This window comes from Pyrus communis, chromosome 8 (assembly GCF_963583255.1).
Source record: "Pyrus communis chromosome 8, drPyrComm1.1, whole genome shotgun sequence".
Taxonomy (NCBI): domain Eukaryota; kingdom Viridiplantae; phylum Streptophyta; class Magnoliopsida; order Rosales; family Rosaceae; genus Pyrus; species Pyrus communis.
This window is the reverse complement of record NC_084810.1, coordinates 2851127-2919930: the sequence shown is the minus strand read 5'-3', so window position 1 is coordinate 2919930 and position 68804 is coordinate 2851127. Positions and strand designations below refer to the sequence as shown.

Below are 68804 nucleotides of genomic sequence, written 5' to 3'. Positions count from 1 at the left end.
AGATATCAATTAAGATCGACTCACGCGAATACTAAATTACATTATCTCCAATGATAATGAATGTCTTAAATGAACTCTTAGCTAAATTTTAGAGAGCATTAGAAAAAATTCATCTTCAATCACACTCCCTATCCATTTTCTATCTCGAATAATTTTTTAGTGTGTCCGAAACACAGATGGTATACCATATGCCATTATATAAATAGAATAAAGTTTTATTTTCGAGTTGCTAATTCTTTTAATACAATTATCTCACCAATGATATTGTTACATGTAATGTATCATCCCTTATTCCGCACACATTTAAAATTCTTTGTGTATATGAATCATAATCGTGGGGATGATTCCCATTTTTTAAACGCGATGGTGCAAATTTGATAACCCCGTCCCGATACAGTTAATAATATTATAAAAATGTAATTTTATAATCTTTGAAGTTCTCGTTTTCTTCGCTGGTCAAATTTAGGAGTCATCTTTTTAGTATTTAATGTTGCTTTCAACATTATGGGTTGTTTGGATGTGCTTTTAAAATGATTGAAAGTGTTTTTAGAGAAAATTGTTATAGATTCCAGTACTAGTTATGTGTTTCTTCCAGAAAGTACTTTAAATGCTTTTCCAAGATTCACTCGTATTTTTACTAAAGATTGGTTTTAAAAACATTTTCACTAAAAGCGCTTTCAGTTATTTTAAAAGTACATCCAAACGAGCTCTATATGATTTCAATAAAACTTATGGTGGTGCCCTGTACGTATACCTGATGGAGGTGTCCTATAACAGAGCGGTTATGATATTTGCATTCCCCGATCCGACCCGACCCACCGCCATTGGCATCCCTAAGATTAGGCAATCTAAGGGTTATTCTCTTGACATGTGTCATAAGATTAGGCAATTAGTTAAGAGTTTGTTATATCTGTTAGCTTAGTCTATAAGCTACCTTAGTTACATATATATACTACAATGTAAATGTATTGTGTTTGTTAGTGAAAAGATCAATACGAACAAGATTACTTCTCTCTCTAAGTTCTCTCTTTCTCTCTTTCTCTCTCTCTCTCTCTATTTTTGCATTCTCTGATGCACTCATCTTCTCTACTGCAACAGATCAATCTTGGTTAACATGGTATCAATCACCATTCAAGCTTCATCAGCTCTTTCACCAACACAAGCGTAAAGACTTGACGGTTCTTCGATCTTGGAATCTTTGCTTCCGCTACTACTACTACAATCTTCTCGTGATACCTTCTTGTTCTTCAATCACAGGTTCTTTCTTTCTGATTTAGGGTTCTGCGTCTCTAATTTTGGGACACTTTCTTCGATTCAAGTTATGCACACCAACTATTTGTGTTTTGTTCTCTATACATCATTTTATTGAAGATTCAACAATGGTGACCGCCAATCAGTTACAGATATTGCAGTCTCCTATTACTTCTCTAATTTCATCGGTTTCAACCTTTGTAACCATGAAATTGAATGATACCAATTACTTGATGTGGCATTTCCAAATGCAGTTTTTACTGGAAGGTCATGGAATTATGGGGTTTATCGATGGTTCTACACCATGTCCATCTCGGTTTCTTACTCCAGATTTTGGTGATTCCGAAATTTCTTCTGGACAACAGTCTGATCAGTTTCTTGCTTGCAAGGAATCTGATGAATATTTGGTTTGGAGGATGCATGATAGAGCATTGATGTAGCTTATCACAACTATTTTATCACCACCAGCCATTTCCTGTATGATTGGAAGCACAAGTGCTCAGGACCTATGGACTCGCCTCAGGGAACAGTTTTCTACTGTTACTCGGACAAGCATATTTCAGATGAAATCTGAGTTGCAAACTATCAAGAAAGGTATTGATTCCATTAATGTGTATCTTCAAATAATCAAATAAGCTAGGGATTATTTGTCTGTTACTGGTGTCTATTTTGAAGATAATGATATTGTGATCCTTACACTTAATGGCCTACCATCTGAGTATAATACAATTAGGTATCTGATTAAGGGGCGTGAATCTGTTATTTCTCTGAAAGATCTTCAGTCACAATTGCTTGTTAAAGAAGTAATGATTGAGACTTTTCATACTTCTCCAATGCTTAATGCATTAATGGCTCATTCACCTAATTTTACTCAGAGACCTTCAAATTTTCAGTCTCAGACGCAATCTGGTGGGCCGTACACTTTCTATAACTCCAACTCTGGTTACAAATCTTTCAATAATCAGAACAATGGCAGATTTAAATTGAATAACAGGTTCAATAACTTAAAGCAAGTTTTCAATAATGGTAACATTGGTTCTAGAATCCTTGGTTCTGCTCCTCAATTTGGCAATCCTCATATCATCCCTTGTCAAATTTGTGTGAAGACAAATCATTTGGCTAACAATGTCGGTTTAGATCTTATCAAATGTGTCAAATTTGTGGCAAGAACAATCACATGGCTGCTACTTGCAGATTCAGAAATGCATCTTAATCTAATGGTTGTCAAATTTGTGGGAATTCAAATCATAATGCTGAGTTCTGTTTTCAAAAAAGATCATCCTCTCCAATGACAGCAATGTATGTCAACAATGCTTCTGGCAATTCAATATCAACTCAACTGCCCTCTGCACCACCTCAACAAGTTTGGATTACTGATACGGGTGCTACCAATCATATGACCACCGATTTGAATAATCTTTCTCTTGCTACATCATATCTATGTCATGAGTCTATTCAAACCAGCCAATGGTGAAGGTTTATCCATCTCTCACATTGGCTCTTCAACTCTTCAAACTCCACTGCAGTCATTTCAATTAAAATCTATTCTCTATGTTCCAAAGTTGACACAAAATCTGTTATATGTCCATCCAATATGTTTGGATAATAATTGCTGGTTAATTTTTTATGCCTTTTATTTCTGGATTTAGGACAAAACCACAGGGAGGATTTTGAACAAATGGCAGTGCCGTAATGGGTTATATCCGATCATTTATCCAACACATCCAGTTTCAACATAGAAGGCGTATGTGGCTACATATCTTGGACATCAAGTTACATCAAGACTTTGGCATCATAGATTAAGTCACCCCTCTAATAGCATTGTATCTCATATTCTTAGAAAATCAAATGTCTCTCGTACCTCTGATTCTTTACCTATTGTTTGTTCTCCATGGCTCAAAGGAAAATTTAGTAAACTGCCCTTTCCCATGTCTCCATCCAAATCTGCAAAACCTTTTGAGATAATACATAGTGATGTTTGGGGCCTGGCTCCTTGTATTTCTGTTGAAGGCTTCAAATATTATGTTACTTTCATTGATGAATGTACTAGGTTTTGTTGGATTTTCCAAATCTGCAATAAAAGTGAAGTTGGTACTACATTTGTCTTTTTTTATCACTTTATTGTCAACCAATTCAATGCTTTTGTTAAAGTGTTTCAGAGTGATGGTGGAGATGAACATATAGGCAAACCATCTCAAAATTTTATGGTGGACAAAGGCATTATTCACCACATGTCTTGTCCACATACCCCATAACAAAACAAGCTTGCCGAGAGGAAACATAGACACATTATCGAGACATCCATTACCTTATTACAAACAGCCTATTTACCACCTTCATTTTGGTCATTTGCTTGTCAAGCTTCGGTCTATCTCATCAATAGGATGCTGTCATCAACATTGGAAAATAAATCACCTTTTGAGGCCTTGTTTAACTCCATTCCTGAGATTAATCACCTTAGAGTATTTGGTTGTTCATGATATCCTTTGCTTAGACCTTATAATCATACTAAACTGCAACCTAGAACCACAAAATGTATTTTCTTGGGGTATGCCTCAAAGTATAAAGGCTATATCTGTTTTGAGGTTCACAAAAAGAAGAGTGTTTATATCTCATCATGTTCTATTTGATGAGACAGAATATCCATACATTACTCTGGTTTCTCAATGCTCTAATGTACTTACTCCATTGCCTATTATTTCCACATCCACACTTGTGTTAACCCTAAATCTTAACAATGTTATCGTCACACCTCAGTTTAACTGTATGCCTATTATACCATCAGTCTCTCATACACCAAGCCTAGAATTTGTGCCTCTATCAGCTGCAATTAGTCCTACAAATTTGAATGATCACAGTTCTGCAACTTTAAGTGATTCAAGCTCCAGTTTCTCTACTGCCACTCCACCTATTACTGGCACTACACAACAATCCTCTCATTCACTCTATGTGGTTCCTGAATTTCAGGGAGAACAACTTCAAATGGTTTTGTCCATACCATCTTCACCCTATGAAAACTCGGTCCAAGAGTGGCATTTCTGAAAAGATTGCTCTACTAGCTTCTGTTCATGAAAATGGTGGTGCTGATCTTACCAAAGTTGAACCTGCAACATACAAATCAGCATTAAAATCTCCAGTATGGTTGGCTGCAATGCAAGATGAGTTGAGTGCTCTACATAATCAAGGAACCTGGTCTCTTGTACCTCTTCCTCCTCACAGAGACTTGGTAGGCTACAAGTGGGTGTTCAAGATTAAAAAAAATGCATGTCACATCCCGGCCCGGGCCCCCATCACATCCCGGGCTTGTCTCCACCGTAGCACGATATTGTCCGCTTTAGGCCCTGACCATGCCCTCAAGGTTTTGTTTCTGGGAACTCATATGAGAATTTCCTAGTGGGTCACCCATCCTGGGACTGCTCTCGCGCGAACTCGCTTAACTTCGAAGTTCCAATGGAACCCGAAGCCAATGAGCTCTCAAAAGGCCTCGTGTTAGGTAGAGATGGTAATATACATATAAGGCTTACAGGATCCACTCCCATGGGCGATATGGGATGTTACAATCCACCCCCTGTAGGGGCTCGACGTCCTCGTCAACACCCATCCGACCGGGGATTGGCTCTGATACCAAATTGTCACATCCCGACCCGAGCCCCCACCACATCCCAGGCTCGTCTTCACCGTAGCACAATATTGTCCACTTTGGGCCCCGACCACGCCATCACGGTTTTGTTTCTAGGAACTCACACAAGAATTTCCCGGTGGGTCACCCATCCTGAGATTGCTCTCACGTGAACTCGCTTAACTTCGGAGTTCCAATGGAACTCGAAGCCAGTGAGCTCCCAAAAGGCCTCGTGCTAGGTAGAGATGAGAATACACATATAAGGCTTACACGATACACTCCCCTGGGCGATGTGGGATGTTACAATGCAGATGGTTCTATAGGGAGGTATAAGGCTCGATTGGTTGCAAAGGGTTTCAATCAAGAGAAAGGTATAGACTATGGTGAGACATTTAGTCCCGTGGTTAAACCAACCACTGTGCGGTTAGTCCTTGCTTTGGTTGCTCATTTTAATTGGAATCTTCGACAACTTGATATGAAAAATGCTTTTCTGCATGGTGTGCTACAAGAGGAAGTCTATATGGCTTAACCTCGTTGTTTTCTTGATTCCACTCATAATGACTATGTTTGTGAGTTACATAAGTTCTTATATGGTCTCAAGCAAGCCTCAAGGGCTTGGAATGACAGATTCACTAGTTTCTTGCCGACTTTGGGTTTTAAATTCACCTATAGTGATTCCTCTTTATTTGTTAAAGCTGTGAATGGTTGTGATTCTCCTCTTATATGTGGATGACATTATCATCACGGGGAGTGCATCTCAAGCAATATCAGATGTTATACATGCTCTTACTCAAGAGTTTGATATCAAAGACCTTGGGCCATTACATTACTTCCCTAGTATTTAGGTTGTTCATAAGAAAGATGGCTTATGCCTATCTCAAGACAAATATGTTAGTGATTTGCTCATTAAGTCTGGAATGGAATTGTCTAAACCATGTGCTACTCCTTGCCTACCTTACAATAGATTGTTGAATGATGATGGGAAGCTTTACAATAATCCAGCATTATATAAAAGCCTTGTGGGAGCACTTCAATACCTCATCTTTACTCGACCTGATATTGCATTCACCATGGCAGTTAAACGAATTCTAAGGTATCTCAAGGCTACTAAAGGCTGTGGACTTCATTATACCACATGAAGATTGGATTTACAAGCATTTAGTGATGTGATTGGGTAGGGGATCCCAATGATAGGAGATCCACTACAGGGCTGGTTGTTTTTCTTGGCTCAAACCCCATCTCATGGTCCTCCAAGAAACAAAATACTATATCTCATTCTTCCAATGAAGCTGAATATCAAGCATTGTCTACAACGGCTGCTGAGATTGATTGGATAAAACAATTGTTACAGGTTCTGCAAGTTCCTATTTCTGGAACACCTACTCTATATTGTGATAATCTCTCAGCCATTGCTCTTACATGTAATCCTGTCTAACATCAGCGAACAAAACATATTGAAATTGATGTCCATTTTGTGAGGAAACGGGTGGCAAAACAAGTGTTGTTGGTTCAATTTGTTTCTTCACTTAAGCAATTTGCTAATATATGAACTAAAAGGAGTAGTCAATCTAAAGGTTATTCTCTTGACATGTGTCATAAGATTAGACAATTAGTTAAGAGTTTGTTATATCTATTAGCTTAGTCTGTAAGCTACCTTAGTTACATATATATACTACAATGCAAATGTACTGTGTTAGTTTGTGAAAAGAGTGTTAGTTTGTGAAAAGATCAATACGAACAAGATTACTTAATTCTCTCTCTCTCTCTCTCTCTCTCTCTCTCTGTCTCTCTCTCTCTCTCTCTCTCTCTCTGTCTGCATTCTCTGCTGCACTCATCTTCTCTACTGCAACAGATCAATCTTGGTTAACACCCTAAATAATGTCTTGCCATTAGTATGTCAATTTGATTATTGCAAATGTGCGTATTTTTCACTTCTCGTTATTTACTTCTTAAGAGATTTATACTTTGGAAAATTATCTTGGTCAAATTACCATGATGATAATGTGGATTATCTTTTGCATAACGGACGAGTGAGAAGACTCCAAGGGCTGCAAGGAATTCAAATATATATGTTCATTATCTAAACCTACCTCGGAAACTACCATAAAGTTCTCACTGAACTTTAGGAAACGTGCTGGATCGGAGGCAAAGGTTGAATGGAAGTTGATGTCTACATTAAAATGTGTGATATTTCCAGGTGGGTAGCTTTGCAATTTGGTTTGCGTGGCTACAGCTTACTAAGATAAGGTTGAACCTTATAAAGCTATGATGGCTAAATGGGATTGGTTGACAGGACAAGCACAGTTGCATGCATTGGTTGAAAGGAAATGAGGATGGTAAAAGCAACCAGATAATGGTCAGGAGGAAGAATTGTAATTGAATTGCATTTCTTTATCAATTGCATGGATGCATCTGCGCATTCAACTCGGGAAAGAGAGTTTTTTGGTTGGAAAAAGGAGCCTCATTCAAGGACTTCCATTAGAAATTAGTCAGCGTGGCTGAGCAATTTAGCTTTTATATATATGAGCATTTTTTCTCACCACCAGAATAATGGTGTATGTTTACCATACACTTAATCTTCTGTCATGTGTCATTTTATCTAATTTTAGTTAACTTTCATATTAATTATTACTTTTTCAATTTTGAAAAATATTAACCAAGATTAAATGAAAAGACACATGATAAATTATTAATTAGGTGTATGATGAGCATGCATACACCATAGTTTATCATGGTAAGCAAAATTCTCTCATTATAAATATGAGATATTCTGCAATATTGGAGAGACTTTTTAACTCAATGCACAAAAATGCCCTATGCAAATTCTCGTTTTACGCAAAACCCTCTCAAACATTTGAGAAAACAATAACTCTCCTAACTTCATCAACACATCTTCAGTTTAGATTAATAGCACTATGTTGACAATCGGCAACATCTTCAGTTTCAATTAACCCAATGTTGTAGAATCAGGCGACGGAAGAGCATCTTCAGTTTGGAGTAATAGCCCTGTTTTGAGTTCAGCCGGTTGTCTATCCAAGTCTCTGTTAGTAAGTAGTCTTCGGTCTTTTTATTGAAAAATGTCTCTCATTAGACTTCTCAGCGAAGTAAGGTGTTTACTAAACCATTCAATGTTCATCATATTGAAAGTTGAACCTTATTTGAACTTCAAAGTGACTAGCAACCTTGTCTTCAAGCTTTAGAACCCAGAGGCCGAGACGAGTCCCGTCCTTAGCCGTGATCGCTCAAATACAAAAGTCAGCAGCACGTTCGACACCAGAACCACGTTCATTTTACTCGTCGATCGAGCTTGGCCAGCGCGTCATGTAGGCTAAGTAGCTTTTAGGGTCAACAATATATAATCAAGTAATTGCATGACAATGCTTAATTGACTTGGATGCCACCATGACTTTCTTTTTGTCAATTCACGTATATAAATACATTTAAAATATGTAAGTTGCGCGTAGCATGCCGTGATTCAAAAAATGTCTTCTACACACACGTGAGCACGTGCATGAAGGCTAGTTAAAAATAAAACACAAAAAAATCACCATTAGGCAAACTCGAACCCAGTTCCTTGGTCAGGGATAATACTCTCAAGAAAATTGTACTTAGAGAACAATTTAGTATATCATTGCACGTTTAAATTTATATATGAATATACAGGTAAAGTAAAATCGTAAATCAGGACCCTGTCGAATTTGGGAGCCTTGTACGGTAGCACCACTTACACACCCTCAGAGCCGGCATTGGGGGGTCGCAGTATATATTGGTAATTTGTGAGGTGTGTAGAGGTTGAAATAGAAACAGCAATGCATGAAAACAACGTATTGGTCCAGGAAAATCATGTTGCAACTTACTATACTAGTTGTGGCTACTATGACTTTGGCGGCCAACCTGATGACGATCAAGATTAATTAAGAATTGAGTTGGTGACCTTATTCTTCCGGCAAATTCAATACACAAATCACCTATGACGTGATATACAAGGCAAGTTGATTATTACGTACTCAGCTATATATATTAAAAAGCAAGAGAAAAATAGAGCAATGATCCTGAACTTTGGCTCAATTAGAGATTTAGTCTATAAACTAAAAATATGTGAGTATTTGTCCTTTAACTTGTTATAATGTGGAGCAATAATCTTTTTAGTTAACTTTGTTAAAACTTCCATCCAAATTAAAGGGTTTTTTTTTTTTTTTTTTGGTCAAATAATAGATTTTGTTAGATTAGATGTTAGATTAGCCATCAACGGGGCTTGAACCCACGCCGTTATGCAAGGGCTCAAAACCTTTCCACCACTATGGTAAAGGGCCACTTGCCAAAATAAAGGGTTTAAAAAGGGCAGAAAAAATGGATAGAAATTCTAACAGAGTTAGCTAGAAGGACTATTGCTCCACGTTATTACAAGTTCAGGGACTAACACTCACACATTTTTAGTTCAGAAATCAAAGCTCAGATTGAGCTAAAGCTGAGGGTTCATTGGTCCAATCTCAAAAGCAAACAATATTGTGTGTTAGAAAAAGGAAAAAAAAAAATCTCATCTTGGTCCATAATTAATTTCTTATATAGAACCAACACAAAAACTATGGCAAAGCAACTATATGGTGTACTAATGTCATCCTAATAATATCATTACCTTCTCTTAAGTTACTTGGTAAACAATACAAATATGGTATGAAAAAAGGGATAAATGTATTATTACTCTAAATTCAAGTTTTTTTTTCCCTAGTCATGTTGGCTACTATACTTACACTTTGCCTACGTATTTTAAATTTGCTATTTCGTATGATTTTCGCTGCGTTCTTAAATAATTTTAACCGCAAATATGTAGGTTCTTTCACTAACTAACTTGGCAATTAGAAAGCAATCATGAAGGCATCATATCTATGTATGTTGCAGTTGGTAAACCACTGTGTGAGCTCTTCCTTGTTGGAGAAAATGAAGACAGAAACTCAAAAGAGTTCTTCAACCTACCCATGGAAGAAAAGAAAAGTTTTGGCAACAACCAGGAGACACTGAAGGTTTTGGACAAGCCTTCGTAGTTTCTGAAAACCTAAAACTCGATTGGTCTGACGTTTTCATCTTGACCACCTTGTTTGGACTAAAATTAAACAGTTGGCCTGTTGAAGGCCCAACGTGTCACTCATGTTTCTGTTGTTGGATATTTAACCTTAACAGGAATGAACAGTGAACGTCCCAAAGGCTTTGAAAACACTTTTGACATGAAAACCTTTTACTTGAGCCTTATATTAGTGAAGCGCGCAATTTACATTGAGCGAAGGGAAATGGGGCCTCTTTCCTTGCGTAATGGTATAAGCTTGCCTGACTAAGACCGACTTGTTGAACAGAGATGAAACTCGACCACAATGATCTAGGACTCCCGCGTGGAAGGGCTCTCGCTCAAAGAATCAAAGGTACGCCGGAAATAACAAGCTGATGACTCCCAAGAGCTCTCGTCGACGCCCTCAAGCTTGGATAGTTTGGGCAGTAGCATAATTTCAGTTACTCTACAAGTATCATTTGCCTTATCCATTAAGTCAACATATATACAAGATTAGAAAACAAAGCCTTATTATTAATTACTATTATCCAACAGCGCATACACATAATTACAGAAGGCACAATTGGAAAGGAAAAAATTGGGATTACACTACCACTCCACCCTCCTCAAATCTAAAGACTCTCACTCCTCTTGAATACCCCCATTAAACCCACTTAAGACAATCCATACTGAACAGCTCCAGTGTTCCGGTGAGCAGCTACAGCTACGGCTGCAGCACCTACAGGACCAAACTGAGATTGCGCCTGCAGTAATTTTGAATCTATCGAGTTTAATTGATCTACTTTGGTGGGTGGTGGGTAGTATGGGTTCGTGTTGACTTCAATGGCCATGCCCGGCAAAGGTTTTGCTGCTAAGTTGCGCTGTTCGGGCTGGGGTTGCAGTTTAGCATGTGATTCATCCCTCCGTATCTCCGCTCCAGCCTTGTCTTGATTGGCAGTATGAGTTCTGAAGAAGCAGTGTGGAGTGACAGACTGAGGAGGAACTGCGTTTCTAGAGAATGTCCTTGGATCATAGGTTTCCTTCACATTTCTGCCATTCTCATATGGAAGAACTGGTCCAACAACTCGCCCAGGTTTTGCTGTAGGGGAAGGAAATATAATTAACACTGGTAAAGCAAAAACAAAAAACAAAACGAATAGATGCACCAATGTAATACTACTAGAGCAAAAGCGAAAACAAAACGGACAGATCTGAACTACCGCCCGCGCCATTGATTATCACATCCCATAGCTAATGCTTGACAAGAAGGCAGTGGATTACCTGTTGGCACCCTCGGCGGCGGCCGTGAAACCTTTGGTGCATTTCCAGAAGCGTCTGTTACTCTAAAACTGCTGGAAGCCTCCTGTGTCTGCCAGTTTTCATATGATAGCAAATTTGGCTGTGCATTAGGGGGGATTGTACTCGAGTGAACAGTGGACCTGAAGACAAGGAATATGATTGGATACGCAAATTCACAATAACATGCATAATCAAAGAAAAACTCTCAAAATCAAAATCTTTACTGATGAAAACATAAGACTAACATTGACCTACAATGAAAGGAACTTGAAAATAACATACCGTGGAAGGGAGACGTGCTTCCTCTCTGGAGGAACAACCGATCCAGTTTTCCCACCATTTTCCTCAAGATAAGCAAACTGCTTTCTGAATTGGCCTATAGCACTGCATTGAACAAATGTTATAAATATATGGAAACAGCAAATTCTATATAACAAGAAAAAATGTAAGAGGATTATAGGATTGATAAGAAGTAAACACTCAACCTTGGATACATAAAACTTGTGCCTTCAGTTCCATTCATGTAGTCCTTAAGTAGCTGAGGATGGTATTCTAGTATTTCCCGGTAAATTAGTTCTCTTATGTCCTCTTTTATAACCCTTCGCCTTTCAAATTCAAATTCCATCTTTGAAATAGGCTGACAAGAGTGTTCTCTCTCAACTTTGGCTAGGCCCTTAAAGTAAGGATCAGCTAGTGCCTATATAAAACAAACAGAAAGAGGTTTTAGTCCCAACTGTGCTAAATGCATTTTGAGGAAACATTCATCTGGTGAAAGCACTCAATTAGACATAACACAAACCTGCTCGGCAGTTGGTCTGTCCTTTGGGTCAAAAGCCAATAGCCTTTGTAATAGGCAGAGTGCTAGAGGATCTGCCTTGGGAAATTTTTGTGTAAATGGCACAGGAGGTTTTCTCCGCATTTCCATCAAGTATTTCCTTGCCTTCTCATTTCTAACCTGAATGCAAAAATAGCCATGGCATTAGTAACTAGGGAAAAACAGCAATACACACGCATGTGTGCTTGAGAGAGAGAGAGAGAGAGAGAGAGAGAGAGGGGGGGGGGGAATAAATGGCACGTACTCCAGAGATGGTCTCTAGCGGAGGTGTTCCAAGGAGATCAGTGATCAAATCTAATTGATGAATGACACTTTTACCAGGAAACAATGGCTTCCCTGTCAATACCTCGGCAAAGATACAGCCAATACTCCATATATCAATTGCAGGTGTGTACTGCAAACAAGATGCAAGCAAAAATAAGATCATGGAACCAGAATTTGAAAGCTCATGAAGCACTTAAATCACTCCAGAGAAACGGACATAACCTGACACAATTACCTGAATGACAGATACAACTTCCAGGAGAATTCAATAGTCCTCCCTGAACAAGAATTATTATAATCTAGCATTACTGCTTACTATAAAGCACTCAGAAGACATTCCAGACAGAAATAAAAGCATGATTTCACCTATGTCAAACCAAGTAAATTTAAAACAAGTAGAAATTCCACAGGAGACTGTCCTAAGAGAAAAGTCAATAACAAACCATACAACATCATAACAGAACCAGTTTTACAGTCGAAAGAAAATGGAGAATGATCTAACTATATTGCCATTGGCTCTGAAATCTGAATATAAGTCATTGATGGTAGAAAATCCATACCTTGGAAAAGAATGACCCACATAGTTCTGGAGCTCTATACCACCGTGTTGCCACATAGTCCTATAAGTGCATCAAAAGAAGCAACATAGATGACATTAATTGATAAGCAGGTTTGAAACGTATAAAATTCTTTTGAAGGAAATTAGAAGCTTGAAAATTACTTACTGTCCAAAATATTGTTGTTGGAGTATCATTAAAAGCAACTCTTGCTAGTCCGAAATCACAAACTTTAAGCTTGCAATTTGCATTTGCCAGTATATTTTTTGGCTTAAGATCTCTATGATACACATTGGCTGCAACCAAAAACACTTATACTTATCATGAAATTCCCCCTTGGCTTTCCATAAATAACAAAAAAACTTAAAATAGAATATATCTACCATTCAAGAATTAATACAACTATGGATACATTCCGTACTTAAACACATTGTTTATGAAATTTAACAATGTATGGAAAAAACAAATAAAGGACAATGAGCATAAATGAGAAAAACAGGAGAGTCACCTGTATGCATATATTTCAATGCACGTAGCATCTGGTAAAGAAAGAATTGATGGTGTTCGCAGGTCAAGTCATCATTAGCCTTGATAACTTGGTGAAGATCAGACTCCATGAGCTCAAAAACAACATAAATATCTTTGAACTCCCTCTTTGAAGGTGGCAACATGATGCGCTTAATTTCGACAATATCAGGATGTCTTAAAAGTCTAAGCAACTTAACTTCACGCAAGATCCTAATAGCATCGGAGATGTGCTCAAAGATACCATGTATTTTCTTTATCGCAACTTTCTCCCCAGTATGTGTGTCAATAGCTGCACAAACAACCCCATAACTTCCTTTCCCTATGACTTCAAGAATCTTATATCTATTAGCTTCACCATATTCCGTGAAAAAGTCCATCTCTTTCAGCTCCTGAAAATAGCAAGAATAGATTTATAAAAACATGAACGTGCATATATAAATTCCAAAAATCAAACAAATTGCAACTTCCTTTTTACAACAAAATACAATGTCATAACATAAGTTTTATGATCAACTAGGTGGTAAGCAGAAAAATCCAGCAAATTTTCATGAACTGAAAGAAACAGCTTACGATCGGTCACAAAGCACCAATGATTTCATAACAAATGCTTCTTCCTAAGGTCAAGGTTTCCTTAACATATCTCAGTTTGTTAAAGTTATGTTAAAGAGTTACCAAGAGACCCTTTTTGTTTACATAGGAACCGAGGTATACATTGCAATAACTACAAACTCAAATGGCCCTCAAAGAAAGTAATAGAACAGGAGAATAGAATCAGGTGCCAGAAGAAAAGGGAGCAAATTAAAACAGTATGCTATGGTGGAGTATCTAACAGTTGTAAAAGGGACTAGATTCCTTGCTTTGAGTGCAATTCCACCACAAAGAAACAGAAAACAAAAAATAAAACACAATCTGTACCAACACCACATAAAAAAGAATATTCAAAACACATTCAGTAATTAAACTATTCTGCTTATTGGAGTGACCAAAACAAAATAAATAGCACCAATAGTAATAATTACTACAAAAACAGTAGCATCAACAAAACAACCCAAGAGAAAAAGCAATTGAACAGTTCACCAAAGAAACTGGAAACTGGAAAAAGAATGCCACCCAAAAACCAAATTGGGTTTATTACTAACCTTATAAATATGGATAATATGACGACAATTTTACATAACCCATAGAAAAATGTTAAAGAAAATCATAAACCCATTAAATTTTGAATGATATCTTCCAAATTCTGGAAAACATTCTCTAAGCAACCAAATCGATGATGATAACCACAACCCAGTTCTTCAAAAACTCCAAAATAAAAAATACAGAGAGATAACGAAAGATACCTTTTTTTGGTGATCAGGACGCATCATCTTCTTCTTGCTCTTCTAGTAATCGAACAAAATTCGAACTCCAAAAGAAAACGACTACTGATAAAGCTATAAATACAAAATCTTTGCACCAGGAAGAACAAGAAGAAGAAAATTAAACTATCCACATTTGCCCCAGTCCGAACGACGAGCCCAAAGTCCGTTCTAGCACAAACGCATACACCACCAACCTCTTCTCTTATCCAAATCCACACCCTCCCCTCAATTTCCCAATTTCCACAGATCCAGCAATCCCAAAACCCACCCCAAATTCAGAAAGGAAACCCTAGAAACTTTGGAAAAATCCAATTTCCAAACCCCCCAAGGATTGCTCGAAATTTGAAATTGGAAACCCTAGGCTCTCTTTGGGAACGAGAGATCCCGTAGGGCGGCGGTGGCGGCGTCGGATCGGAGAGAAGCGGAAGGGAATTCAAAGAAAAGGAAGAGAGAAGGAGAGAGGGAGGGAGAGAGAGAGAGAAAGAGAGATCGTCTTCGTCGTCGTCTTTTTTTTTATTTAATTGATAATTTTGATTTGTTCGATTTATCCACCACAACGGACTTTTTTTTATATTTTTAAATTTTGTCCGTCCAATACCGTTAGTGTATACTGCTGGCGCACGCGTCACTGGCCGTATTCGTAATTCTTTCAGATACTCTGCCTCTTTCGGTCATTTAACCATGGAGAACAATAAATTCCATCATATCCAGTTTGAATCCACTAAACTATATTTTACACGTGTTCAAATTTATTACGAGTTAGTAAGTTAATATTACCCTAAATATTCCCTTTTTTTCCCTTTTTTTTTTTTTTTTTTGTTTTTTACTAAAAAGTGAGACAACTTGTGGCAAATCATAATAATCCATTCCTTATAAGGGGCCAGGAAAACTCATAAAAGCATTTCAACATTCCCTAAATATTGGTTTAAAGAACCATTCTTTAAAAGAAAGAAAAAAAAAATTAAAATTGACAATATTCAGTCATTTTAATAGATAAACACAATATTTTCTATATATAGTTAGTTCTTATTTTGAAGATTTTTTATAGCAGTGATCTTTTATTACAATAAAAAGTTGAAAAATAAATTTATAATAAACTCATCATTCACAATATTCAAATATAAAATCTTTTAATTACAAGTGAGAAAAAGTATCACATTATCAATAATATCAAAGTGAAGAAAAAATGAATGGCTATAGCTATCTCGATCATCGAAGTTGTTTTTAGAAGAAAAAAAAAAGCTCGACATTAAATTAATTAATTGATTTTTATCACGATTTTCTTTTATTTTATTTAACTTGAGTTATTGTTTACCAAGTAACTTAAGAGAAGGTAATGATATTATTAGGATGACATTAGTACGCTATATAAGAAATTAATTATGGACCAAGAGGAGATTTTTTTTTTCTAACACACAATATTGTTTGCTTTTAAAATAATTGGAATAATAGACCCTCAACTTTAGCTTAATTGGAGCTTTGGTTTCTGAACTAAAAATTCGTGAGTGTTGATCCCTGAGGTCCTTTTAGCCAACTCTATTAGAATTTCTATCCATTTTTTTGCGTTTTTTAAACCCTTTAATTTGGATGGATGTTTTAACAAAGTTATTAGCTAAAAAGATTATTACTCCACATTATAACAAGTTTAAAGACAAATACTAACAGATTTTTAGTTCAGTGACTAAAGTTCCAATTGAACCAAAGTTTAGAATCATTGCTCAAAATTTATCTTGCTGTTTATAATACATGTAGCTGAGTACGTACTAATCAACTTGCCTTGTATATCAAGTCATAGGTGATTTGTGTATTGAAGTTGCCGGAAGAATAAGGTCACCAACTCAAATCTTAATTAATCTTGATCGTCATCAAGTTGGCCGCCAAAGTCATAGTAGCCACAACTAGTATAGTAAGCTGCAACATGATTTTCCTTGACCAATACGTTGTTTTCATGCGTTGCTGTTTCTGTTTCAACCTCTACACACCTCACAAATTACCAATGTATACTGCCACACACACACACACACTCTCTCTCTCTCTCTCTCTCTCTCTCTGATCCACTCGAGGAAGCAGATCGTCTCTCTCTCTCTTTCTGATCCACTCGAGGAAGCAGATCGTCAATTTCTTGGAGGTTGGCGTAGTGATGATCGTCTTGGTCATATATATACGGACATACGTACACATTCATGCACAAAACTACAACCAACGTCGACATACTTTCTATATGCACGCACTAGGGCTGACGAAGGAGAACTAAACACTCAATGGGAAAGTTTCTTGCCCATCAAATATATGTCAAATACAAGCATTGGTTACAAACATCAACCGAGCGAGGGTTTATGCAAACACACAACTATTACAATTTGAAGCTCATATTACACAATAGACTGACTTGTGTATATCAACTCACTCGGGGAGAAATTAGAAAATTAGTTTACTGGGGCACAACTAATTAAGTAGCAGCATACGCGCGCACAGCTCTATCTACCCAATAATAGTGCACATCGTCAAAATTGTTTTCTGGTCTTTTCGGTGAGGCACTTTGCTAAGCACTTGACCGATATATCATTTGTGTGCTTAGCGTACATTCCCACCCTTTAGTACTACTCTTTCATTTTTTTTCTTTAGGTTAGTATTTTTTTTTTTCTAGTGCAACGATACATTTTACACTAAAGGGAAGTGAGAGTTCGGCTAAACCATACAATGGGCAAGCTAATTTGATATCAAATTCGTTATCCACAAGATTCGAACTTAAGACCTCTCACTTACAAATGAAGAGGAATACCACCAGACCATATTACTAAATGCTAAGTCAGTATTGTTATGATGAATAAAACAATATGTATAGAGTCGGGAGTCATAATTTATAAGACGATTGGTAGGAGGAGAGTTAATAAAATGACCAACTTTGAATTTTCTTTCAATGATGGTGTCCTGAAGTGCCATAACCAACTTTGATATCCGCTTTCCAATGGTCTTGAACGAGGATTAAGTGATAGAGTTAAAATAAAGAAATGTCAATGTTATTTAGTTTTGGTTTTTTAGTCAAAATGGTCTCTGAGATTTGCATAATACATCATTTTGGTCCTTGAGATTGAAAATCAATAGAAATGGCCCCTGAGATTGTCCACCATCCATTATTTTGGTCATTCCGTTAAAAACTCGTTAATGTCCCAGAGCTCTTGGCCAAAAGTTTGGGCAATTTTCAAAGCTTCGTAACTCAATAGTTTCTTAACCAAATTCGACCCATAATATATCAAAATGAAGATCGAAAAGTGTAGAACAATATTATACCTATTTGGAAGCCCAATGGTTGCCGGAGATGGCCGGAAAATAGCCTGAAATGTGACTGGTCCGTAGAAAAACTAGAAAACTAGCCAGAAACTGGGTAAACTTACGTTCGTAACTTCTTCAATACTCAACGAAATCAAGTGATTCAAAAACAAAAATCATACTTCTCGACAAGACGAAGATAATGGTACCTTTCTTGATGGCTAAATCTTCGTGGTTTGACCGAAAAACGGCTCGAAAGTGGTTGTCTTGGTCTCGAATTAGCCACTTTTGAGCCGTTTTTTCGGCCAAACTACATCGAATTAGCCGTCAAGAAGGACAATTCTCTTTGTCTCGTTGAGAAGTATGATTTTCGTTTTTGAATTACTTGATTTCGTTGAGTATTGAAGAAGTTATGAACGTTTAAAGTTTACCCAGTTTCAGGTGAGTTTTCCAGTTTTTTCCCTACCAATCACCTTTCAGGCTATTTTCCGGTCATCTCCAGCAACCATTGGACTGCTAAATAAGTATAATCTTATGCTACACTTTCCGATCTTCATTTTGATATATTACAGGTCAAATTGGGTTTAGAAACGATTGAGTTACGAAACTTTGAAAATTGCTCAAACTTTCGGCCAAGATCTCTGAGACACTAAACGGAGTTTTTAACGGAATGACCAAAATAATGGATGATAGATCTCAGAGACCATTTCTATTGATTTTCAATCTCAATGACTAAAGTGATGTGTTATGCAAATCTCAAAGACTATTTTGATTTAAAAGCCTTTAGTTTTTTATGATACTTTTGTCGAATTACTGAAAACTAAAGTAAACTCACTCACTCACTAGAAGCCAAGAAGTATTCTAGCAAATCATAGAAAGTCTTTGAAACGTTTGTGGTCAGATAGCTCCGACAGCCGAGAGGGCACTGAAACCTCACAACAAGAACAAGCATAGCTGCACAACACATACTGTCAACCCAAGAGCTCAAAACATTTCTGATGCCTAACAAACAAAGAAACAAAAAAAATGAAAAATAGAGAGAGTAAAATGCTGTGTGTATGCTCATTGATCTTGACCCTCTTGATCAAATCACCGAACGTCCATCTAGGGGAAAATATCCGGCACAAACGCTTTCACAAAGCAAACAGCAACGAAAAGAATAATTTCCCTCTTTTTTTTTTTTTTTTTTTTTTTTTTTTTTTTAATTATAATTGTACAATTGTACTTTTCATAATGTCATTTCATCTTTTTCTGCTTAATTTTAGATCAAGAAAATCTTCACCAATCAATTCAACATCTTTGTGACGTCCTCGGAAATCCTTCAATTATATCTATTCATCGTATATTGTGCGATCAATTTTTATCAGTTACTGTTTATATTCAATTTTAAATAAAAAATTTATAATAATTTCGACCGCACGATGTATAATGAACAAATGTAATTGAATGATCTTTGGGATCCTTACAAACAGAATCCAAAGAGGATCCTCTTGCATTTTTGAGAACCTCTCAACCAATAAACACTTAAGTTTTAGTCAATCTTTTGTACAAATTAAACAACAGCTCACATATACTTAGACGCCTTTTATTTAACAGTAACAGTAGAGAGACTAATTATTTAGATCAAATTTTATAAACCATATAACGTATGATCGAATTATTCTTTAAATATTAATTAATGTGTTTATTTTATATTTATGACACACAACATTTTTTGCCAATTTAATCTAAAGGAAAATGCTACGGAGACCAAAATTTGAAACCAAATTTGCAAACCAAATAATGTTAATCAATAATAAATAAGCACGTTAATCAATATTAAGTAATAATCCAATCATCAACAACCACATCATGCGATTTACAAAATTTAGTCTCTCTAATATTGCTCTAATCTAAAATGTTGATTTACCTAGAATTGTTCCTAAATTCATCATATATTTTCGGTTCATGATATGTCATTGGTCAACTAAAAACTTTGCCTTTTGCTGCCTTGTGACCCTCTACCGTCTTAAAGCAAATCAATCAGGCTCTTTAGGCCCTCTAGTCACTACTCCATTAATCCATTAATCCATTAATCCATCTCCTCTGAAGTATCACTACAGCAGCTAGCTATAATCTATACAATGCAAAACATCCTGTACCAGTAGGCATCTATAGGTGGGGAAAATCTTTGATGAGAACGGAATATCCTCGTGTGAGTGTCTCACTCAAAGCGCGATTGCTTTATCTCACTTGCATAATATAATCTCAGCTTTTTTTCCCTTGCCCCCTCCAACCAATTCTTCTCATTTTTTACGTAATTGCTTTAAAACATACGTGATACATGCAAAACTTGCAAATACGTATACCTACAAATTTAACATAAGAAAATAGTACCATATGATATTGATGGTCCTGTAATTATTTTCTTCAAAATTTACATCAAAGTACCAACAGTTGTAATTTGAAACTCATAGGATAAGTGTTCTGAATAGGTGGCTGAAGTGATTTTTTTATTTTTTTTTATTTTTTTTTTGTGCTTTAATTTGTCATTTTCCCACTACTTCAGAAAACTTTACGATGAATGGCAATCTTGATAGCCTATCTCACAACTCAACGTGGGAAAGGAATCGACATCTTTACATTGAGTTGAAAGACGCACAGTATTACTTGACTTTTGAATGAAATCTACAGTGCATTTTTAATCATTAATTTTTATGCATTTTGGAGCAGCTAGCTATGCAAATTAAGGAAGAATATATGATGAAGGAAATAAAAGAGTATGGGCGGGCACTTCTTCGATCGTAAGATGAAGCCGCCCTTTATGCTCAGGAATTGATAGAATTACTGATAGGATTTGCTCCTGAATGTACTTCGTGCAACGCTTTCCTTTTGACATGATGATTTCCTTCGACAGATGATGAATAGTACAGCTGCTGATGACATGAAATACATCAAGAAATGCGTGTGCGAAAGAGAAGAGAAACATAATCCTAGTTTATATGCTGTATGATCGGTCAGTAGTTACCTTGTCCCAAAAATTACTTGATGCTCCTCTTAATTTCTTAGTCTCGGTCTCCATATCTGAACAAACACACGTTCATGTCAAGTAGTACTCATCAGAATGTATATTTTGTGTATGTGGGCGCGCGTGAGAGAGAGAGAGAGAGAGAGAGAGAGAGAGAGAGGAGAGAGAGAGAGAGAGAGAGAGAGAGAGACCTTGTAGTTTTCTTGTGGCCAAACTAGAGTGAGCAAACAGATCATGGGAGACTAGAAGGATTAGAAGAAAAAACAAGTAAAAGTTCATAGTGTTTCATTAATAAGTGAAAAATAAGGATAGAATAATGGTGATCAACGATAAGAAGAGAGAGAGAGAGAGAGAGAGAGAGAGAGAGAGAGAGAGAGAGAGGGTCCAATGCAATGCGTAGGGAGATGATCAGTTCAGAAAGTTTTATATAGACGAGAAAAGATAGTAGTACGACTATCAAAAGTGCATGCACACGCATGTATGCATATGAACCTCATCCTTATATATCGCAGGAGAACTACTTATGTAGTAAGGGTACACTACCATGTGACCTCTCGTGCCAATGAAACAATGGCATATGAACTAAAACTTACACATATTTTTACTTGGCCCAAGACGTCACTGTGACAATGTATATGTGACATATAAGTCCTCCCATTGCAAGCTTCATTCAGGATCGATTCAAGTTTGATTGGTTGTTTCAGCTTTTGGTCCGGAATGTGAGTAGAGACGAAAAGAGGACGACTAGACGAACTTGTCGCATTTGGAAAATTATGCATGTAACAAGGACAATGCGGCTGTGACCAAATGAAATAGGTGACACTTGACAAGAAGTGATAAGTTTGGAACACCACCAACATAGTGTCTAAATTGCACGCAAGTGTCTAGTGGTTTTGTTTGTAAATGCCTTCAGCTAATCGTGTTTCTATCTGGACAGGATTCACAAACAAACGCAACAAAAGGAAGCCAGAAATAGCCAATCAAAAGCGTGGCACACATTCAAGAACTAGGTGTTACTCTCTCACATGCTCATAGAAAGGTAAAGAAACAATCGATGGAGGAGAAATTACATCAACCAGCAACAAATCATGCATCCATAATCTTCCCACACGCAAGAAGTCACAATCAAGATCAAAATGGAGCTCCGGAAATCACACGAAACACAATTTAAAGTTGAGAATCCACAAAACACAGATATGTTAATAGATATGCTTCTCGAATATGACATCGATTTGAAAACAGCAATTCTTTGTTCTATGTTCTTCCTTATGATGGTCGGCCAATACTGTATTTAACATAGATAAAGGCATAGGACGTAACAACTAATTCGAATATATCCCTTTCAATCTATAGACCAATTCAAAGATCTGCCCTTCCTGGATATCTAGGGAAAGGAATCACATCTCTAATGTTGTCAATCCCGGTAGCAAACAGAACCATTCGTTCGAATCCTAAACCAAAACCACAATGTTTGACAGTCCCAAAGCGCCGCAAGTCAAGGTACCACTCATATGGCTCAACAGGCAGACCCATCTCCTCAATCCTGCAGTAACAGATTCATCACGCAATACATACATTTGTCAGTTATTCAAACATTACATAAAACTATCCACTCCCAAGTATGGGGAAAAAATTGTGCAGGAGATGACTCCACTGGAAATAATAAAAAAATAATAACGGCAGATAAAATCACTAAAACAGAATAATACCTGCTGATAATAACATCGTAACGCTCTTCCCTTTGGCTTCCCCCAATCAACTCTCCCACCTGAAATATAAGAAAACCATATATGATAAGTGAAAGACACAATGCTGAAGTATACAATAGAGCAGTGAACTCAATGATACAAAGTTCAGAGTATAATACCCACCTTTGGTACCAGGACATCCATAGCAGCCACTGTTTTCAAATCATCGTTGAGCCTCATGTAGAATGCTTTGATACCTTTAGGATAGTTGTAAACGATAACAGGCTTTTGAAATAATACCTCCGTCAGGTATCTGCAAAAATCAGGACGAACTGGTAAGCTCAATTTAATTAGTAACCATAATAAGACAAACCAGTGGAATAATCCTAAGGGACTACCTTTCGTGCTCAGATGCCAAATCAATCCCCCACTCTACATGGTTCTCAAACTTCTTACCCTTTTTCATAGCATCAATTAGCAGATCCACTGCTTCTGTATAACTAATCCGTTTAAAGGGTGTTTTAGCAACCATTGCTAGACGATCAATGCAAGTTTTATCAATTTTGTCAGCCATAAATTCCATGTCTTCCCTGCATTCATCAAGTAACCACTGACACAGAAATTTCACATATGCCTCTGCACAGTTCATATCATCCTACATGAATACACAAACTGTAAGACATCTGCACAACAATAGGATTCAAAAATAATAAAAATCATGAACTGAAAGTTAAGAGGCTGCTCCTATGTTCCCGCAGAAAACAAACCATTCTCTTCATCTTATAAGGCATTCAAAAATGAGAGAGAGAATTGAATTCACACAACCATCTAAACAATGAACTTTGAAAATAAAGGACCCTTAACAATACTTCAAACTAAGGATACTAGAAAGCAGATGTGAATTCTAATAGAGAGAATCCTAAGAGAAGGCCAGATAGTTGTTTTCTTGGACCACTGTAAAGATACATATTGTAGCGAAGTGAACCTAATGCTAAGGATTTTGATATTAAAATTATTGCATATAAAAAGCATTTCGACATGAAAGTTGCCATCATCTTGCAGATAATTCATCACTAGCAATAGTGACCAGTGAGTATGAGGGGCCTTCAACAATACTTCAAAATTCAAATGAAGACAGAAGAAACAAATGGGAATTAAACCAGAACAACAATGAAAAGAGGGCCCATGTAAACCCTTTATTGGAAGCCTGTTAAGAGAGACTGCTGAAAGGTGGATCAGAGACCAGGATTTTTCATATAAACATGTTATTAAGTGGAAGTGACCGAATCATAACACAAGGACATAACATAGAGGGCATATATACAACCTAACATTAAAGTACAAAATGCATATTTGACCACAAGACAGCTTCACATACCTCAAGTTCTGCAAATGCAATTTCTGGCTCCACCATCCAAAACTCTGCCAAATGCCTTGAAGTATGGGAGTTCTCAGCTCGAAAAGTAGGCCCAAATGTATAGACACTACTAAGAGCACATGCATAAGATTCGACTTGTAATTGGCCAGAAACAGTCAAAAAGGCTTGACGGGCGAAGAAATCTTGGGTATAATCAATCTTCCCATCCTTTCGAGGGATACCAGGTTGAAGCTTAGATCGCTCCTCTAGCTTGAAGACATTATCCTTTGCCTTTTTAAGCTCAGCCACAGCAGCATTAATATCCTGCTTACTTGCTTTAGCAGATTTCAGCTGAGCAACATCATCTCCTCTCTCCTTGACATTAAGCCTGGCAGCCTCTATGTCTGCTTCTGATGGAGGAGGGTTCTCAATCAGATCCTTTTCCAACTTTTCAGCTCCACTAATCAAGGTTGTGACTTGAAACATCTCACCAGCACCCTCACAGTCACTGGTGGTGATAATTGGAGTTTGCACATAAAGAAATCCATGCTTATGGAAAAATGAGTGGGTTGCAAATGCCAAGGCATCTCTGATTCGAGTAACTGCAGAGATCTGAAAGCAGATTCACAATAATCTAACATTCATTTTTAAAAGTATAAGATGCTCTACAAGCAAGACGGAGGCTAAGAGTTAACACATTATCATCAACAATGACTGCCCTTTAACATCTCTCCATAAAAAACCAAAGTCATGTTCAATCAACCTTCTTTTTAAAAGGGGAAAAAAACAAAAGGGCTCCACTAATTTCATACTCCATTATGATTTTCTATACGAAACAGAGTTTTATTAATAAAAAATTAATAAGAGCAGACAAGCTATCCAAAATCAGCAGTACATCAGTAAGCAGTAAGCTAAAATGGAAAACAATTCACTTTCTAACACAAGTCGAAAACCAAAACATTAATTAGGCTCCTAAGAAATAGCTGCTTCCCAATCTAAACAAAAAAGTAATGACTTATAATGTGAAAACAATTGAAGCACAAACAGAAGGCCAATCTCACTTCATCCATTTACACATACATCCCCTCCCATTGTGATTCTCAAAAAATTCTTCTTTTCCTTTCCAACCAAATAAGGTAAAACACCATAAAATAGCAGAAAAAACTCAATGTCATCAAATTTTTTGCTTCTTCCAGCAACTGCATTATGCCTTCTAAGACAAGAAGGGAAAAAACATGCAGCTGGAATTAGCCGTAGCATAATCGTTCTTTTGAGTAACTACTACTATTCTTCATTTTTTTTTACATAAAACAAGGTGATAACTACTATATACCCATTAGTGAAAAAATTCAAAATCTTTTCCTTTCCACCACTTATACCACAGAATACTCATGGATAAGTACATGATAATCAAGTTTCTAATCAAACAGAACCAACTAAAATTATACTGTATATGTATAGTCACTATAGTGCATTAATCAGATTGATAAACAAAATTAGAAAAAGTGGACAGATCAAACATACCCAAGGGTAAAAGCAAAAATCTAAATGTTTACAGGCACTTAGTATATCTGTGTGTATGCGTTTATGAGATTAAGCGTGTTTCAAATTAATGCAAACAACTTACAGTGTTGGTTCTGGAACGCATATGAAGATGGTCCCTCAAAAACTCAAGGGTGAGCCTGGTCTTGGGCAACGGGTATTTAGCTGGGTCAACCAGACCCACATGGACCACCTTCTCAACATCAAGCTCCACCTTCTGCTTTTTCCCATCAGGGGGAAGCTTAAGCACACCATCCACAGACAGGCAAGTACCAGTCTGTACAAGCTGCCCAAGCTCATACTTGTCAGCTTTTACAATCACCTGAAGGTTGCCTGCGCATGACCCGTCATTCAGCTCCAGGAATGCAAATGCATCCTTGTCTGCCTTCCGACCAGTCTTCACCCACCCACCTATCCGGACCGTCTGCCCGGCCAACCCAGACCCTCCATCAGGTCGCGAAATAATGGAACGGATGAGAACTCTGTCGGAAAACTCTGCTTTTAGAACAGAGGGAGCGTTGCTTAAGGTTACTTTCGCAAGCTGGGCGCTTGAAGGCATGGAATCGTCAGCCATTAGGAGTTGGAATTCAAACTCCCGCCAAAGCAAATAGCTTGAGACGGCAGCTGAGTATTGTTACCCAAACAACTGTCTGTAACAGGCAAAAGACAACTGATTATTACAATTCAATCTGCAAAATCAAGTATCCGCGTGTGTTTTCGAAAGCATCCAGAAAAATAAAATAAAAGAACAACGGAAAAAGGAATGAAGCTAAACATACATATAAAGCTTCATCCAAATTTATCACACACATACGCAAAACCTCCATGGACGAAGCATCAAATTCAACCAGCCAAACCAAAACAATAAATTGTTAAAATTTCTAAACTTTACTAATTATCTAATATGCCCATCACACGCACAACCGAAAACATCAATAAAATTTACACTAAACATCAACGAAATTACCCCTAATCCCGTTTCTTCCACACCAATTTCTATAATTTCCAAGTACACAAACAATGTAAGGGACGACATTTAAGCTAAAACTGTAAATCCAAATTTCAGACTCCACATTTCTGATACCAAATTGTTAGAAGGAAATCTAGTTACCTGACACGGAAGTGAAGGCTTTTTTTCGTTTCAGTGCAAGACCTTAATCGTGATATTTCGATTTCGAAGTCCCCGTCTCGGTTTCTTGAAACCCTAGTTGTGAAGACTTGGGGCCTCGGTCGCTCACTGCCGCCGCCCAAGAGAAGGAAGGAAGGGTTGTAGGGCGAAAAGAATGAAACGCCCCAAGATATAGGAAAGACTATTCCTCGGACTGACCGAAATGGCAAGAAATCTTTACACTGTTTAAAATATCGGTAAAGAAATTATTATTACCAGTCCAAAAATCTCATGCTACATTCTAAACATCTTATAATAAGAAAGAAAAATACACGAATGTATAATAAGATTTTTGAAATGCCAATAACACTTCTCTACTAGTATCATGAAAATATGATTATGTAAATTTTTAGAAATATTGCTAAATATGATTTCGGTGGAAATGATGGAAATTTAGAATGAAATGATGAAAATATTGTCTATTGTGAGACTAAGCTCACACCCTCCTTTTAATGTAAAAAATATTGTTTGTTAAAAAAAAAAAAAATTTTGAACGAAATATAAAAGTTTCTCTAATATTTAACATATATGAAAGTATCGATGTTAAATGTCAATTTTAGCCAAGCTTGTAAGTTTCTTCATCACTTTTCATATCTTTCTTTGATTTTTTAATATTTTATCGAAAAATTTTAAACCCTAAATTTTACCCACAAAAAGGCAAAAAATAGAATTTTTTTTTCTTTTCCTTTTCTGCTTTCAACTTTTTTTATCTTTCCAAATTTTCTGCTTTCAACTCTAAATGTTACGTTTTGTTTTTCATTATTTACCTTGAAGGGCAAAAAAACTAGGGTTTGATCAAACAAAATTCTTATTAGAGGGGCGAATCGGATTTTGATTCAAATGTGATCCAAATTTGATGTAATTAATAGGATATGAATTGTAACTTTTAATACGATAATTTGAATACAATCCGTATTTGAAGGTTTGACAATGGATGGAGTATTGGTAACGGTTAATCTAATACAATGATAAACTCAACCAGAATAATATATTACATACTTTGCTTTTTTCTTTTTGATTATAAGATGTATTCTATGAGCTTGTGTGGGAATGCTTTTAAAATGGTTTAAACACTTTTGACGAAGATATTTTTGGAATCAATCTTTAGTAAAAATGCAAGTAAATCCTGAAAAAACACTTAAAAGTGCTTTTTGAAAAAAACACGTAACTGATGTTTCTTACAGAAGCACTTCAAATGCTTTTAGAATCCAAAGAAAGCGCTTTCAGCGATTTTAAAAACACTTCCAAACAAGTCATATATTAATGACAAACTAATTTCCTTCCCATACAACTTCAGTATCATATGAAAGTAGCGTCGTATTTTTAACCCTTAGGTTAACCGGTGCGCCAAACCAGAGTCAATAACCTCAAAGAATACATCTGTGAGAGTTTTAACTCGGAATGAGAGTTCCAAATTTTTACTCCCTCTCCACTAGACCCCTTTTGAGGTTTATAACATATTATTTTATTTTATTATGCATTCAAAATATAACGGCGATGCAGCATCAATCCAATAATTAAAATTATAAATGAATTCAAATATGAAACAAGATGGATCCAATTTATTTTTAGGGCTAAAAAATCACTATCAGTTGACAAAACATAAAGTATAAGTGTTAGAAAAATAAAATAAATGTTGGCAGTGCTAAATACCCACCCCACCATATCTGGATGCTCTGAATTTGCTCATATTCGGTTCCTATAACAACTGGCTTCCGGAGAGAATGTATTCCTCCAGAGGAGCATCGCGTAGACTGCGAGTGCTATAGGGCGATTCCATAACGAATACTAAACCGAGGAATCCTTAAAAATGCGGGATGTAAGAGCGAGAGAATGAGCGAGTGAATGCACTCTCATGTCATCACTGATGCCCCCATTTTTCATCCCGCATTAGAATTCCTCGGACTAAGGTATGATTTGGGGTTAAGGTGATTTAAAAAAAAGTTGGGATGAAAAAAAGCTGGAGTAAAATTTATGTTTGGTAACTTAGCTTATTTTCAAAGTCACTATCATTTTAGGTTGAAAAGTGACAAAAAGCTGAAGCAGCAAAATGTAGCTCTCAAAACCAGCTTTTTTTTTTTTCAAGAGGCGAGTGAATAGTAGAATTTAATGAAACTTTCACAATCTCAAAAATACCCTCCTCTATTTCTCCTTCTTGCTGCGCAGAGCTCTTCATGAGTCTCTGTCTTTCTCTCTTCTTTCTCTCTCTAGAACCAGAAGCTCCGAGTCTTTAAGATTCGTTTTGACTTCGGATCGAGTCTTGCATTTGTATAAATTGGAGCCGTTTGATTGGCGCCGAAAGGGATTCAGATTTCAACGATCGAATTCGCTTTTTGTCTGATTGGATGGTCTGATTGGGGTTGAAGATGAACCCGATGTACTGCATTGCGTCGGTTTCAGTCGATCGGGATCAGGGCACCCCCGATGGCGGCGAAAATGAAGAATTTTGATATGGGTTTTATCACAAAAAAAAAAAAAAAAAAAAAAAAAAAAAAGAGGAGGGTGATTTGAGCTTTAGAGAGAGAGAGAGAGAGAGAGGATTTGGATGGAGCGCTTGCTTGTATCATTGAACAAGAAGACCATACAATAATGGAATGGAATAAAAAATGGCAAAGTGGATTAAAATATTGTAAGAATAATGACTAGATAATGCTGGAATGAAATAAAAAAATGGCAATAGTGGATTAAAAATTGTAAAGAAAATTAACTATTTGTTAAGAAAATTAAATTAATAGCACATCTAGTATTCTACTATTTTTTGTCATTTCACACAGTCACAACTGTTTTGCATAAAAGTTTACCAAATACTATCATACTGCTTTTTTTTCTTTTTCCAAAAGCACTTTTACAAAAAAGTTTACCAAACACTCTGCTGCTTTATTTCACAGTCGCTTATTCTCACAGCACAGCAGAAACAGTTTTTTTTTCAAAGCACAGCAATACAAACTTGCTTGTAGGAGTAGCTTCTGGGATATATAATCGACCTTAACTGTTTAGATAAAGGAAAAATCCACCAAGCATGTCGAAAATTTATTGTACCTATCTTATGTAGAAGCTATCCTGAGAGACTGAAGAAGATTCAAAACTGATTCTCTCTCCGGCATGCTAGGAATGGCTCCCTTTACTTGAACACAAAGAGAAGCTGCCGCAGCTGGTAAAATGAGAATAGAAAAGAATCATCAACGAAAGTGTTATAAGGAACGTACTCAAAATAGAATAACAGGTGTTGTCGCCCCTACCTGCAAATCTCAAGCATTCTCGTTTGGACTTGCCCTCCACAAGAGCCACCGCGAAAGAGGCTGTAAAAGTATCACCAGCTCCAGTAGTATCAAGTACTTTGGCAGCAGATATGACTGGTTGTTTGAGTGGTTCTTCACCATCTACAAATAGGGCGGACCCTTTGTCCCCAAGTTTCACCAGGACTTGCTTAACGCCCTGAAATTAGACATAAAACAAAATTACGCCTTAGTCAAGCTAGAATATAAGAGCACCTTCCCAGTGTGATTACATGACCTACTATCAGCTAAAATCAATACTATCTGACAACATAAGGGCCAATGCAATAAAGCTGATGGAAACAGTATCAGAATGTCATGAAAAGATCAGATTTCGATATCTGCAAGATATTTCCCTTTTTGTCCAAGATGATATAACACTGAATACGAAATTATGCAACGATAATAACAAAAATCTTCAAATCATAGAAAACACAGTCTAGAAGCTTGACTAATCTGTTCAAAGCTATGAAAACTACTCAGTGCCGCACAACTTACCATTTTATGGAGTTTCACCACAGCATTACTAATCTGTTCAAAGCTTTCAGTCGGCATTCCTGTCAAACGACCAAGCTCAGTTTCATTTGGACTCAAAATATCAACAAAGTTCAATAGTTCTCTGGAGATTGGTGTGTCCATCCCTCCAGCATCCAAAATGACTGGTACACCTGCACTCTTGGCAGCCTAATTACAAAATAGTATATCAGTTTATAAATTTGTTACGAACACAACAACAATTAATGGCATCAAAATGTTTATAGTCACATCTGCTATATAAAGGGACACAACATTGAAATTCAAAGTAAATAAACTTACGTGAGGAATTGAAAGTTATGGTCGCTCTTGATGCCTACAAACAGACCTACTGTCATGTACTTTAGGCCTTGTTTGGCAACTCGGACTGTACTGATTATTTATGTCGGATAGGATAGTACTGACTAAATTAGTCGGGCGTTTGGTACAGTATCGGACTAATAATTATATTATTTATACTGTGTTTGGTATTATACCGGATATGAGGAATTCAAAATATTATTACTTTTAAGATAAAAATTGATGATTAATGGAAAAAAAGCACTTTGCAGAAATATTTATGGAATTCAAAATAAAGCACTTTGATGATTAATGGAATTCAAAATATTTATACTGTTGTTTCTTCACTTTGCACTGCAGAAAAAGAAGCAGTTTGCTTCTCCCATTCCCAAAGAAAAATGAAATGGGGACGGGCACTCTACAAGGACCATCAACGCCCTCAGATGTAGAAGCAGACGCTATAGCCCGTTCGTGTCCTCTCTCTCATCGAGTCCTACACCAAAGCCTCTCACATCTCCACCTCTGTCATTTGAAGCATCACCGCCAATGTCAAACGGAAGCCAAAACAGGAATGCAGCAGCCATTGAAGTATCAGAACAACAACATGCAGCAGCCGCGGCGAGGGAAACGCAGAGAAGATAAAGATAATCTCGGTCACTGCCGCCATTGCTTCAGGACCTGTCGTCAGTCCATCGCAACTCTCCTCTTTCCTCCGCTTTTGCAGTTCGCGGTGATCAGAGAAGGAGGAGGATGAGAAGTTGCAGGAGAGCGGAACAGAGGAGGAGGAGAAGTTGCAGGAGGGCAGAACAGAGAGAGGCGTGCTTCTACCCAACTAAATAATACCATGGTTTTGAGCGGTACAACTAAGCGGGTATCAGCCGGATAAAGGAAGTGGGGCCGGATTATTTAATCCGGTGGCTATTTAATCCAAACGGACACCAAACACGGTACTCTGTATTATTAGTACTATCCGGTGTCTTATACGGTGCGCCAAACAGGGCCTACGTGACTACAGGTGATCTGCTATCGGATCCACATTGAGCAAATTACCTTATGCCTGCAGAGATCCTATATGGTGCTATGCTGTTTACAAGACACAGGCCTCAATTCAAGACTCAATAGGACTTCACACCAATTTAATCACTTACAGCTGTGGAATAATTTTCATATAAATTGCCATTAGTAACTCACTTCATTGCCCAGCAGTGGGGAATAAACATGGCAGAAAATAACACAGAAATTTAATTGAATCCACGCATATGCTACAAGTAGATAGCAAGATCATGTGATCCTAATCTAGCATAATCGAGCAATATCCTAAGCAAAATGAGAACTTACGGATTGAAAAAACTGAAAGCCCTGACCTTTGCAACCTGAACGTTGACAGATTCCGGAATCTCCCTCTGAAGCAAAACAATCCCAGCATTTCTCACAACCTCCAAATCCTCATCAGAAATCCTCTCAGGCCAGCACTCCATGTTGGACCCACCAACAATGATGATGGAGTTCTGCCCATCAGACTGCAACATCACCACCGCATGCCCAGTGGGCGCCCCAGAAACCGCACTCAGGCGATCCAGGCACACCCCGCCGCCCTCCAGAGCCTCGGTGATCAGCTTCCCATGGGCGTCCTCGCCCACCTGGCCGACGAAGTATGTTGGGTAAGAAAGCTTGCCGCCGCAGGCAGCCTGGTTGGCGCCTTTGCCGCCAGCCAGGGTCTGGCCGCTCTTGGCTGATATGGTCTCGCCTTCTTTGGGTAGACGGTCGATTTCGACGTAGATGTCGGCATTGGCTGAGCCGACCACCACGAGCGGCGGGGTTGCTGGGTTTGGGGATTTTGATGCGTCTACGGAGAAACAGGGAAATGGGTTTCTTCCATTGGATTGAAGATTTGGGTTTGCGTTGTTGATTGATCTGTTTGGGTGGGTTGGGAAATGGGTTTGAACTTGTTCGTGCCATTGATTTGACAGTGAGAAAACTGCAGCTCGGATAGCACTCATTGCTCTCTGTCTCTCTCTCCGACCGAAGTTTCCAGAGCGATGACGCTTATTGATACCCGATAGCACTCATTGCTTTTGCTGTTTGAGAATTGGGACCCAAAATCTTATCCGAGTTTTACTTTCCCATTTTACCCTTAAAATTTGAAAATATAACGCCTAGTGATATTTCTTTTCAAATGTAAGTGGGAGGTTTTTAATTCGATTATCGTCAAAAACGAATTTGAATCATATTATTATTGATCAACTCTGAGGTTAAGCCCAACATCTCCCCTTAGAGCACTTCCACCGTGGGAAACTCTTCCCCAGGCTATTCACTATTTAATCCACCTAGTGAACAGTAACCGTGTTTAATAAACAGTAACTACCTTTTGCATCTTTGCACTTGAATAGCCTTGGCAATAAACAATAAAATATTAGTTTTTTCTTGAATAATACAAAATAATTTTATTTGTAATTTCAGATAAAATTTTTAATCGGTCTCATTTGTACCATTCTCCATTAAAAAAAAAATTATTTTTTTTTATTTTTTTCTTTTCACATGATGATCCCAATCCAATACCTTTTTTGTTATTATTTTTTTTTTTTTCTTCTACTCTTTCTCATGGTGTGTTGGCACCATTCCAAAAGCCCAAACATTTTCTTTTCAACCCGTGACCCCCCCACAACCCCCCCAACGCACCCAAACCCTCCTCCTCTCTTCCTCCATCTTCACCACCCCACCGCCGCCTCTCTTCTTCCATCTTCACCATGCCACCCACCTCGGCCTCCATCAACGGTCCCAATCTTCCCTGCTCCCTAACCAAACTCTCTCTCTCTCCTCTTTCCCCAGAAAACAAATCCCAAATCGTGCGATCTTGGTGCGCCAGTGGAAGGAGGAGGATCGCGAGTGCGTGGGGGTGAAGGCGGTGTGGGGTGCGACGGCAGTTGCGGCGGATGGGGATCTCTGCCATTTGTCTGTGGGTGTTCATCAACCTCGGCAATGAACTCCGGCAAAAGCCGTTGAGTTCGAAGCCTGGGTTTTACAAGTTTTTAATTTTTTTAATTTTACTTTTTTTATTAATATTTTTATTAATTAATTTTATATTATGGTTGACGTCACCTTGACATCAGCCCACGTCACATTACCTTCGGGCTCCACTGCCAGCACATGCTGGACTTGGTTGCTCGAGCTCTCTGGCACTGTTCACTGGCCTGTCCCTCGAGGGAGAGCACACGTTGGAAGTGCTCTTAATGTAGATAATAATATCGTTTGTTTAAAAATAATAATTAAAAAAAAAAGAGGTTTTTTTCTTTATTAAAGAAATCTAGACAACAGAAGGAAGGTTAAATTTTTAAAAGTTAAAATTGATCTTGGCCGCAGTATTAATTTGAATGGTCTAGATTATTTAGTCCGCAAGCTCGACAAACAGACATCCAGAGACGATCTCAATCCCATTATCCAAGTCCGCAATTCATAAACTAGCATTCTTTATTACTTGGTGTTATTACATATTGAATACATCAATTTGAGTAAGATATAGAGGAAACGGCAAGAGGGATCTGCTTTGGTGCAACATACTCAAGGGAGACAGTTCCACCAGTGGCAATATGGTACACATCATTTACAAGACACTCATTTTTGCTCAATCGCCTGAATATTCTCCCGTTAATCGGTCTCTCGGAGTGAAACGAGCCACATCTCAGACGGATTTGCCCAATTGGGCAGTCCTCACTTGGGCACGCATTCAGAATTTGGACGTTGAAAGCTCGCCTTCCTGACGGGAGCTTGGCGTCGGGGAATTGTTTCACCGAGATGAAGTTTTTTGAACACTTATGGCATGAAGTTTTTTGAACACTTATGGTACTCATTTGGCTCGATTCTTGCTGCAATGTGACGAGCATGCGAGATTAATTAACGTTTAGGATAAGAGTAACGTTCTCTTACTAGATATCTGACATGTTATATGTTAGTTGGAATCATCACTGTAATTGTAGTATGTATTATTGGAATGTAATTTTCAGTTGTAATTAGTGTAGGATTGCTACGTAAATAGAGATTACTATAATCCTATGTATATTGTAATATTTTCCACACATTAATATAAAGAGTCATAGTTCTACATAATATCACTCGTCTAGGTTTTTTCTTAGATCCTAAGTTTTCTCTTTACGTCCTAGGGTTTATCTTTTTCTCTTACCTTGCCGTCTAACCTATACAAAATTAACCAACAAAAAAAACAACACAACTCAACTCCCAAATTCTTTGCCGTCCACCCCTCCCAGCTATTCTGTCTCGTGGCGTCGTCTTCTTCCTCTGCTTCTGCCAAAACACTGCTCAATTTCTTAAACTCTCTACCACCAACTATATTATTTGGGTTCGTCAACTCGAGGTCTTCCTTGTTGGTCATGATTTTTGTAAATATGTGGAGTCATAATATTTTTCACACATCAACATAAAGAGTTATAATTCTACATTATCATGTTACGCATGTACAAAAATTCCAAATTTACAAGACATTAGGGTTGAAGAATTAGTGAAAAGCAAGCAAACCATTAGTGAAAGCAAGCTGAAGCAGCCATATGGTGGTGAAAATTATGAAAACTGAAGCTGCTTGACTGAGGATTTGATGGCTTTCATCTTTTTGTGCAGAAACAAAAAAAAATATACAAGTTAATTTTGATGAAGAATGGATTGCAATTGAGTTTTGAGTCTGTTTCACCATTTTATATACACGTTGTAGTTGCTTATTATAGGGAAAAAAAAAAAGGAGTCGGTTAGTGATTTCACCGTCTACGCTTTTGGAGGCCGGGAAGAGTCACGTAGGGTTTAGAAAGAAATATTACAATAAATATTTTAATCTTTTCAGCTATCAAATTGATTTGGTTTTTACAATACAATTATGTTTAGAGAAATTTTATTTGGACCCAACTATCCTATCTCTACACTCAACTAAAAAAATTTCTCTACTAAAATTTCAAGTTTGCCCTTAAATAAATAAGAATAAGAAAATAAACATTAGTATTTTTATCTCTACACCCAATAACTCAAAAAAATGGCACACATCTGCACTCCATTATTTCTCACGAAACACACCCATATAACAAAATATGCTCATGAGTTCATCAATAAGTAAGCTTGCTAGAAACCCTTGTTGCATTAAACCCTTAGCAGCCCTTAATTATAATTTCAGCGGAGAAAACTTCTTACCAATTTGTTGGACATGAAACAAATTTCTACAATATGAGAAAAAAGCTTCCATGTCGGTGTTTATTTAGAAGAGATAGCAACAAGGGTTTCTAGCAAGCTGACTTGTTGATGAACTCGAGAGAATATTTTAGCCGAAAACCTAGGCTAAAATTATAAATGAGAGCTAATAAGGGTTTCTAGCAAGTTGACTTGTTGATGAACTCGAGAGAATATTTTGTTGTTATATGAGTGGGTTTTGCCAAAAAATAATGGATGAGTGCACTCATGTGCCAATTTTGGAGTTATGGGTGTAGGAAAAAAACACCAATGTTTATTTTCTTTTCTTTTCTTATTCTTATTTATTTAAGGGTAAAATTGGAAGTTTAGTCAATAAAACTTGATAGTTGAGTGTAGAGATAAAACAACTGAGTCCAAATAAAATTTCCTTTATGTTTATGTTTCTTTGGACTCAACCGTTTCTCAACTTTACCAAATCCTACCAAATAGTACAAGGCCAAATTCTTGAACATACTTAATACAAGGCCTAAGTTGCCACCAAAACTATAGAATGGATTTATTTTCATTTGTAAATGAGAGGAAAATGTTCTAACTTAATTGATAACAAGTTCCATACTCAAAATCCCAACTCCAAATATTATTGTATCGAAAAGAAAGAGAGAAAAAATTTGAAGGCCGATATTAATTATACCACATTTATAGTATTATCAACCACCTCCTTAATAGACGGCTAAAAGTAGAAAACTCACCTGTTGCGGATTTTTATCTCCCCTTCTTGTTATTTCACCCCTTACGTGAGGGGTGAGATAGAGAGAAACAAAATCTCGGTCCAATAAGTAATGTAGAGGTAAGTTTGTTAAAGAGATTACGAGCAGAGTGATCAGTAAATGTGATTAATTACAGAGTTTGATTCTTGGTTTCAGGTTGACAATACGGCCATTTGCCATTCGGAATGTGCAAAGCATCGCATATGATTAATGTACATATATTTCACAACTGTGTGCATCACTAGCATCCAAAGCTCATTGTATCAGAAAAAATGTTGGCCATAAAGGTTCAATCTTGCAATTGAAATCTGCTGAGGATTCTACAAAATGGACATTTCCACTTTTGAGAGATTGACAAAACAGAAGACTAATCTACACATAAAATGCACGAATGCAATAATAGACACCCGAAAAAATTGATCTCGCATGAACAGAATGGTGTTATCTACGCATCTCTAGCTCGCTTAGTGACTTCTTATTATCCTGCAAAATTTTAAGCAACAAATTTATGAACAATAATATTAGTAAATAGTAATACAATGCACAGTGAAGTAAATTGAACAAATTTCTTGCCTTCCCAATTGAGAGAGTTCAGGCTCCGCAAGAAGCATGTCTTGCAGTGGTTTTGCATTCTTCTCTCTCTCAGCAGGACTACAAGATAAGGGAGGCAACAGCAGCATCAGTAATTTCAAGAAACAACTAGATTGCAAACAGAACATCAAAGCTTTACTGATCGAAGTCAAGCAACAGAAGTGCAATTTAAAAACAAAGTTTATCAGGAAATGCAAAAGAAGCGAACTACGCACCTAAACATATGATCAAGGGAGATAAGCCTGTGGTGAATTGTGTGCTTGCTGCCCACATAAGTCACAACTAAGCTTCCAGCATCCGGGTGGGGCCAGCTCCTTGAAGTAGGAAACCGGAGTACAAATGTTCCAGGTTCCTGGAAACCCCTTGAACCTTGAAGCGAAGTCTCAGATTCTTCCTTTGTAATGAACCCTTCTATCCACTTGGGGGATGTTGAACTCCACATTGTATTTATCCCATCTCTTGATAACGTAAAAGCTACAGGATATAACCAACACCACAACTTTTCAAAGTTCTCTTTGGCAAGATGTTCTTGGCAACCAGCGATTCTCCTCAGTAGCTCAAAGTCCTGAAAGCATTTCCCAAAGGAAAAGACTAAATTTTTGCAAGCTAATTCTTTTACGAAATTTCTTCTTGGCAATTAAACTTCAGAAAAGCCGAACGAAATAGAAAAAACAAGACAAACGCCTAAACTTTGTGGAATCACACAAACCAACTGATAATTTGTATCCAAGTTCTGTTAACAAAGCTCATCGCAGCAACCAACGATAACGAAAGTTGAACCAAATAATGACATGGATGCTGTCACTGGAGCTCCACATGAGTAAAGACTTGAAAGAGACAACCATCAAGGTTGCTAAGACTTCGAATTACGCCAATCCTTCAGCTTGAGACTCAAAAAATAAAAAACCTGCTATACTCGTAAAGTAGCCCAGGGCGTTTAACAGGTGTTTTAAATTTCGAGTTTAGCAAGGCGTTTATATTACCTTATAATTTTTCATTTTCAAGCTGTAACTCAAAGTATACAACATAAAAAAACCTACTAGACTAGGAATTTAAAATCTTTTCTGAGAAAAGGTTCACAAACTCAGTGGATTGAACACAAAGTTAAAATTTATTGAAAAAAATACAACTGATCTGAAAGCTTGATCATGTAATGTTGATTGCTCCACCAAATTCGGTTGTCTGACATATAGCAATCTTTAATAAATAGTTGATTATGGTGTAGGTGTATTATGAGCATAAGATACTTGATCCCACAGGAGATTCGAAATGTCTAATCCTTACATATTTCAACCAAGAGTAAACTAGAGAGAGAGAGAGAGAGTACCTGCTGCGTGAGAGACCGAGAATTACAACAAGCAATCTTCATGAATTGCTCTTCGATTTCAAAAACTGCACTCTCCCATGGAACCTGGCTGTTATTTTGTGAGATGGAATTCCAAGCTTTAGTTCCTTCTTCTACCAATCTCTTTGCCATTTCTACTTGGTGCCTGGGGGAATAAACAACAAAGAAAAAGGACTCTGATTATACAAGGATAAGGAATATACAGTACCGTAAATCACAAATCAAGGATCAGTGGGTTTTGATCAAACTCTTGTCCTTTTTTTTCTTTAGTGCAAATTGACACGATATACACAAGGAAGGGGCTTTAGTGACTACATGATCAGTAATCTAATGAGATGAGCGCATCGGGTCTGTTACTTTCTAGTTTCTTCCTACAATTATTTTCGATCGGTCATGAGTCAGTTTTCACAGAAATATCTAGTTGGAATCTCAAACTAAAACGGAAGCCAAGTTTGGCCACCAGTGGAGTATTGCAAATTTGGGATCCAAGCAATATTCTGTTTTTCTGTCATAATGGACAAGAACATGAAATATCAAGCAAGATAGGATATCATCCGATTTCTTAACTCCAACAAGTATGATAGGATATCGTCATATGTTCTGTTAACTCGAGCGATACAGCCAGTAATATGATTATATTAATAAAAAGACTAGTGATTACCTGTGGTGTGAACATCCTGAATACAAGGAAACCTGATGGGAAAAACTCAAAATTTCTTCATTGGAAGCAGTGCTGGCAATCTCTTTGAGCAGAAGAGTCTTCTCAGATAAACTTGCTAGGCAGTATTTGAAAATAGTTGCATCTGAAATTGGATTTCTACTACTTGATGTACTCATAAGATCTGGGTTTCTCACTTCGGGTCTCTCTGAATCAGTTCGGGAGTCGTCTATTTCTTCAACACTGTTGGGTCTACCAACCACATTTTTCGCAAGTGCTTCAACCTAATTTTCAATTTTTCTCAATCAGACTCTTGTCTATATTCACAATAGACGTTACCATATCTCGATGTTACAAAATGTTTTCTAAAGGTTACATAGCTTTTGAAAATACAATCATTCCATGACGGTCTTCATCTCTCCAGCAAAAAAATAAAAATAAAATATCATCTATAATAATCATCAAATTATATGCTCAAAGGTAGTAACTACAAATCTCGAAGGATCATGTATACTTCTAATACCAAAAATGTAGTATATATCTTTCCTTACAATATCAGTATCCTCAGAAGGAAAAAATAGCAAGTTTGGTTACTCATAAGGACTCCCTTCTATAGGAAGATTTGTGACAAAAATGCTGAAGAAGACAAGTTTGGTTACGATATTATATTATCCTCTATGGGTTATCTAATTTGTCATTATATTACTTCCAACAGAATAGGAATCTCAAACAAAAGCATCCGCTCGAAATTTTCTTATCATGAAGCACACTTGTAAAAATCAGAGAAAAAAGATGAATACCTGTTTAGCAGTTCTAGCATGAGAGTTGCATTCGTCATCGGGTTGCTCCAAGGCGGAAACAGTTGCACGTATTCTATCTTGTCCCAACCTACACCGTTTTGATGATGGACTCGGTTTCTCTTCATTAACAGAACTGTGCTGAAGTTCTAAGGTTTCATCACCCAATCCCGATAACTGAGATAAACTAACTGGATCACTGGCAGATGCTGGTCTTTTCCACGCTGTAGTGGATATTCGAGTAGTGCGGCTCCTTGAGATACAACGAATTGGAGGAGTGAATGCCTTGAGGAAAGGATACTTTTCCAATTTTGGGATGTAAAACATTACGCGGAACATCCGATTATCACACTTAGATGAAAGCTGAAAGGAGAAAGAAGGATAGTCACTGAAAATTCTAGCAAACATGGAAAAAATTCATCACAGTAATACACCTCTGTGTATTGCACCTCAGAAAAAGGAACATTTCAATTAAAAAATTACGGGATGGTAACACGAGGAACCAAAAAGATCTTTTATTTCATTTCCAAAATTAGAACCTGGGATATCTTGAGCTTAAAAGACGCATGCCCTTTCAATGTTTTACTTGGTCTGTCTGAAAAAGCAAATTCAAACCCATCATGACTTGCCAAAAGCGGAGCTTCCCCATCACTTGTCTTCTCCACAGGTTCCCCATTGTCAGCATACACAAGGGAAGCAATAACCTGAAAGAGAACCAACGTCAACTGTGCATGTTAATATTTATTCAATGTTGCAAAGTGAAATTAACAGTACATAAAGTGTACAAAATGTCAAAACACAAATACAAACCTCCAACTCCTGGTTTGAAGGATGGGAAAAGGCATCTAACAGTACAACATCCAGTGAAAAAATCCTGCGACACGAGGCCTGTGATATGGTAAATAAAAGTGGCAATATAAGTTAGAAAATATCTCAGTGCAGTAACCCTTAACTTTAGATAGCATCCATTATTGTAACATTGTTAGAGAATGTTTGGGATTATCATGTATGTGCATGACAAATTTTTTTTTGAAAAAGTAATAGACATATCCAATTGAAGAGATAAAAATTTGAATCAATAAAGTTGTGAAAAGAACTACTGACTCCTTGACATCGTTCGTATTTGAGATTTGTGGTATAAATGAAATCAATTTTATAAAACGCATCAACCACCACTGTCTACCTCAATCTCAGAAGCAGATGAATTATCAATTTGTGGAAATGAACTACTAACCTTGCCGCCAACAATACTCCAAACACCATCACTGTCTACCTCAATCTCAGAAGCAGATGAATTTTCAATGGATAATTTTAGCGGTGGGTCCTGCGATACAAATATATTTCTTAGTAGAATAGATGTTTACTCTGGTGGATAGGGGGCTAAAAGGGCTAGGAGAGTTAGTCAATTGAGATGCAAATTATAATAATCCCGTTAAAGAATTACAAGGGTGCAACTACTACACACCTTAGCATAGTATTCCAAAATAGATGAAGTTAAAGGCAAAACTTTGTGATTGCAGATGTAACCCTGCAAACTATTGTCCTCTCTGCCACCAGATACCAAAATTATCTTCGTCAAACCACTTGCAATGGAGTCCTTGTTGAACAAAGACGACATAGATTTATTTCCCACAGCTTCACCATCAATATGCAGGCGCAAGGTATCAGACAAAACCTAAAATGAAGTCATAAACTCTTAGCATTTGATATATTAAACACAAAAGGTGCACACTAATCTCACCACCAACAAGGCGCAGTCAAACTGTTTCTAGTATATAAAAACTAAAAAACAAAACAATAATGCATTGATAAACCTCACCTTAAGCAACAAAGAAGTGCGGCTTTTATGAGGTTTCAATCAAAATTTATTTACAAAGGCACGGGATCTTAATTAAATTGAATGTTTACTCTCTTATTTCCCCTTTCTCCCTTTTTCATTTCTTTGGACAAGAAAACTCTTGGTTAACTTCTTCATTTGCATAACTTATCATTAAATAGAATCTGAGTTCTTTTGTTTCCTTGACACCTATTTCTTCTTAATTGCATTATGGTCCTATATCTACCAATGTATAACAAATTTATTCTCTTTTTAGTACCCAAAAGGTGCATACCAAGAAAATTTTAGAGGTAGAGACTTTAAGAAAAGACATGGAGCACTCAAAGCTAACAGAAGACTTGACGCAAACCGAGTGCAATAGCATTCTAGGATTCATACAGCCGACACCACTTAGTGGGATAAAGCTTTTTGTTGTAGTTGATGTTGTTGTTTAGTACCCATTCTGACCTACTGCTCAAAAACAAAATCTTGGAAACGAGCTTATCTTTAAATAACTAATAAACCATACCTCACACCCAACATGAATCCATTTCTCCATCGGAAACTCATTCTCCGTAGATACATATGAATCTTCGGACAACGAAGACAAGTCACAAGTTTCAGGAGCTTCCTTGTGCAAGATTCCCAACGGCAAAAGCACCATTTTCTTCTTCTCGCTCAAAACAAGAAAGGGCGCACTTCCAGTGGCACCCGACTGCCCCTGCAGACAAGAAACGAAAAAAACAAACATCATCGAACACACTCAAAGAACCAAACACCAAAAGTTCCAAACCATAAAAGGAAAATCAAATTCGAACATAATCGTTCACAGAAATCGCTCCAAGAACTGAAAACAGAGATCAAACTGGTAAAGCATTGAAATTCATAGAACAACTCTAGAAAAAAAAAACATAAAAAGAACAAAAATTGATCACCAAAAAGTCCAAGAAATCATCAGAAACTATCACGAACACAAAAATGAGAAATAGGCATCCATTGTAATAGCTAAAAACATTAATTAAAAGGAAGGGGAAGAGAGAGAGAGAGAGAGAGAGAGAGAGAGAGAGAGAGAGAGAGAGAGAGAGACCTGAATGAGCGTGGCAGGAGAGGCAGCGGAGCTCGTGAGGTAGAGCCAAAAGCAAAGAGAAAAGGCTCCATCTTTTGGTTCAATTTCCGCTCTGAAGTCCTTCAGCAGCGAGTATTCCTCTCTTTCTTTTGCCTCATCCGCCATTGTTGTCGAGGTTTTGGGAATTCTTGGGGTTTATTTCCCAAAAACCTTAAAACTCTCGCTCTGTCTGGTTTTTGGGAAGAAAAAAACAGCGGTTGTTTTGAGTGACCGCTGTCAACTAACGGTTGGTACTGTTGTTTCTGTGTGTTCCACTTTGCGGTTTGAGATGGGTGATGATCCAGTGCTTGGCGGAGTACTTTGGTTTCTGAACCCAAACGCGCCGTTTCAGGCTTTTTTTTTTAAAATGAAACTTTAGTGAAAAGCTCTAGTACACCGATATTTTTACATTAAAGGGAGGAAGAGTTCTGTTAAGCCACACAATGGGTAACCTAATTTGTATCGAATTCATCATTCATGAGATTCGAACCTAAAATCTCTCACTTCAAAGTGGAAAAGAATATTACAAGACTGTAGTATTAAGTGGTTACACACTCCTATTTAATCTTGTTCATTATTTTCGTTTAATTTAGTCAATTCGATGGTTATAAGTAAAGAGTTGCTTGTGAGATGCAAAAGAAATTAAAAATCATCTCCCTTCATTTTTTTTAATGCTTTTCTAAGAAGTTATCTTTGTTAAGAGCATCTCTACCTGTTTTTGGAGGGCGAGGGCAAGGGAACCATGAAAAATATTTGCTTTTGTGCAAGTGCACCTGTTTGAGAAGAGGAAGGGTAAAGACAATGGCGATTACTAATCACATATAATTTTTTATGTCTTATGCCTTGTAAGTATGTACTTAGTTTGTTCTTTGAAAATAACACTCCCTATTTAACTCTGATAATTTAATTTTAAATACAAAGCATAGCGTTACAAACAAGCATAATTAATAAAAAAATAAAAGGCAAATGAAGAAGATAGTTAAACCTTTTGTTACGTGTGTCTAATTTTAAGTGTGTTGTTTAAAAAACATTTGTGTTTTTTTAGAGTTGTTTGGTATTTTCAAATTTTTTTTTTAAAATTGAAAATCCAATGGTCCAAATAAGAGAACAGTTGGAAATCCAACGGTCTGCAAGGGAACTTGCTGTCACGTGTGTTGGTCCCACTGCTGCAATTGGGCAGCTGCAATGGAGAAAATGATCCTCTACATATCCCTTCAACCTAATCCTTCTCATCAAACAATATGGGCTCTTAAAATTTGATCCAACGGCTAAAGTTATTATAATTTTTAAAGTAGGTCCGTGTTTTTAGCCGTTGGATCAAATTTCAAAGGTCTGGATTGTTTGATGAGGAGCATTAAGGGGAAGGGATCCAGAGGGATCCCTATCCCTGCAACAGTACATGCGAAGGCAAGTTTTGCAAAGGCAGCTGAAGGGGCACAAGCCCCTGTTTTTCCTCCGTTGGACCTGCTTTGTTCAACCAGTTCAACCCAATTGCAAGGGCAATTGGGTGACTGCTGGAGATGCTCTAACCAGAGTCGGGGCAGAAAGTGCGATTGGCCTCGGGCCCGGCTAAAGGGAGGGCTCCAAAAACCATTTGCTACATGAGCAAGCAACCAGTTTTCAGGGAACATTCCGGCAACTCTTTGCAAGGGACAAATGGAAGAGATTCTGATGATACACATTGAGTTTTCCGGCAAGATCCCGGCGAGGTTGGGTTAAATGAGAAAAACGCCATACTTTGATTAGCTAATAAATAGAAACTAGCTGCTATCGGGAGCAACATATGGTGTTAGAAATGTTAAATGGCTTTGTCATTTATAACCAGTAGAGGTAGCAAAGTTGGTTTAAAACTGGATGAACACTCCGAACAGTGAGCACCACAATAAAAACCCTAATCAATGGACATTAACATAAACTACAGCACTGAAATGTCTTCCGGTACGTAGGATAAGTGACGATTCATACAAAACAAAGCATCGCTCTGTCCTGTTTCGGCAACACAGGCTTTGAGGCTCTGATCATTCTGGAAAAGGTCAGCGTGATGGAGCACGTGACGCCTGGAAGTAGAAATGTAATTTCGTGTTTATATTTTTCTTCTTCTGGAAAAAATAATTGTGATTGAAGTCTGGAAGTAGTAACTAAGTTGACATCAAGCACAAACCTTTCCTACTTGCACTCGATCAGAAGACAGGAATTTTAGGGGCACTTTCGTTGTATGTAGGAAGCCCCATGCTCCTCGTACCTGTCAATTGCAATCACACGAAGCAAAATATCAGTAGACGACTCCAAAACACTCTACATGATTTCTTAATCATCTACAATGTAGATCGTTTGATATGGCTGAGCAAGACACAGGTGAAATCATGAAACTTACTCAGCCTTGGAGAACCACATTTGCTGGAATGAACCGAGAGACGCCAATATACTTCCGCCTATCCAAACACTGCAAAATTAAACACCAACATGAAGTCAGGAAAGGAGAAATTTTGCATGTACGTATATTATGAACATTAAATTTTTAAAAGCACATAACCTATAACTACACAAAGGTGAAACTTGAAAGCTTTTGAGTGAGTTTCGAAGTTATACGGTTAAACATGCCTCAAGTGTATTCTCTATGAGAGATGTAAAAGTTCAAAGTTAAGCGACTGACAAACTGCCATCACATGACCCTAGAATAATTTCAGGGTGCTCGCATGAAAAATGTAATCCAAAAATCAAATAACAGTTGCAGAGTTGCAGCCAAATTGCTTATGTATGGGATCTTCTGTGCTAGCATGGGCAAAGAGAGGAACAAAGGACTTGAAGCAATTTATATTTACCTGAATCGCCTTTCGGTTGAATTCCCGGCCACCAATACTTTAACTCTAGCAGCTTGAGGGGACTCCTGCAGGTTGAATGATGGCATTTTGATATTTCATACTAATAATTACACAAATAATACTGTACCAGCTGAAATCAATTTAACTACTTTGAGTACAAATGATTTTAGCATGCAGAGAGAGAGATAGAGAGTTCAACGACACCGATGTATTAAGCCAATGGCCAATGCTGAAAAGCATAACAGTGCTTTGCTTCCTGAAGATAGTATGTGCTAAGATAAACAATACAAAAGTTATAGAACGAAGGCGATGAGAAACTAGTTCTTCTAAGTTGCAATGCCACAAACACATTAAAGAACAAATTTAGTACCCAGATCTTACAGTGAATTTATAAAACATGAAATTGTTGCTGCTAGACAATTGAAACAATATACCAAATAGAAGCCAAATTCAATAATAAAAACAGTTGGCTGGGATTAATAAAAAGGGAAAAAGAAACATGACCATGGTAGTGCTTCATTTAAAAGACATACCTCCAGCATGTCTTTCTCAAGGCGTTCCTTCAACTGTTGCATTGATGCTGTGCCACCGGCAAGCTGTATAAAATAACAGAAGGAAAAACCATGTCATATAATTCTCAAGTTGCATGTCAAGAAATTCCGTGGAAAAATTGGGGTCAATGGATGTGATAAACTAAGAAAATTTTCAGGAATTCTGCATATTCACCATAGAAATTGCAACACTTACTCGGTAAGTCCTACCAAAAGATATCAATTTGCATCCAGAACTAAACTAATTCATGCTATTAATTTTTGTCAATTCTTTGGGGAAAAAAAAAACCTGATTCATGCAAAAAATAAGTAAATTGATGCTCCAACCAAAAAAATATAATAAATAAGTGACTGCATCATTTTACCAGTATACTACTAAACAATTCACGGCGGATGTCCACATCACACTTGTTAATGCTCTCGATAACCTGGAGAGAAGAAACAAGAAAAGTTAACCATGAATTAAAAAATGAGGGGAGAGGGGAGAAGAAAAACAGAGAAGCAACTGCATGGATACACCCACTTATTGTCAAATAAAGTATGATATTACCATTTGTGGCAGACCACGAACAGTGGAAGCAATTTCTGCAAAATGCTCCATACCAGGAATTGTCTGACATTTTCATAAAAACAAATATGACAGATATAAGATGCAGGAAAAATATATTATTCAATACCAATTAAAACATATATTTATGCAACCAATCCATCCAGCAATTGCTTCAACCAAAGTTTTATCAGGGGTCAAATTTTCTTATCAAGTGCAATTTACAATTGATTGATAAAATGTGGTCCAACCCTATAAAAAATATTTTGGAAAATGTAACATCTAATCCTCTAAAATTCCAAGAGCGTAATCAAATTATGGGACTGACCAAGCTCTATTTCACAAGCGTTCTTCATTTAAAATTTAAAGTGGCCTTCATATATCCAAATATTACCCATACAATTAGTAGACATGAAGATATTAGTAATCAAGTAATGAACTATTCCACGAAAGCCAATTTATTGATCAAACCAAAAATGGCCCACAGAAACAAACTCGAGATATCTTTCAAGTCAGCAGTTATCTAAGCATAAAGAAATGCTGAAAATGAACAAGGCATATGATAGACTTAGTGTCCATAGTACTTTGTAGATTATCTTTCTTTTTCAATAAAGTTCCTGTTTTCTTGTCCCATAAAAAAATGCTCAAGATGAAACAGTCATGTCTCACTTTGCACAAGGTTCACATATTAAGACGAAGTGGGAACTAGGAACCGTTAGTTGAATGAAATTATTGAACAGATAATAATAAGATCGTGGTGAAATGCAAATGTGTCCCATGAGATTTCAAGGATTCAAGGAAAGTGTAAAAAACTGGCATCATATAGTTTAGAAGACATCCACCTGAGCCAAGGATGGGTTAAAGAGAATATCAGGAATCTTGAATCTATCAGCTCCGATTTCAATTGTCCTGTATCATGCAGGTTCATAAAGTAACTATACATTTATACTAGAAACAAAAATCAAAGTTAATTAAACAGTATACAATATGCGCAAAATTAGATAGTCATCATTTAACGAAGTGCACCATGAATTAACAAGATCAAGAACAGATCTAATGAATTCAATAGGGGAAAGTGCAACCCTCTAAACAAATAGAAAAGTTACAACAAACCAAGATGCAAAAGAATGGGACTCACTGGCCATCAGGAAGCTCATATGAGGTCATTGGAATGTTTGAATATGCGATTTCTGGAAGAAAAAAAAATGAAAATCCTATTAGAACGCTAATTGAACATTTTTTTTATCTTTGTTTGAAGAATATAGCAATTAATACAGGAGCTATGAACAATGTGAAAACAACTGACAAGGTTGAATCATAGAAAAAAAGAATAAACCATCATCCATTCATCGTGTAAAAGTAAACAATATCTTGAAAACTCCAAGCAATTGAGTTTTCAAAGAGCTAAGATGCTCTCTCCTGCAAAACTCCGAAAACTCCAATAATCAAGCTGTCAAAGAATTAAGCTATCTCTGTACTCCTTAAGTACTAATTGTATCAACATTTGAACGAATTTCCAGATCAAAAAACTTTTAAGAGAACATAAGGCCATATATGGACCTTCAAGCAACAATCAAGGATATCATTTGTGAATAAAGAGAATAAATGCAAAATTGCCCTTCCAAATATCAGGTCTTAAACAAATAAATATGTTTTGAACCCAGTAGCAAAAATAACACAATAATCAATTGATTTTTTTTTTTTCCCGAAATCTGCGATCAAGACTAAAACGTAACATCACTGACAAAGTTTATAGCCTAAAAAACATTAAAACGCATGAGAAAGGGATATATAGCAAACCATCATATGGAGTGTCTGGGGCTCTACACACGCATTCTTTGATGTCACTAGCAATTATCCTCTGCCAAGAAGAAACATTCAGCAGAAATGAAAAAAAATATATATCATATCTCAAAAAGTAATATTCTGGTCAATCACAGACAGACCTGGGCATAGAGTCTGTAGCTTTCTGTGGTATTTGGAAAATCAACATCTACTACCTACAACATTGAGAATATCATTAAGCTAAACAAAAATGATATTAAGCTATCAAAAAGTAAAACAAAAATATTCATCTATAATACTGACGAAGTCTCACAATTGATAACAAGATAAACGAAGGATGCATAGTTACAGAGGAACAATTAATAACCCAACAGCAAGTATGCACCAAGCCACCACTATAATATTCAGACTGGAAGCATATTTTGCTACTCTTAGCATTCCATTATTTTAGAATACATCCACCATTAAAATCCAAAGGTACCTGAAACTCTCCAGGTCGTGTTTCCCTTCTCTTAAAAGAATATCTGGGTTTAATCTACAAATAAATAAGAAAAGGACTAAATAAGTTAAAAACAGCAATTTTGGGCAAATGATTCCCCTCCAAAACGAAATTTAGGTGGTCACTCACCATCATGCCTTTACTTTCCAAACTTTTTGTCAAACAATCAGTAAGAAACTCTCCCCCAATAGGAGAAGATGACACAGCCTGTAACAAGTTGACAAATAACAAAATAGGAAAGAAAAAACAGGTGTCAAAATTTGACAAAGATTGGTTAAATTCTTATACATGGAATCCAGAAACAAGCAATCATAAATTTTCGGTTTATTTCACTTTACAGAAGGTTTCTAAAGGCGTTTATAGAGTGCAAGAGGGCATTATACAATATATATATATATATGTATGTATGTATGTATGTATGTATGTATGTATATGTGGCGCACCTTGAAATGTAATTATATAAAAATAAGCTACAAATTAACTTGTTATGAATGAAGATCAATCATCTAATTTGACAGGAAAGTGAGAAATACCTTTTGAAGAACATAGCCATCATGAACTGGAGCAACTGTAGTTGATCCTCCACCACTAGATGAATTTTAAAATTTTGCGAAATACCGTACATTAGTTTTGCATTCGCAATAATGAGGCAAAATATAAAGGGGGCAATAAATACATTATCAAATCACACTAGAAACGATATTAAAAAATCATGTTGTACATTGCATATAAAAGAATATCAAATTCATAGATGTAGTATTCATAAAGTTTAAATTCGATTGATACATTATCGTTTGGTTTATGATTCCTAAAGTTACATTCATAATTTCAGAAATTTCTGCATTTGTCCACTTTTACTTACAGGCCACTGAGATAGATATTCTTTTGACATTTATTAGAATTTGAACTACTGATTTGTATCCATCAACATTCTCTTTCATGGGATTAACATAAAACAAAAATCATGTGGATCTATGGTCTGCATCAAGTGGACAGATTGACTTAAAATAAGCTTATGCATAAGTGTGAAAATGAAAGGATGCAATCATAGAAATGGTAATCCAATTATATACAATTGGTTCAGAACAAAAGACGATGTGCAAGTACTAAAATTATATACAGCAAGAATCAAAATGATGTCATCTACCTACCTATCTACTACTAACGAGGTAGCTCGACCTGATGCAAATGATGTGAGAACCTGACATAAGTAAAAAATTATAACGGTTACTCACTAATTACAGACTGAATTTCAAAAGGAAACAAAGAGCAGAGTCTGCAAATAGTAATCCATGTTCTACAAGTTGGAATCAGGGAGAAGGGGTGAACAGGGGCATACAGCATTCTTGGCCAAAAAAAAGGCAGGAACTTTGTACTTTTCAAACATAAGCTCTGCCGTCCTGTCAGGTAAAACACAAAACTCAATCACTTAACCTAAAAACTAAACAGCATAAAAATACACCAACTAAACCATCAATAATGATGGAACAAATAATATCATTTCTATAAAACCTTTCATCAATGGGGCCGGCATACTTATTACAAGTTAGACACCTAAGAACAAAAAATCTAGGTATGCAACAACTGTACACAGACACAATGAAGCCATCAGTCTGCAAATAAAAATACAAAAGTTCGTACAGCTGAGCTTTGTGAGGCATAGGGGTCAATGTGAAGTCTAACTTTATTACAAAAGAATACATGAGCTATTACATAAGCATTTTAGCTCGACTTGATAGTTACAAATTTTAGCTGATGAGAAAATTTAATAATTACCATATTACCTTTCTCTTTGTTGTTGAGTGTTTGAAGATGGCTCTGCAAGTAGCATTGGATGCTCTTTGGGATCAACCAATAGACATTCCCTGAAATAATAGCAAGCACTTACTGATATGGTAATACCAAAATAAAACATCTACCTAAATAATTGGGAAACATATATTGCCAGATGGACAGTTCACAGGGAAAAGGATAACAGCCAAGCCTTCACACTATATAACAGTACTGAATATGAGCTGCTACTGTATTACGTACATCTGTTAAGTTCAAACTCATATTACGCGAATAATGGAATATGGTTGAACAAAAGAACTTCTAACATATGATGATCACTCCCCAAAAACAGATGACATCAGTATTCTTCTGACCCAATTAGATCAGTGAGAAAAATTTGTACCAAAGCATTACTGCGGTGAAGATGTATACAGAAATGAGTACTAGAAACATTATCATTTGTTGATCATTATATCCTAATGTTACTAAAACCATAAGCGTAATAGAAGAAGCCGACCGTTCAGGGTGTTGCATTATATGCATGCCTTATATTTACTTAACCAAATTATTAATCAACAATTGAAATGAGAAAACAAATTTAACCCATAGTAGATTACTAATTCATCCATTAGTAGTTACCTAAAAGCATGATCCCATATACCCTCCACAGCATCCCAGTCAACAACTACTCCATCCTTTATGGATGACAGCACCTGATACAACAGCAGTAGTTAATCAAAATCTAAAAGCAAAAGGTCGAAACTGTGCTTCAATTACAAAAGCTTTAAATTCGAAACTGACCTCCATATGATCCCGACGGTACCCTAAGGCTTGAGATCCTACAAATAATTTGCGCTTTCCCTTGGCTTTGTCAGAATCAAGAGATTTTGAATTATTCTTTGGATCTACAGCAGGTCCAGAGTTGTTTTCCATTTCTGTTGCATCAACTTCCATTTGATCAATTGACCCGACAACCTAAACGAACAAGAACAGATGCCAAAACCAGGTTAAATTTTTAATTCACTTATGAACTAGTAATGGTGAATATCCAATTGACAGACAGACAGACGCACAGTAAACAAATTTTATACCTAATGTGACTAATTTAATAAGTAAGGTCCATCCTCTAATATGTAGAAATTCGATGCATATAAACTTCATAACTAATAAGTTTAAAAAATTCAAAAAATAAAATAAAATGAAAAGCTTCATCCACTTTTCAAAAATTCCTTAGTCATTTAAGCACAACCATGAGCTTCCCGCCTAAACACGTATATCTGACCAGCCTTAACGCCCCCTCTACTGAATATGTTCCCCCAATAGTCTCACATTATCCATCATGGTATAGAAAATAGCGACGAGGGAGTCTGGACTCATCATTCTTCTGGGTAAAAAACAACTTACAATTCAAATATCTTTGGGACGGTCGAAACGCCAAATGTGTACCCAAAAGGATTTATGAAGAACAAAATCTTTAGCTATAATCTTAAAAGTTTTCAAATGGGCAATTGCAAAACACACATTCTGCATTACCACTAAATATGGTAAACATTTCCCGGATCTATAAAATGAAAATCCTCAGTACTACATTTTCGGTTAAACGTACCAACAAAGTTGTGAAATTTTCTACAAAAATTAAGGTTTAAAAAGAAAGAGAGACGAAATGTGACTGCCACTATGAACAATTGAAGTAAAAAATTGAGCAGAAAGTAAGCACATACGGAAGGGAAGACGGCCTTGGGCGCATCTTCGCCAGCATAGCCGGCTTTGCAAGTGTGGGAGCCGAGGTCGAGTACGACAGCTGATACCTCATCTGCAACCAAAGAAACCAGAAATCCCCAAAAAAAAAATCACCAAGAAATCAGAAAAAAATTAAGAAATAGAATGAGAAATCTTATGGCATGCAAGTGCAGTTAGGTTCTTGATGAACTCACCGCCTCCGTACATAATTCAAGCTTTCTGAGAGACAAGATTTTGGCGGAGGAGGAGAATTTGCTCTGCGAGTGCGGGAGGAGAAGGAACGAGCGAGGGAGAAGGGTTTAACGAAGTTTGGACTCTGGAGTGGAGACTTCAGCAACGACTAGCTCAGTGCTTTTATTTACATTATTTATTTATTTCTCTCTAATTACAAAACTACCCCATGACTTTTTGTATCTGTTTCACTCAAATCCTAAATTCTTTTTTTTTTTTGTTACAAATTGGTCCCTTACCTTTTGAAATTTTGTTGGACAGTAGTGACACAAGTTACAAAAGTTGCACAGCAATAGCGGTATGTGAAATTCAATTCGATATTTTTTTTAGTTTAAATAGTGTCAACTATGTTAATAAAGAAATTTTTTTAATGATGCCTAATAGTTATGGTTTTTGAAGACTCGTAAACAGGACTGAGAGGCATAAATGACATGGTAGTTGTGCCCTCGACGCTTATTTCTATGAAGGATCTTGGGCCCTTACATTATTTCTTGGGGTGGGAAGTGACTCGCATGCCGACTGATCTATATATCTCTCAGTCCAAGTATATCCTAGACCTACTCAAGAAAACAAAAGATGCTTGATGCCAAACCTAGTGGTCATCGGTTAAGTCTTCATGCAGGAGAACCACTTTCATATGGTACTGACTTCCGGAGTCTCATATGGGCTATGCAATATCTTTTTTTCACCAGGCCAGATATCGCTTTCGCATTTAATCAAGTTTATCAGTTCATGCATTCTTCTACAAGTGCTCATTGGGCTGCTGTAAAGAGAATACTATGTTACTTAAAAGCCACTCACGATCACGGCATCATGTATAAGCCAAGTCCTCTTACCATTACTGCGTATGTCGACGCAAATTAAGTTGGTGATCCTGATGATCATAACTCCATTGGTGGTTACCGCATCTTTGTCGGAGATAATTTAATCTCATGGAGCTCTAAGAAACAGCAGGGTGTGTCTCGTTCTAATATTGAAGCGGAATATCGTCAACTTGCATGTACATTTTTTTTTTGGAACTTGCAGATACTTCAATTGCTTCTCTTGGTTTCGAAACCTTTTCCGTGATCTACATCTCTCATTGATCCTCCACGTTTGTGCTGTGATAATATCAGTGCTCTTGCTGTTGCTTCTAATCCTGTGTATCAAGCACGCATGCGCCATGTCAAAGTGGATTATCATTACATTAATGTCACTCGCAAGAAGATTGTTGTTGACTGTGTTGCTTCAACTAATCAGCTTGTTGATCTTTTGACCAAACGTTTATCCTCTTCACCATTACCAACCCAGTTTCCAAGCTTCCTGTTCACCAACGATCGCTCAGCTTGCAGGGGCGTGATAAGCCAACTGATAAGCCAAAACCGAACCAGTTTGAATTTCTCTCTTCTCGCTCTTCTTCACAAGCGAACACATCGAGCCAGTTTGATATTCGAGATAACTCTCACTTGTAACAGAATCATCTAATATGACAGTATACAATGAACCTGCAGGCTCAATCATTATTCGTCGAGTTGAGTTTATTCATTCAAGCATTCTTATTATATTGAGTATTCATTATATCTTTCACGAGTAACCCAATTTTATAGAGTTTAATCCGATAACACTCTTTTTTACAAAAAAAATTAAAAGTTAAACCAATGCTACTTGAACTTAAATCACATAACTCAGCCAAAACTTAAAATTCAACTCCAAAAATGGGTATCTACTAAAAAGTTAAATCAAATAGTGAAGTTTGAACCACGTAAAGTTTGGATTAAAAGACGAAACAATAACAAAGCGCATAGAAAAAAAATAAAAAACAGTACTTCATTTCCAGATGAAAACAAGCAACAAACTTAAGTCTTGTAATCTGAAGTTCAATCAGCAATCCTATTAAATGTTGGTCTATAGGGGGCATGAGAGGGAAAAACAGCTCAATAAACGATCGAGTTGAAGTTGAATTGGATTCGGGTGAATTTTAATTATGCAATAATCTGCGGGATTATGTTTAAAATTGCGTTGGACATAGGCGAATTCAAAAACGCAAGTTGCATTTTTAATTTGAAGAGCAAGTTGTTAACATTTTCAATTTGCTAATTATGTTGCTACTTTCATTAAAGATGGTTCCTACAGTGCACTCATTGAATTAGTGAACAATTTTTTTGACATGACAGTCACACCACCTCAAATTTTTTACTTATTTCCACTCTTGGAGAAGATTTTCAGTGAATCGAAAACACAGTTCAATACATCAAGTATTATAATACAATTGGTTAAAAACTTAAGAAAAAATAAATTCTCAACTAATTATACGGTGTTATTTAGTGAACCGTTATGTATTTTCATCACACTAAAAGTATCTTCTACCCTTGAGATATGCGTTCATGACCACGCATGAAGAAATCAATCGAGCTAATAACCTTCACAGGTCACACTTAACAGCCGTGTTTTCTTTACCAAAAAGCGATGTACTGTGTTAGTCCTGTGAATTTTGAACACCGACATAAATGTCAAAGGACAGGTGGAGTGGAATAATTTGTCACATCAGCTTGAATTTCACATGATGCGACATTCAGCTGCCCTTTTCTCTTGGGTTTTAGGTTGCTGGTGACTTTGCTGTCATGCTACCCTTTCTATGTCCTTATCTACTTTAATTTATTTGATTATTGTCTAAGTAATCACTCTACTTTTGTGATAGGTTAAGTCAATCATAATTGTCATGCATTTTAACTTTCTCATGTAACAGTATACGATTAATTTAAGATACCGTCATAGGGTATCTCAGTTGTAAAAGTTCTACTATTGACTCAAGATGGCCATGCATTTTAACTTTCTCATGTAACAGTGTATGATTAATTTAAGATACGTCACAGTGACATATCAGTTGTACGGAAGTTCTACTCTTGATGCAGAATCTCAAACTAGTAAAATGTGAATACAAAGTGCCATTGCGCACATTATTAACAATATTAACAGTGCATGATTAACGTAAAGTATCATCAAAATGACATCCTGTAAGAGGAAAATTATTTTGTTCACTCGCAGCCCCAAACTAGTAAAGTGTGAATGCATTAGAGAGACGAAAAGCACTTTGGTCGCTTTCCCTAATAAACGCACTTCCTGTGTCAAAATTTCAATGATCCAACAGCACTTTGTTTCTATGAACTGTTTCTCAGATAAAGCCAAACTTCTACTTAGCCATTACTTCAAATTATTTTCTTGGTGTAGTTCTTTGTGAATCAAATTCGCAAAGAACAAAAAATGGGAAAGGCTTTGGTTTTAGCATTCTACATAACCATATGCTGTGTTGCTTTTATTATATCAAAGATTGTTATTTCAGTCCTCATCTATAAGCGCTGGAAGAAGAAGCACTTGGTGCATGAAGATGGCTTCTCTGGTATGCTCGAAAACTCCATGAAAACACTCGGTTTTACGCGTCTTAGAGCGTATCTTTTATGACACCTTCATCCACGATGCTCAAAATGACGCATTTTCCATGTAATCTTCGATGAAATTCGTAGCAATAAACTATATATCCTGATTAATGTATTGTAATGTGCATGTGTACAGGTGGGAAAATGGTTTTGTTCGGGGCACCAACAATGAAACCTCTGAAAACGGATGTGTTCTTGAAGAAGACATTGAAGTTGAGCAACAAGGACATCATTGGTTCCGGAGGCTACGGGACGGTTTATAAGCTGACAGTAAATGACTCCACAGCCTTTGCTGTGAAAAGATTGAGCAGAGGAAGTCCAGATAGAGATCGAGGCTTCGAGAGAGAGCTCGAAGCAATGGGGGACATAAAACACCGCAACATCGTCACCCTTCATGGATATTACACTGCTCCAAACTATAATCTTCTCGTATATGAACTGATGCCTAATGGAAGTTTGGATGCAGTCCTGCATGGTATACATATGCACTCAAATTTTACAAAAATGCAAAATTTCCATTTGTCTATGGTGATCATCTGGTAAATTATGATGCAGGAAGATCAACGGACAAGATGCATTTGGATTGGCCTACCAGATACAAAATAGCACTAGGTGCGGCAAGAGGAATATCGTACCTTCATCACGATTGCATCCCTCACATAATCCACAGAGATATCAAATCAAGCAACATCTTGTTGGATCAAAACATGGAGGCTCGAGTGTCTGATTTCGGATTGGCCACGTTGATGGAACCGGATAAGACTCATGTTTCAACACTTGTAGCTGGAACTTTCGGATACCTAGCTCCTGGTACAGTTGAAGTTCACCCATGAATTTACAATAATATTGTCAGTAGCATACTGCTCAGTTACTTTCTTGTGTATTGATGTAAGACAGACCATTTTTCTGCAGAATACTTTGATACGGGAAGAGCAACAGCGAAAGGCGATGTTTACAGTTTTGGAGTTGTTTTACTAGAGCTTCTAACCGGAAAGAAACCTACGGATGAAGCATTCATTGAGGAGGGAACAAAGCTTGTGACATGGGTAAGTTATGAACTCAACACTTCAATAAGCAATAGCAATCCTCCATGTTCTTACTTGAATTGCCATAAAACTGCTGCCATTGTTGATCAGTGACTAAACCTACCTGCAAATCAATCGGTTAATGATGTTCGCAGGTGAAGGCAGTTGTTCAAGACAGAAGGGAGGAGTATGTACTTGACAGTAACTTAGGCTGCTGTTCGATTGATGAGATTAACACTGTTTTTAGTATTGCATTAATTTGCCTCGAACCGGAGCCTTCAAAGAGGCCTACCATGGATGAGGTTGTCAAGATGCTTGAGCAGATCAAAAATAAAAAATAAAAAACTTGTAAAAGACACATAAATTTTTACACCTGTGCACCTGTTTATACCTAAAATGTTTGTACCTAGAGCTTTCTTATGAAAACAAAAATTAAATTAGATTCCTATAAGGTTTGAAAATCATTTTAAACGCTTTCTGTAAGCATATATACGTTTAATTCCCTTCCAGTTTCAATGGCGTCTCCTCTTAATTCTTCTTCAACATCGTCAACCCACTGCTCCTGCTGCTGCTTATCTGTGAAGCGTCGTCCTATTTTTGATCTGCTCCAAATATACACAATCTTATGCCTATGAAGCTGGAGGGCACCAACTTTATTATCTAGAGGTATCTGTTCGTCCCCATACTGAGAGCTTACGATCTTATATGCTACATCGATGGCTCACTCAGATGTCCAGACAAATTCATCGTCCAAGATTCAATGAGGCAGAGCTGGTTAATCTGGGCTATTAGCTATGGTGCAGGAAGGATCAAGCAGTGATGGCGGTGATGAATGCTAAACTCTCACCTTCAGCACTCAGAAAAGTCTTCCATTGCTCTACAGCCAAAGAACTATGGCTTGCTTGCAGCTTTTCAACCCTACCGTATGATTATTTTGAAGTGTACTATATATTTTCTTAATTATTAGTTACTACATATTTTAGTGGTCTTGATTCATGATTATAATAATCATTATCAGTGATATATATATATCTTCTAGCTGAACTTTCTGTTTGTATTTACGACCACTCGCTATCAGTTCCAAATTCATGTCTATCGATGCCTATGTTGAAGAGGGAGGCCCTGATCACTAGGACAATCTACCACTTGCTATTCAAAATCGGTATTATTTTCACTGGTTTCGTTAAATGGGGCTCAAACTTTCCTTCTCATCATAATCAACTAATGGTTTTATTTGGTTTGAACCTTTGTTACGGAATATACATTGATAGTTACACTACTGCAATCACAATGACCTACAATGGTTTCTCAATAGCTTTGCAATCTGATAGTCGGGAAGGCATGCCTTGCCCCGCCACCTATGGTTTGAAGGCTAGCAGCTTCTTGTTTGATTATGTTGCCTGCCTAGACGGTGTTTTAGGCCTAAAATCAGCATTCGTTAATCTATACTAGAATTCAGCACTGAGCAGGTCTAGCAACTAGTTAGAGACAAGAATTAGAAACATGGTTTGATGATTGGCAAGAAAGTTTGTTTCAGCCAATCAAATGTGCCTAGTGCATAAGGTAATTTCAGGGGAAGAATGAACATTAATACAAGAAGAAGAATATTAAACAAAACAGAACTTGCAAATCAATTGGTTAATGATGTTACGGGTGAGGGCGGTTGTTCAGGACAGAAGGGAGGAGTATGTACTTGATAGTAACTTAGGTTGTTGTTCAGTCGGCAAGATTAGCATCGTTTTTAGTATTGCACTAGTTTTCCTTGAACCCAGGCCTTCAAAGAGGTCTACCATGGTGAAGCTGTTAAGATGCTTGAGAAGATTAAAAATAATAATAAACTTGTAAAAGACACTTAAACTTGTACATCTGTTTATATTTGAAATGCCCATACCTGGATCTTTCTTCCGCCCTTTCTCTCATATATACAAAAACGATGAGCAATTCAAGTAGACATCTGTTATGGCTTATTGTTATGTAAGCATTATTTTATTTGTGTTGTAGATTGCATTCTAACCGGAGAGTTATCGGCAAGATAGCCACCATAAGATGGTTGAGAAATATATTTTCTTTCAATTTATACCACTTCCTGGTCCAATCCAAGGTACACAAATAGATACATAAACGAAAGGCAGGCTCAAGTGGCTAATAGAGAACATGAAAAAGCTTACTCGTAGCATCTACTTGAGGATTGATTCCAGTCCTTTCACAACCGAAGCTTTCAAGGAGAAAGAAACTGGAGTATCTCCAAAGAATACATCAAAAAGAGCAAAAGCCACGTTTTCTGACTTAATTTCAGCACCCACACTAGAAGGAAGCCCATCGGACGAGATAGAGACCTAAATATCACAACAAATCTCATTTGATAAGATTGCATGCACAGAAAAAATTCACATTGAAGAAGCATAACATAACTATGTTGGTTTTGAAAACACAAACTAGCATGCGTGTTAGAGGAAGTCCGAGGGAAATAATTCAGGGAAACATAGAACTCCCAAAAGACTGCAGTAGTTAGCATGCATAAGAAACCAGTAAATTCGAACTTACAAGCATTTTGGAAGGGTCTGGCCAAGTCAAAAATATGAAAGTTCCTTTCTTAAGAGGTTGCCCTTGAAAGATGCTACGGAATGTGGACAGTGCAGATTCATCAACAGGGGTTGGTGATTTGATTCTTGGAGAGATGGCATCATTCAAGGCGTCCCAAAAAGTTTTCCCATCAACATCTCTAACCAGAACAATCTGTAACGATTTCTCCAAAGGAGCTGCAATTAGGAAAAGTAACGTTAGCATCCTCTATATGTGCGAGTGTGTGCGGCAAGGAAGATGCATACTTTTTATGATTATTACATAGAAAAATAGAGTTGAACAAGGATGAATCCTCTTGAATCTCAGCAGCTGATCTTCCTTTCCAAGCATGCAAACTATTTAAGACGGACTGGTTCACATATAGTCCTGCAGCATAGACTTTTACGCCAATAATTGCAAAGACCTTTTCCCTGTATCCTACAACCATTGCCAACATTGAGGTTATTTGCTACATGTATCACGCAATTATTTGTATCAAAAGGAAACACACAGAAATCTTCTTTTTCTTAGAGTGAATGCACTTTGCTATATGTGATTTGAAGCAACTAACCAGTTCCAAGCAACGTCAATGAACTCGAACAACCCGGTAAACTCAAAGATGTTTGAAATTTCTCTTTGGTAGCAGGTTCCTCTATGTATTCTGCACTTCCAACCGCAGCTTTGTATATTTAGAAAAGTACATCAGGTTTTGTTATGAATGCAATCAAAGGAGAATATAATGAGTGATTGAAATGGAATAGCATAATAAATCTTGAACACAAAAGCTTAATGCATTCTCGTGATTACGATACCACTGATAACAGATTTTATATTGAACCAGCTAGATCTGTTTCATGGTGATGATTAAAATTGTGTTCTATCTTCTCAGTCTTCAACGAAAAACCATAACACATCAGATTAATCACCCTGATGATGAAAACTGTGTTCTATGTTCTATACCCCAACATAAGACCTGGCCATTAGGAATTTCAGAAAGCGAAACCGCTCTCAAGTCTAGTAGCATTCTTTCACATTCTTACAACTGGAGTTCAATGTGTCTATAAAGTTAAATCTTTATCAGATTGTCTCCATGTTTTCAAAGTTCCGAAACCAGTATCAAATTCTACAACTTCACCAATTGTTTTTGTTTCATTTTAAGCAATACAATCACATAATCGAATAAAGTCACCGACTTTCGGAAATATACTCACTCTCTGACCAGAAATTTGATTGCTTTCTTCTCCTCCACCTCAATTCAACAACATTAATCATATCAAAAAATTCGACCACATACATTTACAAGATTTTACCAGAGCTTGCTTTCTGCAGTCACACTATTCGCCTGATGAACAATTCTACATACATTTCTTGTTCTAAGTTACTGCTGGGGTAACACCCCAAAGCCCAATTGGGATTTTAACAGAAAGAAAACAAATTTCTCCGCAGATAATTTACCATGACAACTGAAATTTCAAATGAACATTAACATAGCAAAACTTTTTTCACTTCACACAGAAGAAATTAAAATTAAATCCTGCAGATAATTGAAACAAGAAATGAGGAAGCTAAGTGGGAATTATTCACCTGAAGCTGAGGAAGCATTTACTGCAAAAGGGGTCTGAGATTTGATGTTCTTGTGAGGGGGGAAGTGAATGGGGGTTTGGCAAATGAGAACATTTGGGTTTGAAATTCCAGTCGGGAATCCAATTCTGGGTTTTGGAATGCTGTTCCCGGTGGGAGTGGGAAATTGGAGCCATTTGGGACTGCAAATTGCTTGAGCTTCAAACATGCCTTCAATTTTTGGTTATTGGAAAACCTGTTTTCCATCCAAACTGTAGATATGGAACAAATTCATGGTCACAACTTGAGGTCTCGATCTAATAATATGATATCATGTGTTAGAATTTTACACATATAATTGTTTTATTAGAACTAGAGATCATGATGAATGTAAATTCGAGCCTTAATTTATAAGAAAATTAATGAAAAAAGTTTGAAAATTTTAAGTTTTACAAAATAAAAGGTAAAGTGAATAGTATCAGGATTAACCTAATGTAAAAATATGATTTTTCGTTAAAATGAACAGTACAAGAATATTTTCGTTAAAATTTCCTTAATTTATTGGTTACACATCTAACAATGCAAGCTAAATTTTAATTTTTGTATTTTTAAATAAAAATTTAACGAACAAAATATTTTAAGTACTTGATACACTAAAGCACCCAAGAAAGTCACCGTAACTCAAAAGTTAGGATTGTAAATTTGACCATTAACAGGGATTTCACTTCAATGCTACAAACGTAACCGATATAGGTTAGAGAAATTCCCCCATTAATCTTCACCCAAAAAAAAAAAAAAATCCCCCATTAATAGTATTAAAAAAATGTGAATCATTGGAATGTGAAGAGACCAGTCGGTTGGTCACTGATTCAGATAACTAAAAGTTGAATCGGAGGTGGCTGATGATGTAAGGAAGACGCAAAGTCAGTCAGGCTCCCTCCCTCCACGTGGATGTTGTTCTCAAAAGCTCTTCCCAACTTTCCAAGAGAATTCTCAAACGGCTCATTTAATCTAGCCGTTACACTTTGCCCTTTTCTCCCACTTTAAAAATCCCAAGTCTCTATCTCTCTAATTCCATTCCACCCTCAGCAGACACAAAATATTTCAACTTTCTTCTTTCTTCTTTCTGACAGCTCTCAATGGCTAAAGCAGCTCTCTCTGTTCTGCTCCTGCTCTTGTCCTTCACTTCAGGTACTTCTTGCAAAAAACCGAGTTAGATTTCGTCAAAGACACAATAATTAGAATGTAACAGTCAAAACTTTTTGTACTTCGAAGTCTGGAGCGTTGTATTTTTTGTTTTTTTGGGTTTTCTTGCTCTTGAAATATAGAATTGTGCTAAATTTCATGCTGAGTTATTGCTTAATTATCACTTTATAACTGACATTTTAAGTTGTGTTGTCTATTCGTTTTCTATCCATCTCCCTCTTCGTGTATCTAAAAGGGAAATATTACCAGTTCCAAGACGGATTTTCCGCTCTCCATGTTTTATCATTGTACCTGACTGGCACTAACTTATATGCACTGTACTTATCTCAGTTCCGAACCTCTAATTTCAAATTTACTGTTGTCTTTGCAGAAACTTTGCTCATGGTAAATGGACAGGTAATTAATATGTCAAAAGTTGCTAAAAAAAAATGAAACATGTAACTTCAAATACAAACCTAGATAACTTTTCTCGTTCTATTTCTCAAATGCAGAAAACTTGGTGTGTGGCCAGGCCTTCGTCCGACCAAGCAACGCTCTTATCGAATCTAAATTACGCGTGCGCGCACGTAGATTGTCAGATTCTTCGAAAAGGATGCCCGTGCTCATCGCCGGATAATCTCATGAACCGTGCCTCCATAGCCATGAACATGTATTTCCAATCCAAGGGAAAGAACCAGTGGAATTGTGACTTCAGAGGCTCTGCTCTCATTGTCGTGACTGATCCAAGTAAGTAACATTTTTTTCATGAAGAACGTCATTTAATTTGTTTGCATTTTATTTATTTATTTACTTATTTTTGTATTGATATGCAGGTTATGGTGACTGCATTTATGCATAGTCCTCGGTAAAACGAAGTGCATGGGATCATTCAAAGGAAATCTTGAGGAAATTCTGGCTGTTAATTTGTAGAATTTTAGCTTTTAATTTTAATAAGACTTGTAGATTTGTAGTTAAGTAATTGTTCCAATTCAATAACAAATATGGATTAAACTCAATTTATATGACGAACTTAGAACATGAGTAGCAATGTGGAAGTAAATTGAAATTGTATGTCGTATGTGAAACACCTTACGTGTGCCTCAAACGTGGTAGTTCCCGTGAAAAACTGACAGAATCAAGTTATTTTCTTTGTATTACAACAACTATTAAACAAATGTCTCAAACAAAATTCAAATTACATATGCAAGATGCCATCAGAATGATAAGCCGAACAGAGGCTGGGGCTGCTTCCATCCCACCGCGTCCTTCCTTGTGTGTCGGAGATATAAAGCGAGTGCACCAAGAAAACAAAATCAGGGAAACTGGGTGGAACTATTCTATGCCAAGCATAATTGCACACATGAAAGTGGAACTTCTACATATTTGCTGTAGGAATAACCAAATAAGGGACCAAAATTTCATCTTACAAAATCAAACAAGAAATGGAGTAGATGAATAAAGACGCACACTTTCCTTCCTACCAATCAATAAAGACACACCCACATGATGTGATTGAAAACAAGACCATGCAATGTCCGTCATGTGAGTTGCTGTTTGCAGGGAAGGGAAAGAATTGGTCCATTACTCTCCTCAGATGCTAATTAGTTAGTAATTTAATACGATGTAAATCACTTATTTAGAGGCCCAGCTGATGATGTTTCTTATAATTTGAACCCATCATTGTTTTCAGTTTATCAACAAGAAAAAGATCGTTCCTACCGAAATTAGCTAAAACTAAAAGTTTATCAATGAAAGTTCGCAGTAATAATTAAAGATCTAAATGTTTTTTTTTTTTTTTTTTTGTGTGTGACAATAATGACCTAAAAATGAAGGATGTTAATCATGAGATTATTTTGTAAAGTGAATTCAAACAAATAGTTAGCATCTTATTAAGTTATTAACTGGTTTGCACTTGGGCGTACCCAAATATAATATTATCTATTTACCTTTGGGTGTTCTTATTCAACCCAAAAGAAATTAGAGAAGTATTATTATCATTCTAAAACCTATAATTAGCTCGCTATTGTTTTCTTTTTGTTGTTGAATACGAAGATGAATAATCACTCATTAAACTTTGCATGTTAATTAGTGTACTAATTCTTTTACATATAAAACGTGTAAATAAAATGATAATTGCACAATTATTTTTTATTTTCGGGCCTCGGGTGTCCTCCTCTCTAGGAAACGATATTTACACAACTATCATGTTAATGTCTAATTTTAGGTATCTCAGTTCCGAACCTCCAATTTCAAATTTATTGTTGTCTTTGCAGAAAATTTGCTCATGGTAAACGGACAGGTAATTAATATATCCAAAATTACTCAAAAATATGAAGAATGTAAATTCAAATACAAACCTACAACAATGCACTTTAAATTGATAACTTTTCTCGTTCTGTTACTCAAATGCAGACAACTTGGTGTGTGGCCAGACCTTCGTCGGATCAAACAACGCTATTATCGAATCTAAATTATGCCGTTATCTAGGTCATAACAATGAAAGCAGAGTGGAACTGTGACTTTAGAGGCTCTGCTCTCATTGTCGTGACTGATCCAAGTAACATTTTTTTCATGAAGAACGTCACTCATTTAATTTGTCTGGCATTTTATTTATTTATTTATTTATTTTTGTATTGATTTGCAGGTTATGGTGATTGCATCTATGTATAGTCCTCAGTAAAAGAAAGTGCATGGGATCGTTAGAAGGAAATCTTGAGGAAATTCTGTTTGTTAATTTGTAGAATTTTAGCTTTTAATGTTCTACCGGGGATGTCAAATTTTCACATTACCTCAAATGGATAGATTTTGATAAGACTTTAAATTTGTAGTTAAGTAATTGTTGCGATTCAAGAATAAATATATGGATTAAACTCAATTTATATGACAAATTAGTACATGAATGAGGATGTGAAAATAAATTAGAATTGTACGTATGTGAAACACCTTATATGTGTCTCAAACGTGCTAGTTCCTGTGAAGAAACTTGCATGTTATTATCTTGAGAAAATTGTAACAATAGTTCATTGGCTTTAATTCAATTGGAGCAATGATTTTTCAATTAAAAAATCATGACCATTTGTCCCTTAACTCATCAAAACATGTAACTATGGTCATTTTTATCAAATCTGTTAGAACTTCAGTCAAAATGAGTGACGTGTCATGCATGTGAGGATGAATCAAAGGCAAATATGAAAAACCAAATGAGAAACTTCAAGTCAATTGGAAAAATAACCCTCAATTTTAATCCAATTGTAGTAATGATTCTTCCAACACGATTCATGTTAACGAAAGTTCTGAAAAAGTTGATCAAAAGGATCATAGCTACACGTTTTAATAAGTTAAGAGATCAATGATCACAAATTTTTAAATGAGGAATTCTTGCTTCGATTAGATTAAAGTTGAAATACAATTTCTACATTTTTCTCTATTATCTTTGTATTACAACAATTAGTAAACAAATGTCTCGCAAAATTTCAAATTTACATATGCAAGATGCCAGCGGAATGATCGGCCCAAGAGAGGCTGGGGCTGGTTCCTTCCCATTGCGTCCTTCCTTGTGTGTCAGAAATATAAAGCGAGTGCACCAAAACAAACAAAGAGAACTGGGTTGATCTGTTCTATGTGAATCGCAACTGCCCAGTTGAAAGTGAAACTTCTATATAAATACTGTAGGAATAACCACATAAAGGACCGAATTTTGATCTTATAAAATCAAACGAATGCAACTTTAATAGGTAGTAGGTACAAAAATTACACATAATTCCTATACAACCATTTGATGCTATCTTCCTTCCACATTTAGTTGTTGAAACTTGAATGATTTATTAATTAAAATAGTAGCTGAGAGTCATCACCGACTGCAGTAGATAAATAAAGACTCACACTTTCCTTCCTACCAATCAATAAAGACTCACACCTACAAGCCCTTTAAGGGAGGAATTCTCATTTTTTTTTTAAAAATAGGGACACATTCTTGATCATCAGATTTGACTTTAATGAAATTCTGTGGCTGCAATTAAATCACAGACCACATAATTTCAACTATAGGATTTCATTACAGCCAAATCTAACTATTAAAAGAATGTCTCCATTTTTTTAAAAAAAAATGGGATCCCTTCCCTTAAAGACTTTCCTCACACCTGATGTTTTGATTGAAAACAGGACCATGCAATGTGCATCAAGTGAGTTGATGTCGGGATGGGAAAAGATACGGTCCATTAATTTCCTGTCTTGTTTTTCGTTGGCTTAAGCGGTAACTAGTTAATAACTTAATACAACGTAAGCCGCTAATTTCAATTCAGCTCATGATATTTCTTGTAATTTGAAATGATCATTGTTTTTAATTTATCATCGAAAGATCATCTTTACAAAAATTTATCAAAATTAGAAGTCGTTCAATGAAAAGTTCACAATAATAATTAAAGGTCTAAACGACTGTTTGCGACAATAATGACTTAAAAAAAATAGACAGTTTAGATCATGAGATTACTTTGTGAAGTAAACCCAAATGAGTAATTAGAACCATGAGAAATGCTAAGGAAACTCCCTCAAAGTAGGATTCTCCATTGAATCTCTGACACCTCACATTCTAACGTTAATTTTGATACCAACATTATAAAACATTCTTAAAAAAAACATAAGGTGGCGGAGACTTCATGGAAAATCTCATTTTGGAAAAAGTCTCCTTAGCATTTCTCTTAGCACCTTATTAAGTTATTAACTAGTTTACACTTGAGCACTTCTATATATATTATTATCTATTTACCTTTGGGTGTTCTTATTCGACCCAAAAGTAAGTACAAAGGTATTGTTATCAGGGGTGGAAAAAATTCCCAAAAATCCCAAACCGAACCGAAAAAATCCCGATCCCAAACCAAAAATTTTCCAAACCGAAATTCCCAAAATTTTCGGGATGCTATCCCGAACCGATCCCAAAATTTCGGTATGGGATTTGGGATTGGCTTCTCGATATTTTGGAAATCCCATACCGAACCGAAAATATATAATATTAATTATTATATATATTATTCTTTTATAATTGATGCTAGTAGTTTCTAATTCATGCTCTGCAACCTGGAATGCCCTACACCTTGCATATTTTTCATGTTTTGTTTGATATTCATGTGGATTTTATTATTGCTGCTGCCATGACTGATGATTTTAGAAGGCTTGATTCTTTTGTCTCTCAACATATTGCAAAAAGGGTTTAATCAATTTGAATTTTAACTATGATAAAAACAGTCAGGCATGCCAGTGTTCAATTAAATGGTAGTGTGAATGAAATGAAATTCCTAGTTCATGAATGTGTTCTTGAATTATATATTTGAAGAACAATTCATAATTTCATATTTTAATTTGGGATTCCCGATTTGTCCCAAAATCCCGAAAATATTTCGGGATTCCCGAAAATTTGGTTTGGGATTGGTCTTCAAATTCCCGTCCCGAAAAATTTTGATTTGGGATTCGGGATACTAGTTTCGGTATGGTATCCCATACCGAACCACCCCTAATTGTTATCATTCTAAAACCTCTAATTAGCTCGCTATTGTTTTCTTTTTGTTATTGAATACAAAAGTGAACATTCAGCCGATGAACTTTGCACATTACTGTACTAATTATTTTACATATAAAACGTGTAATAAAATGATACTTGCACAACTATATATTTTTTATTTTCGAGCTTCGGTGTCCTCTTTCCTAAGAAACGATATTTGCACAACTATCATGTTAATGTGATTGCCTGATGTATCTAAGTGGATTACATGATATATTTTTTTCCCGTATTATGCCATGTGGTCTCTTTGGACCTCTCATTGGATCTTATACGAGGCCGGATAAATATAAGATAACTCGGTAAATTAACTATACGTTTTATTTGACAAGACGATAATTAAGGATTGTTATTAGTAGACAAGCACAACACTCTACGTAACTGACCTAACGGGCACAAATTTACTACCTATTCTAAATTGC

General features: G+C 36.6%; 8 protein-coding genes across 8 annotated transcripts; 2 read left to right on the top strand and 6 right to left on the bottom strand.

Annotated features, from left to right (window-relative positions):
* Positions 1–10417: 10417 nt before the first annotated feature.
* LOC137741766 (mitogen-activated protein kinase 19-like) lies at positions 10418–15276 on the bottom strand. The gene is made up of 10 exons (XM_068481486.1): positions 14735–15276; positions 13375–13783; positions 13035–13162; positions 12870–12929; positions 12290–12439; positions 12010–12165; positions 11696–11907; positions 11493–11594; positions 11193–11350; positions 10418–11010 (listed from the first exon to the last, which is right to left on the bottom strand). The coding sequence occupies exons 1-10, from the start codon at positions 14759–14761 to the stop codon at positions 10586–10588; spliced, it is 1827 nt and encodes a 608-aa protein (XP_068337587.1). The 5' UTR covers positions 14762–15276; the 3' UTR covers positions 10418–10585.
* Positions 15277–22205: 6929 nt separating this feature from the next.
* Positions 22206–26919, bottom strand: LOC137741923 (asparagine--tRNA ligase, cytoplasmic 1-like). The gene is made up of 7 exons (XM_068481621.1): positions 26731–26919; positions 25705–26269; positions 24099–24689; positions 23119–23375; positions 22904–23033; positions 22742–22800; positions 22206–22575 (listed from the first exon to the last, which is right to left on the bottom strand). Exons 2-7 carry the CDS (start codon positions 26191–26193, stop codon positions 22392–22394), a joined length of 1710 nt encoding a protein of 569 aa, XP_068337722.1. The 5' UTR covers positions 26194–26269; positions 26731–26919; the 3' UTR covers positions 22206–22391.
* Positions 26920–29510: 2591 nt separating this feature from the next.
* On the bottom strand, positions 29511–32932 carry LOC137742639 (ribokinase-like). Its single transcript, XM_068482561.1, has 4 exons — positions 32240–32932; positions 30561–30746; positions 30027–30222; positions 29511–29938 (listed from the first exon to the last, which is right to left on the bottom strand). Exons 1-4 carry the CDS (start codon positions 32873–32875, stop codon positions 29832–29834), a joined length of 1125 nt encoding a protein of 374 aa, XP_068338662.1. The 5' UTR covers positions 32876–32932; the 3' UTR covers positions 29511–29831.
* Positions 32933–36947: 4015 nt separating this feature from the next.
* Positions 36948–43357, bottom strand: LOC137742588 (SH2 domain-containing protein B-like). The gene is made up of 12 exons (XM_068482498.1): positions 43121–43357; positions 42563–42754; positions 41683–41892; positions 41452–41541; positions 41028–41105; positions 40757–40921; positions 40221–40580; positions 39424–39704; positions 38745–38907; positions 37633–37982; positions 37400–37477; positions 36948–37309 (listed from the first exon to the last, which is right to left on the bottom strand). The coding sequence occupies exons 1-12, from the start codon at positions 43262–43264 to the stop codon at positions 37291–37293; spliced, it is 2130 nt and encodes a 709-aa protein (XP_068338599.1). The 5' UTR covers positions 43265–43357; the 3' UTR covers positions 36948–37290.
* Positions 43358–44926: 1569 nt separating this feature from the next.
* On the bottom strand, positions 44927–53174 carry LOC137742417 (actin-related protein 4-like). Its single transcript, XM_068482276.1, has 21 exons — positions 53050–53174; positions 52837–52928; positions 51917–52090; positions 51755–51828; positions 51127–51207; positions 50682–50742; positions 50494–50543; positions 49876–49930; positions 49472–49549; positions 49325–49378; positions 49005–49058; positions 48859–48919; positions 48197–48248; positions 47901–47967; positions 47062–47124; positions 46877–46939; positions 46494–46556; positions 45961–46025; positions 45513–45581; positions 45300–45380; positions 44927–45195 (listed from the first exon to the last, which is right to left on the bottom strand). Exons 1-20 carry the CDS (start codon positions 53060–53062, stop codon positions 45335–45337), a joined length of 1335 nt encoding a protein of 444 aa, XP_068338377.1. The 5' UTR covers positions 53063–53174; the 3' UTR covers positions 44927–45195; positions 45300–45334.
* A 3009-nt stretch (positions 53175–56183) lies between these two features.
* On the top strand, positions 56184–59470 carry LOC137743448 (receptor-like serine/threonine-protein kinase At1g78530). Its single transcript, XM_068483338.1, has 5 exons — positions 56184–56462; positions 56636–56974; positions 57055–57309; positions 57412–57545; positions 57680–59470. Exons 1-5 carry the CDS (start codon positions 56327–56329, stop codon positions 57863–57865), a joined length of 1050 nt encoding a protein of 349 aa, XP_068339439.1. The 5' UTR covers positions 56184–56326; the 3' UTR covers positions 57866–59470.
* Positions 59471–59577: 107 nt separating this feature from the next.
* LOC137743449 (fatty-acid-binding protein 3, chloroplastic-like) lies at positions 59578–61878 on the bottom strand. The gene is made up of 5 exons (XM_068483340.1): positions 61671–61878; positions 60658–60765; positions 60369–60524; positions 60069–60283; positions 59578–59860 (listed from the first exon to the last, which is right to left on the bottom strand). Exons 1-5 carry the CDS (start codon positions 61873–61875, stop codon positions 59702–59704), a joined length of 843 nt encoding a protein of 280 aa, XP_068339441.1. The 5' UTR covers positions 61876–61878; the 3' UTR covers positions 59578–59701.
* Positions 61879–62733: 855 nt separating this feature from the next.
* Positions 62734–63957, top strand: LOC137743688 (major pollen allergen Ole e 10). Its single transcript, XM_068483619.1, has 4 exons — positions 62734–62837; positions 63223–63248; positions 63344–63578; positions 63665–63957. Exons 1-4 carry the CDS (start codon positions 62786–62788, stop codon positions 63688–63690), a joined length of 339 nt encoding a protein of 112 aa, XP_068339720.1. The 5' UTR covers positions 62734–62785; the 3' UTR covers positions 63691–63957.
* The last annotated feature ends 4847 nt before the right edge of the window (positions 63958–68804 follow it).

Excerpts from the sequence above, each read along its gene's own strand:
- LOC137741766 (XM_068481486.1), bottom strand. The coding sequence starts at position 14,761 with ATGATGCGTCCTGATCACCAAAAAAAG. Across the intron at positions 12,166-12,289 it reads CGCTAGAGACCATCTCTGGA|GTTAGAAATGAGAAGGCAAG; the intron begins GTACGTGCCATT and ends TTTTGCATTCAG. Across the intron at positions 11,595-11,695 it reads ACAAGTTTTATGTATCCAAG|TGCTATAGGCCAATTCAGAA; the intron begins GTTGAGTGTTTA and ends TGTTCAATGCAG.
- LOC137741923 (XM_068481621.1), bottom strand. The coding sequence starts at position 26,193 with ATGGCTGACGATTCCATGCCTTCAAGCGCCCAGCTTGCGAAAGTAACC. Across the intron at positions 23,034-23,118 it reads TTGGCATCTGAGCACGAAAG|ATACCTGACGGAGGTATTAT; the intron begins GTAGTCCCTTAG and ends TGATTTTTGCAG. Across the intron at positions 22,576-22,741 it reads TACGATGTTATTATCAGCAG|GATTGAGGAGATGGGTCTGC; the intron begins GTATTATTCTGT and ends CTGTTACTGCAG.
- LOC137742639 (XM_068482561.1), bottom strand. The coding sequence starts at position 32,875 with ATGAGTGCTATCCGAGCTGCAGTTTTCTCACTGTCAAATCAATGGCAC. Across the intron at positions 30,747-32,239 it reads TCAACGTTCAGGTTGCAAAG|GCTGCCAAGAGTGCAGGTGT; the intron begins GTCAGGGCTTTC and ends TTTTGTAATTAG. Across the intron at positions 29,939-30,026 it reads AGAATGCTTGAGATTTGCAG|CTGCGGCAGCTTCTCTTTGT; the intron begins GTAGGGGCGACA and ends TCATTTTACCAG.
- LOC137742588 (XM_068482498.1), bottom strand. The coding sequence starts at position 43,264 with ATGGCGGATGAGGCAAAAGAAAGAGAGGAATACTCGCTGCTGAAGGAC. Across the intron at positions 41,893-42,562 it reads GGATTCATGTTGGGTGTGAG|GTTTTGTCTGATACCTTGCG; the intron begins GTATGGTTTATT and ends ACTTCATTTTAG. Across the intron at positions 40,581-40,756 it reads TTAAGCTCAAGATATCCCAG|CTTTCATCTAAGTGTGATAA; the intron begins GTTCTAATTTTG and ends TTCTCCTTTCAG.
- LOC137742417 (XM_068482276.1), bottom strand. Across the intron at positions 50,743-51,126 it reads ACTCAACAACAAAGAGAAAG|GACGGCAGAGCTTATGTTTG; the intron begins GTAATATGGTAA and ends TTTACCTGACAG. Across the intron at positions 48,249-48,858 it reads CCCAGACACTCCATATGATG|AAATCGCATATTCAAACATT; the intron begins GTTTGCTATATA and ends TTTTTCTTCCAG.
- LOC137743448 (XM_068483338.1), top strand. The coding sequence starts at position 56,327 with ATGGGAAAGGCTTTGGTTTTAGCATTCTACATAACCATATGCTGTGTT. Across the intron at positions 56,975-57,054 it reads TTTGGATGCAGTCCTGCATG|GAAGATCAACGGACAAGATG; the intron begins GTATACATATGC and ends ATTATGATGCAG. Across the intron at positions 57,310-57,411 it reads TTTCGGATACCTAGCTCCTG|AATACTTTGATACGGGAAGA; the intron begins GTACAGTTGAAG and ends ATTTTTCTGCAG.
- LOC137743449 (XM_068483340.1), bottom strand. The coding sequence starts at position 61,875 with ATGTTTGAAGCTCAAGCAATTTGCAGTCCCAAATGGCTCCAATTTCCC. Across the intron at positions 60,284-60,368 it reads GTTCAACTCTATTTTTCTAT|CTCCTTTGGAGAAATCGTTA; the intron begins GTAATAATCATA and ends TCCTAATTGCAG. Across the intron at positions 59,861-60,068 it reads CAGACCCTTCCAAAATGCTT|GTCTCTATCTCGTCCGATGG; the intron begins GTAAGTTCGAAT and ends TGTGATATTTAG.
- LOC137743688 (XM_068483619.1), top strand. The coding sequence starts at position 62,786 with ATGGCTAAAGCAGCTCTCTCTGTTCTGCTCCTGCTCTTGTCCTTCACT. Across the intron at positions 62,838-63,222 it reads GCTCTTGTCCTTCACTTCAG|AAACTTTGCTCATGGTAAAT; the intron begins GTACTTCTTGCA and ends TTGTCTTTGCAG. Across the intron at positions 63,249-63,343 it reads TGCTCATGGTAAATGGACAG|AAAACTTGGTGTGTGGCCAG; the intron begins GTAATTAATATG and ends TCTCAAATGCAG.